Source organism: Cavia porcellus, unplaced genomic scaffold (assembly GCF_034190915.1).
Source record: "Cavia porcellus strain 051 isolate PalLab524CR breed Dunkin Hartley unplaced genomic scaffold, mCavPor4.1 scaffold_13, whole genome shotgun sequence".
Taxonomy (NCBI): Eukaryota; Metazoa; Chordata; class Mammalia; order Rodentia; family Caviidae; genus Cavia; species Cavia porcellus.
This window is the reverse complement of record NW_026947496.1, coordinates 29,523,571-29,595,659: the sequence shown is the minus strand read 5'-3', so window position 1 is coordinate 29,595,659 and position 72,089 is coordinate 29,523,571. Positions and strand designations below refer to the sequence as shown.

The 72,089-nt window shown below is 37.4% G+C and overlaps 1 protein-coding gene across 2 annotated transcripts; it reads right to left on the bottom strand.

The window, feature by feature from the left end:
* Positions 1 to 17,850: 17,850 nt before the first annotated feature.
* Positions 17,851 to 62,279, bottom strand: LOC100733032 (zinc finger protein ZFP2-like). 2 transcript variants are annotated; one of them, XM_063260005.1, is made up of 5 exons: positions 62,127 to 62,249; positions 56,946 to 57,092; positions 25,440 to 25,566; positions 25,189 to 25,249; positions 17,851 to 23,464 (listed from the first exon to the last, which is right to left on the bottom strand). In XM_063260005.1, exons 3-5 carry the CDS (start codon positions 25,558 to 25,560, stop codon positions 21,694 to 21,696), a joined length of 1,953 nt encoding a protein of 650 aa, XP_063116075.1. In that variant the 5' UTR covers positions 25,561 to 25,566; positions 56,946 to 57,092; positions 62,127 to 62,249; the 3' UTR covers positions 17,851 to 21,693. The 2 variants fall into 2 exon arrangements, with proteins under 2 accessions (XP_063116075.1, XP_003468770.4); XM_003468722.5 differs by lacking the exon at positions 56,946 to 57,092 and having other exon boundaries at positions 62,127 to 62,279.
* Between the last annotated feature and the right edge of the window lie 9,810 nt (positions 62,280 to 72,089).

Sequence of the window (72,089 nt, the reverse complement as noted above, 5' to 3'; positions counted from 1 at the left end):
CAGACCCGGGCTGCACACACCGGAGCAGGCATAGCTGCTCCAGCCGCCACTGGTCTTCCCACCTCTTCCATCCGCTCAGCCCTGTCCCCTCCCAACCCATCTGAGGGCACTTTTCCCATAACCTCACCATTGTGTAGCCTGAGGGTCTCCCCATGGTCCTTCTCCTACACCCTCTAGCCTGTAGAACTCCTAAAGTAAAGAAGTTTAATTAGGTAGGCGGACTCTTAGAATCAGGCTTTCATGCGAGGATACAGAGCCCTCCTCCCTCGGCCCACCTGATTGGGCAGTCCACACCCCGCCCCTCAACACTGATTTGCTCCTGCTGCTTGCCTCGCCCTCTAAACTGAGATTGACAGGACAAGCGAATCCGCACCAGTGGAAGCAAAGCTCAAATGGTAGATTGTAACTCAGAATTTTTCAGAACACTTTCTTATGCGCATCTGTAGTAAGGTTTTTTTGAGCAGTATTTTCTCTAAATTTTACAGAGATGCCTCTCCCTTTTTTATGTCTCTGTAATTTAGTCTGCTTTCATTATGTTGCCAACTCTTGATCAGCTGGCCCAGGTCTGGAATTACTGGCATGCACCGCTATCCCTAGCTCCTCCTGTCTTTTTCTATACTAGGGGAACTCTTCCTAGATTTTGTCCTGCATAATGGGGTCAAATGTATCCTAAGTCATTTTCAGAGTTAAAATACCATGAAGAAATCACTGTAAGAGATCATCATCATTTCAGGAAAAGGCCAGAACCCAGTGAACAGATGAAGGGCTTGATACTATGAGAGGTAAATGCTTCTAATTAAGGTAGTTTGCTTCATGGAAAACACTGTCTCACACTGGTATCTCAATTTACTCATTTTATGAAAGTACATAAGTATATGCCAGAAGGAGAATATAATAATTGAGTAAATGTATTTCATTGTGTTGAGGCAGAGTAACTTAAAGACTTCAGTATATCTGTTAGCTTCCTTTTCCTGCAGTTTTCTCTGCACAAGTTGAAACTCTCTGTCTTTCAACACATTACAAATCCTAGAAGAGACATTACCTGGAATCAGGTGATACTCTTAATTAATATCTTGCTAGGCATGAGAGGTGGGGAGAATATCAGTAGATTTGTTGTGTGTGCGGTTAAGTCATGGACATGTGACATTAGGATCATATCTTCTCCCCACTACTTCCTCCCTGGCACTTCTTTTATTCTGAACTTCCCAATTCTCATATTCTAGTTACCTTTCCTTTCTCGTGTTCTTCTACTCTGATATTAATGCTTTCAACGCAAATAATAACTGACTTCAATCTCCAGAACACCGAGCTAATATATCTTTTATTCTTAAATTCTGGATGTCAGGTATTTTGTGTCTATAGTAAGAAACGAATAAAAATTAATGTGTCCAATCAAAATAATCCACAAAATGTATCGACACTTTCTTTAGAATACTAGACAAGTGAATTTTCTCTATGACCATTCTTCATTAATTTTTTTGCATATAAACATATTTCAGACTGACACCAGCAACATTTTGCATACAAAACAATTTACCAGGAAAAATCTAATGGTAGCCAGTGAATTCCTCTGAAAGGACAAAAACTTCAACACCTTTTTCACATATGCCACCTACTTTCCACATCATCACACCCGTGGCTGTCAACATTCCTTCTAGATCCATTCTGAGTAGATGGAAAGAACACAAACAACACAAATAACACGAATAGATCTGCAGCCCAGGAAGCCCTGAGAAGAAGGTTCTGACCTCTCATCTTTAGACTCAAGAGCATCTCAGCTTCAAGTCTCTTTACTTAAGACTCTACTCCCCACTATAGCTTATTCGTGTGCTTTATTTTTTTACTTTTTTATTTTATGGGAAAAAGGAAAAACAAAATTTCCTACAAAAGCAATATGACAATAACAATGATCAATACATTGCATACTTTTGTCTTTCAAACAGTTATTCAGAGTACACGATAAAAGGATAAAAATTGCTCCACTCCAGATCACCACAAATCTTCCATTTCAATGAACTAAGAAATACTAATAATACAATTAACTTGCATTTTCCCCCTTTTTTCTGCTGTCCTGTCTGCTTTGCCCCATTTTCTAGTTGTCTTAGTACACTTACGCATGTGGCTTCTCTCCCTCTCAAAAGTGGCTAGTTTCAGTAATAAAGCAGACCAGGAACTATCCAGGAATTGCTTGTTCCCTGTGCTGAAGGCCATAGCTAAGTTCTGTGTGCCTCTCAAAAAGTGACGGCTTAGCTTAGTAGAACAAACCACCTCATGGATCGCCTGGACAGGAGGAAACCACCTTCCTTGTGTAGAGGAATTGCAAAACTCGGTTTATTTACAATGTTCTAGGATAGCAGATAAACTTTCCCAAAAGACACAGCAGAGCAAAATGAAGTGACATACCTGTCATGCTGAGACTCATGATGATCTCGACATTGAACCTGTCCTCCTTTAAACAATTGTAATACTTACTGTGATGTTCTGGATAACAAGTGCCACCCTCCCCTGGCTGATGTCTTTGCTCAAAAGGTGGCTACTTGGTAGCTTGCAACTCAGTCTACTTGGCTGACTTGAATCATTGTCCCCTGCATGCTTGGTCCCTGCCCAACCTGTGACTCCTGGAAGTTTATAGAGGTCTCTGCTTTTGTACCTTCAGCCTGATGACCTCCCTGGTCTTCCCTTTCTTCAGCCTGTTTGTGTTGGTCTCAGATAGGGCTGTGGGTCACCTGCTCTGTCCCCTGTTCCATACCACTGTGGTATGAAGTTTTTAGTTCTTCTGGGAAGATGCACAGAAGCTGGATAGCTGGGCCAAATGGGACCTCTAATCCTAGCTTTTTGAGGAACTTCTATACTGATTTCCACAGTGGTTACACCAGTTTATACTCCCACCAACAGTGCAGAGGAGTTCCTCTTCCCCCACAGCATATATCATTGGTTGATTTCTTGATCTTAGCCATTCTTTGTAGAGTGAGATGGAATCTCAGCATTGTTTTAATTTGCATTCCTCTAATGACCAATGATGCTGAACATTTTTTCACGTATTTATTAGCCATTTTTATTTCTTCACCTTGGAAGTATGTATTTTTCTCAGTTGCCCATTTTTGAATTGGGTCTTTGAATTTTGGGGCCTGATTTATTTAACTCTTTATATGTTCTAGACAGAAGTCCTTTGTCTTAGGGACAGTTGACTGAGATTTTTTCCCAATTTGTGAGTTTTCTTTTCACTCTGTTGGAGATTTCTTTTGACATGCAAAAGCTTTTTAATGATATGAGATCCCAGTTGTTCACTCTGGGAATTGTTTCCCATGCAGTTTGATTTTTGTTCATGAACTCTCTGCCTGCCCCTATATCTTGAAGATTTCTACCTACTTTGTCTTTCAGCATTGTACTCCTTTTCTCAATTTGTGCCAGTTTCTCACAGAAAAAAGTCTTTCTCACACATGAGTAATAATGGAATTTTATTAAAACCTAGCAATAATCATATACTTGTATGCATTTATATATATGTATATATGTACATTTATAAGTTTACCATAAATTTTTTTGTAAAAGCTACAATTTATTCATAGAGAAAATACTGTATATAATTAAAGTTCTATAGTCAAGCATAAGGTATAATCCTGTAATCCCAACCCTTGGTAGTCTGGAGCAGAAAGATTACCACTAGCGCTTTGTCAGTCTGGGTTACATGATGAATCTCACATCACCTGTGTTGCAGAATGACACCCAGTTTCAAATATCCAAAAGAAATATTTTCAGAGGACTATCTGAATATGTAGAGGATAATGCACAAACTTAGAGTGATGATGTTATAATCTACAAATTCTTCATATTAATACAATTACAATTAACTACATTAATACAATTACATTTGTAGTGCTAAACAATCAACTACAAATGTGACAAAAATCTACAATTCCTTCTGAAAAAAAAGAAGGCAGTATATTTTTAAATCATCAGATAAAAATGTAAATGGTCTCCCTTTCTATTTTATGTGATGCAGTATAGTTACAGTCATTTAATTCTGAACATGAAACAACATATAGAAAAAACAAAATTTATCAAAAATACCCAGAAACAGTTTTGAATTATTCTAAGCAGAAATTTGATATGGTTGTCAACACAAGTCAAGCAGAAGATGTGATGGATCATCTACTTACACTAGTAATTTTTGCCTTTTAAAATTTTTGTCTTTTGCCTATGTAAACCTGGTGTTGGCATTTTGGACATTAACAAGTGAACTCCATGCAGATATAAGAAAAAAACAATGAAACAGGAAATCTTAAACTGCAGAAGAATGTACAAAATTAACTTTCTGATCTAAAAGTGAAGAAAATGTCAAATATACATTATAAAGACATAAATGGTCAGATGACTTCAAAAAGATGCAAAAAGAGTAACGGGATTACTGTTCAGCAAAGAAAATCTATGGTGATATTAACTTGCAGATGAAAAATCATATCAACTATTTCATTCTCCAAAGTCGCAATCAAATTGCTGGCAGAGAAAATATTTTATTTTAAAAAGTGTCCTCAAGGGAAATATGACCACATAATATAAGGACATAATTTATAAGAAAGGCAAATACTTAAGGAAATACAAAAAGCAAGAAAAATGAAAATGTACATTAATTCTTATCCATGAAATTCAACATTTAGAAAAGGTCTAAGGTTGGTGGTTATGAAAATTAGGACTTACTGGTTAGATTTTAAATGGACATGTTTTCTATGCACTAGCAAATATGCTCCTGAGTGTCTTTGGCATTTTCTTAAATCTGTTTCTAGGCAAGAAGAAACAGAAGGCCTGCTGAGCATTTATATCCTTGACAAAACTGAAAAGCCTGCTTTTCCATTGCCATAGCAGATTCAAATAGGTGTCATGATCTATCCACATATTTTCTGAAGTATAGAATCACTAGTGGCTGAAAAGCTCAGACTTGGCTGGTGCAGTGGACTCATAAGTTCCTTAATGATACTGCACCTTACAGGACAAAATGACCCCAAGAGTCACCATCTTTATTTAAAAAAAAAAAAAAAAAAACCCAAGCTGAGTAACTCTACTCAACAACTCCAAGTCTGTACTTATATACTCTTTCTTCTTGTGTTCCCTCATTTGCCTTTCCGTTGCCATGCCAGTGAGAACTTACAAAAGGCTCAAATTCATCGTGTGCTATGATGACATTCACGGGGAGTGGAAGGGAGGGGTCGGGTACAGAAGCCAGGCTAAAGTGGGGCTTAAACTGAAGCTCTAAGCATTATCTCAGCTCTGCTCTTCCTTTTCCATTGATGATTCCCATGGGCTTCTCCAGGGTACCAATATAAAGAGTTGTACACTTTGTGGGAAATTTAGGGGCTTGGTGGAGGGTGCATTTCAAGGTGTCAGATCTAACTTCATATAGAACATTCAACAGAAGCTCACGATCATCTCTTTAGCAGAAAATAGAAAGTTACTGCAAAGAAAAGTAAGAGCCAACTCCCAGAAGAGACATTGCTGGATACATACGTCCCTAAAGCACAAGAAAGAGACAACAGGAAAAGGCAGGGGAGAAAGCTAAATATTTTTACTGAGGCATCAGGCAGTTAGAAAGTCTCCCAGAAACAGCATCAATTAAACTAGGGATGGAAGTGTTTTCTTTTCAGCATTGTAAATGGTTGGTATTTCATATCAAACTGCTAAACCCTGGATATGTTCACCGACAGTTTCTATCCTGTCCTCTTGCCCTGCTGAACTAACTCACTAAGTTGACCAGAGTGATGCACCTATGCATAATACAAAAGAAACAGCAAAATCTAAACAAAGCAAACTGAAAAGAGAAAACAAACTCAAATTTGTGCTCTTTTATACGAAAACTACTCATGTACCCCAATTCAGTTTATTATGAAACCCTGATTAGTACTGCTCTCAACACAGGGAATTATCTGATCAGTTTCACATTCTACAGAGAAACATACTACAGAGTCAACTGAATGCTCTTTGAGTTACTGGGGAAAATATCTTGATCACCCAGAAGTCAGAGCAAACTAAAAGCTAATGAAAATGTTTTCTATATACCTAATCCAACAAACATTATGATTAAGCCTTGACTACTTTAAAACAGTTCAACACAGGGATATTGACCTGTATTTGAGAAAATTTATGTAGTACATACTCAGTTTCATAATATACATTAAATATCTGTGGACTTCATTGAACATGGTTCACTGGAAATCACTGGCTGTTTCATAAGGTTGGTGGTTGCTGACTGGCAGTGATTCATTAGCTGCTGTCAAGCCTCTTGAGGAAATACTGTATCACACAGAAGCAGTATGCAAACACCATGAAATGCAAAAATGTTTAATTGAATGCCTATTTTTTCTTAACAGGTCAGTACTGGATATTGAATGCAGGGCCTTCTGAAAGTTACATTACTTTAGAGTGTGTATCAAGCCCCATTATTTTTACTTTATGTTCTACAGGGACTTGCTTTGCTGTCCAGGCTGTCATTTATATTGCAATTCTCAGGCCTCTGGGGACCAAGTGACTGATGTGCAAGTTGGGCACCACGTTGCCTCCCTGAAATTTCATTTAACCAAACACTGTAATGGTGGTTAACAGTGGTGATTAAAGACAAACAAATCAAAATAGAATAAAGCAACAGTATTGAAAAAATACCTCCATCCTATCAAGGCATGGTGGTACATGTCCATCATCTCAGCACTCTGGGAGACAATGACATCAAAAGTCACTGTAGGCCACACATGTTGGTGCATGTTTGTAACTAACAGCACTTGCATGTCCTAGGCAAAGGGATCACTCAGATTTTGAGTCCAGCCTGTGTTACATAGTAAGTTCAAGGCAGCCTGTGGTACATAGCAAGATCCTATCTCAACAGTCAAAAAACGAAAACAAGCAAAAAGATTCATGGCAGCCTGGGTAACATAATAAGATCTGGTCTCAACATTTAAAAAGAAATTATTCAAAACTGGGGAATCTAATTCAGAAGAAAAGTCCAGAATTCAATATTCTATACAATACAAAAATCAAGGAATGAGATCAGGGAAGCAGTGCACCAAAGCTCCCCCAGCTCATCTCTTCTCCTAACAGGTTCTGTTCACTACTTTCATTCTTCTTGTACAGTTGATGAAGCAGTTGTGGGCTGAGGTTCCTGAGACTGCTGTGTGGTCTGGAAACATGACATTTGGAAAACAGTGTGTTGAGTACCCAAAATGTACCTGCTTCAGCCAGGGCAGCAGTGTCTCACTATACACAGCACTACAGACCTGGGGAGCCCACACTGTAGTGGGCAGAGCACCTCCAGCTCACCGTTGCTGTTCCTACCTCTTCCATCTACCAATCCATCTCAGGGCTCCCATACCATAGCCTCACCATTGTGTGGCTTGCGGTTCTCCCCATGGATCTTGTAGAAACCCAGAAGGAACAAAGTCTAACCAGCTCAGTGGACTCTTAGTTATGAGCTCAGTCTCTGGACTTTGGCGCTAGGAAACAGAGACTTCCTCCCTCGTCCCACCTGATTGAATAGTCCACAATGCCCACTCCTCAACACTGATTTGCTCTTGCTCCTTAGAATGCCCTCTAAACTGAGACTGACAAGAAATGTGAATACCTACATGTGTAAATGGAGCTCAAATGGTAGCTTGCAACTCAGAGCCAACAAGACCAGTTTCTCTCTCATGATATGAATCTGCCCTAGCCTTCCTGTAAGCAGTATTTATTCCTGGCTTTGGAGAGTTGCCTCTGCCTTTTTTACAACAAGGTCTGGATGTTTAATTTAGTTTGTTTTATATCTCAGTACATAGTCCAAGCTGGCCTTGAACTCTCTGCGATCCTTCTGCATCATACAGTTCAAGCCTGGGATTAATGGCATGCACCACCTAATCCAGCTCCTCTGGTCTTCTTAGTAGCCTCAGCAGACTTTCCTGTGGGTAACCCCTCAAAATGGGGTCACAAGTGTGCTGAAACTGTTCCAGAGATAAAATACCATGGAGAAATCCCTATGAGAGAACATCATAAGTTCAGGGAAAGGCCAAAAAACAAGGAAGGGGGGGCATGGGCTTAATCTTGCAAGAGATAAATTTTGCAATAAAATAGTTTGCTTTAGGAAAAAACTTTCTCATACTATATGTCTGAATTCACCCATTTTTATGAAAGTACATAAATATATTCCAGAAAGGAAATACAATAATTGAATAAATGCATTTTATTGTGTCAAGGCAGGCAAAGTTAAAGACTTGAGACTTTCTGTAAGCTTTTTTTTCCTGTAGTTCTCTCTGCACAAGTTGAATTCTCATATTTTCATTTCACATGTTCATGGCTTTCAACACATTACTATTACTTGATGTAAAAAGTTACCTGGAATCATGTGATCCTTTTGATTAATATCTTGTTTTGCACAAGAGATGCACTTTGGTGTATGTTATGTGGAGTCATGAAAATGTGACATTTGGGACCGTTCTTTCCCCTCCTACATCTTCTCTGGCATTTTTTTTTCTCTGTACTTTCCAGTTCTCATATTCTCTTTACCTTTCTTTGCTCATTTTTTTCCGCTCAAAAATGTCTCCTTTACACTGAAATGATAACTGATTTTAAGCTCTGAAACATTGATCTAACATATATCTTTTATTCTTAAATTCTGCATGTCAGGTATTTTGTGCCTACACTAAGGAACTAATAAAATTAATAAGCATCTTAACAATATGCCAAATGTGTGTAGCCTCTCTAAAGATTTTTCTTTAGAAAACTATACAAGTGTATTTTCTCTATGACTACTCTTCATTGATCTTCTGTATATGAACATATTTCAGTCTGACAGTATTGTAATCCCAAATATTGTGTACAGTCACCCAAATATTGTAATCCCTTTTCCAGTCTTCCTCATAATCCAAAAAGTTATATTTATAATCTCATTGAGATGTTATTGGAATCCCAGCAAGTTAATTCCAATCTACTACCTCCAATTCAACCTATGGTGAGAGTAAAGACACCAAGACATATTCAAAGTTAAGGGCAGCCAAGAGGTCCTAAGTCCAATCCTCATGATGATGTGTTGACAAAGGTCATCCTAGACCTCTCCCAGAATTTATTATTCTGTGAAGAAGGGGGTGGCTCAAAGATGAGTGACAGTGAGGATGGCAGGAACTGTATGAGTAACTTGAGCTGGCTAGGGAGAAAAGCATCTTTGCAAGATGCAGAGATAAAGATATGCAGAAGGATCAATTTGCATAATTCAATTAAGGTAGCAACTGAATTGTTTTAGGAAGCTGCTGCTTTGGTTTCTGATATGTAAACTTTTGTGCCCTGGGGAATCACAGTCTCTTTACCTTGAGGCTCGTACCCAGTTGACATTCCTGGAGCTGACTGTCTCTCCCATTCCATGCCCATATCTTCTGTGGAGAACACTGCCAGGAAACAGGAGACTGTCTGATAGCTTTAAAGATTACATACCGGTACCTCAGCTGGCCTTATTTGCAATGCTTATAGCCAATTGAAGAGAGAAGGAAATACCATGGTCAGCTCTGTACATATTAGTATAAGGAAATCAGTCTCCATATAATCACAGTTGCAGCAGTTGTTCTGCATTCAAGGGGAGTCACTCAAGTTGTCTCCCATATAACTGCAGCAACACTTTGCATACAAAACAAGTTTCTAGAGAAAGCCGAGTCCTACTGAAAGGACAAATATCTCAACACAGTATTCACATGTACCACCTACTTTCCTCTGCTCCACACTGGTGGCTGTCAACACTCCTAGATTCATTCTGAGCAGATGGAAACAACACATCAAATAGGTCTGCAGCCCAGGAGGCCCTGAGAGGATGGTCATGGTCTTTGCACATAAGGCTCCAGATACATCATGGCTTCAAGTCACTGGACTTCTAACTCTGCTCCTCACTACAGGCTGTCCCTGCACTGTATACCAACAGTAAATGGATTGGGTGATATCAAGAAACTCAGATCAAGTACCCTAATTTAAAACAGGAGAGTACTTGCTTTCCTTCTTTGATTACTACTGAATACGAAACAGGAAATTCTAAGATATTACACCTGAATTTAAATATGCAAGTATTACTATTTATTGAAAAGACAGGATGCCATGAAAGCTACTTCCTTATAATGAAATGTCTGGAAAACAACTAATCAAATGTAAATTTTCTGCTTTTTCCTGTATATTGAAGTTCCCTCATCATTTCAGTTGAATATTGTGACAAGACGCTCCCAGACTAGGGATTTACATATGCTATTTACCATTTTAGAAGATCAGCATCACTGTGTGTGATTCTTCCTCGCCACACTAAATCACCACAGCCACTAAACTCTTTGTTAGCCACCATTCCTCTTTGATGTGAGCCACCATCCCTCTTTGTTAGAAATGTTCTATTGCTTTGTTCCTTATCCTGTCATAGCCATGCATAGTCCACTTTCCTTGGGAGAGCCTGACATCATGTGAATATTTTACTGTAACCAGTTCAGAAATCTTTGATCTCATTCAGACTAAAAATCTGTTTGTTTCTGGCACACGCTGCTACTCTGACGCGGCCTCCCTGGCTCTCCTCATTCTGTCTTGTATTCCACCAGCCCTTCCTCTACATTCATGTAATTGTCTGATATCTTCCTGCCTCAGGCTCTTTGTACTCAGGCCTCTGGTGACCCACATCACTCAATCCTCAAATATTTAATGCCTCTTTCCTTTGTTTGTTCAATGTAAATTTTATAGCAAACTTTCCCTTGACCATTCTGTTCACAGTTCAAACATCTCAAGGAAATGTCATGTTTCAATCCCTTTTTCTCTTCTTGTTTAATTACTTCTGTAGTATTCATCATGGTCACAAATGACAGAATTTATCTAACCACTTCCCTTAATCATTGCACACTTTACCTCTATGTCTCTAGACTATAACTTCTGTGAGTACATGGATCTTCACATGTGCCCAGTGCTTAACCTTCACTTTCTAAATAGTATACTGAACACAGATATTGCTTCTTGAATGAACTGAAGAGTCTATGTAGATCCTCCATAAATTCTATAAGCAGGAAGACGAGCTTTCAGCAGATCACACAACTATGTGTGGAAACTCATGATTATTCTTAATGTTTAAAATGTGTTTCAGTTCCACAATTTTATTAAGCAAAAGAGGGTCAGATTTTCCCTCCAAGAAGAGGCTCCTGTGCACATATTTGAGAGTACACAGACTCTCCTTATAAGAGGGAGAAGGCCTTAGCTAAACTGTGTCCATGAATTCAGGACCAGGCCCTTTCAACCTCACCTCCATACTTTGCCACTTTGACAGTCTCCCTTCTATTTCTCAAGCCTCTAATTCACATGAGGAGTCCCTAGAGGGCAGAAAATAACCCTGGTATGAAAATCAGTAACCATATCCTGGAAGAGCAGTGTGGTACTGATGGAATAGGTCATGTTCTTTACTGTGGAGTCACTCCTAATCATGACCAAGGTGATGTGAAGCAGCCATCTCTGTTCACATTGCAGGTCACTTGGAAGGCAAGTGTGACTTCACCACAGAAGTCCCCTCCATGTCACATGGTACTATGAGTAACACTGTGAGATATGCAATTTTAGCAAAAGCTCCAGTTCCTGGAGCCTTTCATTTCAGAGAGGGGCCTGGAGCATAGGTATAGTACAGGAGAGCAAGGGCTCAGAATAAGCTGCAGTGTAATCTCAGCCACGCCCTCATGTCTTACAAAATCAGGAAACACAACTGTGAACTCTGGAAAAATACAAAGGATAGTTAAATATTGTTGATATTCAGTAACACAGTGTCAATATTACCATTCAAAAAGTGAATAATGGAGTGAGAAAAACAAATGGGAAGAAAATAAGAGGGCAACATTAATGCCTGTAGCTTCTTCTTGGACACTGGTGTAGCCCTGACGAATCTGCCTCTTGAGCCAGGTTTGTTCACTTCTTTCAGTTTCCTTCAGAGTGTCTATATTCAAATTTTTGAGTCTCTACTGCACTTTCATGGTCACTTTCGCACCTTTATACACAACTTTCTTGTGGGCACACTGCACAGCCTCACCCTCTCTGAAATCCTAATGGAACATTCCACATCCCCTAGTTCTTACATTGTGCATAATCACAAAACCAGAACACCATGGATGATGTCAACCTATTCCAACAGCTCCAACAGTATACTTGCCCTTTTGCATCATGGTTGATGAGACACAATACCCAGTACCCAAAACGAAAAGGGAAAGGTTTATTTTGAGTCACAGTTTGTAGAGGTTTTAATAAAGCACTTCTTTTTAATTTTTGGAGTCTGTCATATTTCTGCCCATATCATTTGGGGACTCCTCCATCTGGGGTTCCACCTTTTATGGGATTTACCCCCCACCCCTAGGCTCCTACTTTTCGGATGACATCGGGATCTTTTCTAATGCAGTTTCTTTCTACTGGCAGGTACTTATTTACATTCATTTCGTGCCGTGATCTTTCTCCTATGACCAGGACAAGTTTTCAGGCTTGCTTCTATTTGGGGTAGACGTTGCCAAAATTAGGGCGGGTTATCACTGTTTGAGGGAGGAATTGACCTCCGCTGGGTGCACCATACTTGGAGAGGCAGGTTTTCAGGCTTGCTCCCATTTGGGGAAGATGTCGCCAAAATCTTGTCTTAGCTCTCCTATACCTTCCTCTTCTTGTTTTGTCCCTGATTCATTCATTACTGAGAATTCCTGCAATTTAAGCCAGACCTAATATGTAAACCACCTCCTAGAGGTTTTTTATATCACCCGATTAACTCAAGTTAACTAAATTAGGTGATTTTTTTGTGGGGCTATCTGGGTTACTCAATTGAAAACAAAAATTGGTTATTTTAAAACCCCTGGGGCAGGTCTGCAATCAACAAACAGGACAGTGGCCACCTGGTAATTTTAACCAGCTCCTGATTGCAAAATCAAGGACCTGCTCCAGTCTCCATAGCCCTTTTTGGGTGATTCTTTGTCTCTGTGCAGGCTTCGGCCATTCTGCATTCACTCATCTGTACCCTTGTCTCCTGTGTCTACTATTATGGGCCAGAGAGCTTCCTCCCCTTTGTTACCCTTGCAACTCCTTCTTAATCATTTTAAGGATTTCAGGGAATCAAGCTGCCAGATATGGAGATGCTGTCTACCCTAAGAAGCTAAGAACATTCTGCGAACTCCAATGGCCTTCCTTTGGTGTCTCATGGCCCTCACAGGGAACTTTTAACTTACAAGTCTCTCAACAGTCCCATCAAGTCATTTTTGGGCCCCCTCATAAGCTGGCCACGCATCCTGATCAAGTAGTCTATATCGAAATTTGGATTGACTTGATCCAGGATCCACCCTCATGGATAAGAAAACTCCTACGGGAAGGACGGGGCGGGGAGCGCAACCTCCTCTCACGGCAATGATAAAAACTAAGGTGTCTCTGCCTCCTCCTGATGATTCCTCTCCTTACCGCCCTGATTGCCCAGGCTCATCAGAAACCTCCCTGCCAGTCCCTAGCCCGCCCAGTCCACCCCGTACTCGAAGCTACTGTCCCCCATCACCCTCTTCCACACCCAGCCCTGACTCCAGTGACCTACCCTCCATTCTACCCCTTCGAGAAGTCCCTCCATCAGACTCTTCTGGGATCTTTCTTCACCTATGTCCCCTTCTCTACCAGTACAATTGGAAATTACAGAATCTGCCTTTCTCTACGGACCCTCAGGCTCTACTATCTCTCCTTGAGGCCATTTGTTGCACTCGTCAGCCAATCTGGGATGACTGCCAGCAGCTTTTGCAGAATCTCTTCACATCCGAGGAACACGAGTGAATCCACACTTTGGCGTGCTGATCCGTCCTCGACACTAACGGGAGCCCACTTCATATCTAATGAGGCTCAGTGCTGTTTTCCTTCTCACCCATCCCAAGTGGAACCCCAACACAGATGTAGGTAAGGAGGCTTTGATCAGTATCACCAGGCTCTTCTTATGGCACTCCAAACTGCCACCCAAAAGTCTATCAAAAGTAATTGAATTAAGACAATTCGCCTCTGAGTCTTCGTCGGCTTTCCTTGAGCGCCTCCTAGAGGCCTATCATATATATACACCTATAGCCCCAGAGGCACCAGAAAATAGACAAGCTATTAATATAGCATTCATCTCTCAGTCAGCCTTGATGTTAGGCAAAAATTAGAGGATTTCAAAGGAATGATGACAGGTCAGTTGATAGAGATAGCCCAAAAGGTTTTTTACAACAGAGAAGACCTACAAGAGAAGAAATTAACCAAGATCTTGACTGTATTAGCAGAAGGACTCAAGGCAAAAAGGGAAAAGATCAACTAACAAAGACCCCACCAGACAAGAATCAATGTGCATACTGCAAAGAATTGGGCCATTGGAAAAAGGATTGCCTGAAATTAAAGGCCAAATTGGAGAGAGGGGAAACCACCCCTTGAGTCCTATTGGAAAAACGATTGACAATTTCAGGGTTCCTCTGCTCCCCCCGAGCCCCAGGTAACCTTAACTGTGGGGGTAGAGGGGGCAACCCATAAATTTCTTGGTCCATACTGGAGCCAGTTACTCAGTATTGCAGCACCGTCTTTGGGAGATATCCAAGAATACTCTAGCCATTCAAAGGCCATGGGTAACATCCAGCATTACCCATGTAAGATCACTCACTTGGGAAATCAGACTTTAAGTCAGATGTTGGGATCATGGCACCACCCAGTTGCTTATCTTGCAAAAAGGCTGGACTCAGTTTCTTCAGGCTGGCCAAACTGCTTTCAAGCCATTGTGGCCACTGCCTTAATGGTGAGTGGCCAATAAATTAACCTTTGGACAGAAACTCCAGATTGTGGTGCCTCATGCAACTGAAACTCTCCTCAGGGCCTCACCAATAGATGGCTCTCAAATGCGAGGATTGTACAATACCAGGCCCTCTTGCTTAACTCTGACCTTATTAAATTCAAGGAGACTACCGTCTAAAGCCCAGCAACTCTGCTGCCAGATGGTACCCACAGGTACCTATCTATGATTACTTGGGCTTGCTCTCTACCACTGCCAGCCTTCATCAAGACCAAGATCTTCCATTAGAGAATCCAGATGTTGAATATTTCACCAATGGTAGAAGCTTCCTCTTTGAAGGTAAATGGGTGGCAGGAGTGGCAATAACCACTCAAACACAAGTAATTTGGGCCCAACCCCTGGATCAAGGCACCTCTGCTCAAAGGACTGAACTCATTGCCCCCAAGGAGGCCCTAAAGTTGGCTATCTGGCTCCCCAAATCTATAGCAGTGGTGCATTGCAGGGGCCACCAAACAGGAAAAGATCCAATCTCGATAGGAAATGCACTCACTGACAAGAGTGCTTGAGGGGCAGCTCTAAAGCCATCTGTACGGCCTATTTCCTGCCAGTTCTGCCACTCTCGTGTTTGCCCCAATTGGTTTATTCCAAGACAGATCAAGAGCTAGCTAGACAACTGAGAGCAAAACAAGTGCCCCCTAAATAACTGGTTTCAATTGCCAGACAGACGAATTCTAATACCCACTGCCTTAGGAAGAGACTTGATTCTTCAAATCCACCAGGCCTCACACCTAGGGGGCTCAAAATTGGCTGAGTTGCTTCGGAACAGGTACTTCATTCCTAAGCTGACTAAGCTGGCAAAGGAAATCAGTTAATGATGCCCACAATGTCTACAAGTAAATACCAAAGTTACTACTATCTCAGAGAAAATTTGATATCGGGGAATCTTTCCAAGAGTTCTCACTGGGCAATTGATTTCACAGACATGGGAAAACCAGGATTACACAGACATAAATATTTGCTGGTTTTGGTGGACACCTTCACCGAATGGATTGAGGGATACCTGACAAACACTGAATTGACCTCAATTGTTGTCAAAACTTTTATATGAAATAATTCCTAGATTTGGCCTTCCCTTATCTATGGGGTCCAACAATGGCCTGGCTTTCATAGCTTCCATCACTAATAAAGTTGCTCAGTTATTACAGGTTGACTGGAAATTTTGCCATGCCTACCATCCCCAAGGTTCAGGTCAAGTTGAAAGGATGAACTGAACTCTGAAAGAAACGCTTAGCAAATTGATTTTAAAGTCTGGGAAAAACTGGATGAATCTCCTTCCTTTTTCCCTCCTGCACATGTGTTGTACTCCCTAAATAAATGGAGTAACCCCTTTGAGGCAGCCTAGGGGACACTGTCACCCCTCGTCCCCCACCTTGATAGTATTCATTTGGTAGAGACTGCTAACCACAGTTTGATTAAGTCCCTACAGGCTCTTCAACCTGTGCCGACTTCCATCCATCAACTCTTCCAAGACCACCAAGCCAAACCACATGCACCAGAGACACCTCAACCTGTCACTGACCTATATAGTACCTTAGACATAATGTTCCAATACCTCAACTGTAGCAATCCCAATCTCACCCAGGATTGCTGGCTATGTTTAGACCCAAAACCACCCTTTTATATAGGGGTAGCTCCACAAGCATCCATTGGTTCAATTGTCTCTTTGCAGATCCAGAACTCCTCCAACTTGGACTCTAACTCCCCTTGTTGGTGGGGACAAAAACCTGCCCTAACTCTAGGAAATATTCAAGGAAACGGAACTTGCATCCAATCTGATGCCTGTGACCTCAATTTTAGACCATACCACAATCTCTGCCTTAACCCTATTGTGGAAACAAATGTTTCATATTCATCAGGCCAACATTTAGAGGCTCCCAAAGGATTATGGTTTGCTTGTACTCCAGGGTTGACTCCTTGTGTCATGTTAGATGTCTTTACTAGACAAACTGAGCTATGCATTTTGGTCCATGTGTTCCCCTAGGTTTATTGGTATTCAGGTACAAGTGGACGAGAACACCTAATCTTGAATCAGACCTTTTTTGGTCACCTTGAGCAGCAACTGTTTTAATCCCAATCCTTATGGGATTGGGTCTATCTGGAGCTACAGATTTATGGACTGTAAATTTAATAGCTGGTGACAAAAATTATCGTGAGTTGAACACTCTCAGCAGCTTTGGAACATTCAATATCAAAATTAGAGGAGTCACTAGATTCTTTGGCTAAAACGGTCCTCCAAAATCATAGAGGCCTAGATTTGTTGTTTGTGAAAGAAGGTGGTCTATAATAGCATTAGGAGAGGCCTGCTGCTTGTATACCAATCACTCTAGAGTCATATGAGACAGTATGAACAAGCTTAGGAAAAGACTCCATGAATGAGAGTAACAGCGACATGATCAGAATTGGTTTCAAAACCTGTTCTCACTGTCCCCCTGGCTGACCACCCTACTCTCAGCTCTAATAGGACCAACTGTTCTCTTACTTGCTTTAATCGTCGGGCCATGTATTATAAAGTGCCTTCTAAATCACATCCAGGACTGATTTCAAGCTGTTAAAATGTTTATACTTAGACAAGGATATGATCAGTTATCTACAAATGACTGTGCAACAGAGTCAAAGATTTGACTCAATAACCAAAAGCAGTGAATATTATAAACTCAAAAATCCAAAATGTGCTGTACTAACTTTTCTTCCCATTAAACTTGTGTAATTGCCAGTTAAGTTGCAACCTTGTAACATATCCACCATGTAAAACACCCCCCCCCTCCCTGGTTCCTGTAGAACTAAGCCAAATTACCTTTTATGGAGACAAACTGATCCCAAGACCCTGACCCCTCCTCTTGTGGCTTACTACTTTACAACTCCCTGCAGCTCCACGTTGGGCACACACTTCCCTGGCTGGTTTTCTGGGACAGTGCTGCCACTGAGCTCAGCTAATAAAGCGCTTATTAATTTTTGGAGTCTGTCATTTTTCTGCCCATATCAAAGACTTCTGCTGAAAAATCATTAGGAAGCAGAAAGATGAACAGAGTATCTCTAAATAAAGATATTTGAGTTTTTATTAATTTATTAATACACATTGAGAGTACATTTGCAGTCATCTTACAGAGAATGTATATGTACATAACACATCGTGATTCTTTTTATTAGCTTTCCTTCACATTCTTCACACTCCGTCTATAGGGAGGTGCTCTTTCCCCATTTGCATTATGACTACAATTACTAGTATTATTGTTCATGTTTGTGATATATAAACATGCAAATAGTAAATAATGGAATACATGGCTATAGGGATGATTTTGAAACATTTGACTGGACACACTGAAAACATAAATTTAAGTGAAATAAATTAATTTTAAGTGATTTCCTAATGTGAAACTTTTCTGAATGTATGTATAGTTTTCAGTCATGAAAGCCTAAACTTAAGTTCTGCTAAAATTGTTTCTATCACCTGTGCAGCCAGCAAGGTACTGAGAGGTGGACAGGAGACAAGCAAACCTAGAAACATATTTAAAGAAAACCTGGGACTGGGTGGGATATGACCTCTCCGATAAAGCCAGCTTGGTCTGCCTCTGTATTTGTATGTGATAAAAAGGGGAGAAGGCAACAATAGAGTGAAAGTGCAAGTTCTGTGATTTGCTGAGAAGACTGAAAGTGAAACATTCTCAGGGCTACTAGTGCCATATTCAGAAGGGAGGAACACCAAGGTCAGACACCTGCTGCATGGGCTCTGCTCTAGCCCCAACTTGTTTACAAGGCTTGCCTTTGGTGCTCCATGTTCTTGGGGCTGGCCTTGCTCTAACTCAGAATGTGTCATGAATCTCCAGCTCAACTGTTCCTCACAAACTGTTTCCCAATTTATATCCTCAAAGAACTCATTTTACCTTTCTAATGACTTGAGTATAAATTTCATCAAACTATTAAATCCTTTCAGAAATACAGACACATTAAATTAACTGTGTAACAGCTGAAGAAAGCAAAGATTCTGGGGACACATCATGGAACTACAATTATGTTATATTTGTCTTAACTTGATAATTTTGTATTTATGCAAAAATATTAAAATTATAAATTATAACTGTACAGTTTGATATGCTGCTATGTTTGCACTGTGAAATAATTACATTTATGAAGAAAACACAAAGAATAACCCTCTCAGAAAATTCTAATGATCTATGGCTCACTATATCCATCATGGTCCTATGTGATCTGCAGCATCATTTTGTACTGTACATGAGAAACATTGTGCTTTTTCTTTGAACTTATACTCTGCTTCTGTGAGATTGTTGATTTTACATGCTTTTATGAATTGTATCTGGATGTCTCACCAAACCTTCTTATGATCACAGCTGCTATGGGGTATTCACAGCAGCTGAATGTAGTGTGTGTTTGGTCTAGTGTCTAATACTGATTTGGGGTCTCTGTTTCACCTGCCTTAGGGTGGGTAGCCCACACACAATATAAGGGAAAAGAGGTTTTCTGCTCCCTCTTTTGCTCTTGTTGCTTTTGCTGACTTTTGCCACCACGAATGCTTGCCCCTTTGCCACACCACAATGCCTCAGAGCCAGCTGATTGTGGACTGAAACCTCCACAAATTGTGAGCTAAGTAAACGTTTTCATTAACTTTGGGCATCAACGATTTTGTCTCAGCAATTAGAGAGAAGTGACAGAATTTGGTACTAGAGAAGTAGGTTTGTTGCTGTGATTACCTGGCTATTCAAAAGCCTTTGGGAATGACTTGTGGGAAAAATTTTGGGATGTTGCCTGAAACAGTACAGCTAGAATATCAGGCAGTTCTGCACTGGAGACTCTGGGAAGTGCTCCGAAGACCAGAGCTGATACAAATATTTGTTGGTAAAGACTGGGCTTGGGAGGTTTCTACTCTGAAGGACTATGTAAGTTGCTGGACTCGAGACAGTGTATATTGTGGCTCGGCAAAGTTTGTCTTCATTTTGCTCATTTCTGAAGACTTTGCCTGAGACTAACATTGATGGTAGCAAACTAATGAATCTGGCAAAAGAAATTTCAAGGCAGTCGAATGCTGAGGTGGTGGCATGGCTATTGTTGGGGGCTTTTAGTTCTTGACTCGCAAAAACAAAGATCCCAGCAGAATGTTTTAAACTTCGTGAGTTTGGCCACAAGGGAACCTACAGTAAAGCAGCAGACTGCAAAGACAGAGAGAAAAGATCTTGATTGCTAAGAAGGAATAGAATACTAATGATGGTCTGAGGATATCACAGGAAGCAGCAAGTCTCAATATCTTCAAACATAGAAATCATATGCGTTAATCTGCAAGTTGGCTGAAAAGAGATTAATATGTAGAAAACAATATGAAATAAACATTACAATCATAAACCATTTCAATGTCAAATTTTTAAAAAATTGATGGTGCACAAAGCAGGTAAATGGAAGGTAGTATGAGAAAAATTTACAAAATACTCAGTTTTGGGGTCATGTTACCCCACATTACTAAAAAAAAAATCAAAGAAAATAAAAAGAACCACCAAACTTCTAAGCTTCCTAGTATGTAAACAACACAAACACACCTGCAGATACGTCACCATACAAAATAAATTATGACCTGATTTGAATAGTCAATCACACACACACTATTTCTTATAACATATATTCAATACATTTATACTCAAAAGGCAACTTATAAATATCTACCCCGAGATCTACTTCAATGATGAGTTTGCTGTATTTATAATTTATCTCCTAGTGCTATATTTCATAGAAAATGGATATCCCATTTGTGCATGATTTACTTATACAAATTTGCATTATATGAGAAATATTCAAAGGATTTTCAAACTGAGGTATACCTGAGTACATTCATAGGAATTTAATCCAATATGCAATATTCTATTTATGACAAAGATTTTTGGAATATGAAAGAAAGCAAGACAAAAGAGCTATCTCTCAAAACCTACTTATTTCTCCAGTATGAAATGCAGTGTATACATGAAAGGTCATGTTAAAATGGGGACAACTCAAATCCTCCACTTACTCTCCCTTTGTGTAAATGCATATTTTCTGAGGTTCCAAAAATCACAAAACGCTTTGTAAAACTATCCACATAAGGTTTCTTTCTAGTGTAAGCTTTTGTGTAATGCGAAACGGAAAAATTAGTTTGCTACAGTAATTACATGCGTGTGGCTTTGCTCATATGAGAATTCTTTCGTATTTGAATACATTGAGAAACAAAATCTTTCCCACATTGTTCACGATGTTAAGATTCTCATTACTTACCCCTTCAGTTTATGTAATGATATCTCTATGTAATCAAAGATTACTTCAACTCTTTACAATGATTTCTTTACAATGGCTTTAAATGTTTAAGTGACTATACACAGGCACACACACTTTCCCTAACATTTTTTAAGTCTGTGGTGATTACCAGATTACTGAAGGCTTCGGTCCACTGTTTTTTCTTTTCCACAAACTTTATAATACATGTGCAGTTTATGCATTTTCGAACAATTTAAATACATAAGCTTTGTACCCTTAGAGAACTTTCACATCTTTGGAAGTCACTGGATCAGCTGAGATCATTCACACATTGCTTACATACAGTTTCCCCTCAGATTTGTGTCTTTCACATTTTTAGCATTTCTATTGAAAACTTCCCTATATTGTTACATAGTCATGGTTTCTACTACTGTGAGTACTTATATGTCTTTTACACCGACTGTGTCTGGTGAAGGTTTTCCCATGTTACATACATAAGCATTCTCCCTAAATGGCTTCTTTGTTGTGTGTTACAGTAAATTTGTCTGATGAAGATTTTGAAACACTATTTACATGCATAACGGTTTCTCTTCAGTGTGAGTTCATGTCTTTTAGAGTGATTGTGTGTGCTATAAATGGTTACATACTTAGGATTTCTCCTCATAGTGGGTCCTTTCATGTGTTTTACAATGACTGTGTCTCGTGAAGGCCTTCCCACATTGATTACATATATATGGTTTCTCTCCAGTGTGAGTTCTTTGATGTATTTTACATTTGCTTTGGGAAATAAATGCTTTCCCACAATGGTTACACACATACGGTTTCTCCCCAGAGTGAGTTCTTTCATGTGTTTTCCAGTGACTGTGTGTGCTGTAGGCTTTCCCGCACTGGTTACATACATAAGGTTTCTCTCCAGTGTGAATTCTTTGATGAATTTTATATACACTTTGTGAATTAAATGCTTTCCCACACTGGTTACATACAAAGGGTTTCTCCCCAGAATGAGTGCTTTCATGTCTTTTACACTGACTGTTTGTGGTGTAGGCTTTCCCACACTGATTACACACATAGGGTTTCTCTCCAGTGTGAGTTTTTTGATGTAAACTATATCCACTTCGGGATTTAAATACTTTTCCACATTGGTTACATATATACCGTATTTCTCCAGTGTGAGTTCGTTGATGTAGTTTACATTTACTTTGGGAAATAAATGCTTTCCCACATTGGTTACACACATATGGTTTCTCCCCAGAGTGAGTTCTTTCGTGTGTTTTCCAGTGACTGTGTGTGCTGTAGGCTTTCTCGCATTGGTTACAAACATATGGTTTCTCTCCAGTGTGAATTCTTTGATGTACTTTACACACACTTTGTGAATTAAATGCTTTCCCACATTGGTTACATGCATAGGGTTTCTCCCCAGAGTGAGTTCTTTCATGTCTTTTACACTGACTTACTGTGATGTAGGCTTTCCCACACTGTTTGCATACGTAGGGTTTCTTTCCAGTGTGAGCTTTCTTATGTATTCTATATCCACTTGGGGATTTAAGTGTTTTGCCACATTGGTCACATACATACAGTATTTCTCCAGTGTGAGTTCTTTGATGTAGTTTACGTTCACTTTGGGATTTAAATGCTTTTCCACATTGGTCACATACATATGGTTTCTCTCCAGTGTGAATTCTTTCATGTATTTGATAATACTTGTGTGTGCTAAAGGCCTTCCCACATTGTTTACATACATAGGATTTCTCTCCAGAGTGAATTCTTTCATGTCTTTTGCAAGCTCTGTGTGTATTGAAGGATTTCATACATTGCATACATACATACTGCTTCTTTATACTGTGAATTTCTTTGCCTTTCCAAAATGAAATGTTATTATTGAATACTGCCTCACACTGTTTACTCATATAGTGATTTTCTACAGTATTAGGTTTTTCATGTAGCTGAATATCATGCTGAGAACTAAGATCTTTTTCATATGGTATACATACATAGTTATTCATTATACTAGGATTTCTTTCCCCTATTTGAGTATAGTTGGCTGTATTGAAAGCTTTCACATCTTGGTCAAAGACAAAGGACTTCTCTTCAGTGCTGCGTCCCTCAAGAGGATCAAAGTAGCATTTAAAACTTTGCTTCTTTTCTCTAGGAATTTTGTCAGAAAGCTTGGGAAAGCAGTGGATGTTTGTACAAGTCATTCCATCTTCAAATCCCTGACAGTCATGTGGTTTGAGTCCAGTATTAGCTGTGATGGGAACTTTTGGCAATAATTTACCAATTATGGGTTTTCTGCAAGCATCTGGTACACATGGTTTTGTACCAAATGGTTTCATGTTCATATTAATATCTGGGGTCCAAAATCTCACTTCTTCATGCAGATACCCTAATTTATATTGTAAGCATTTAACTTCTTCCATTCTGTAAAAGAAAAATAAGAGAATATAATCACCCACATTTAAACATATTTTTATTAATGATTTATCATGCTATCAGATTTGTTGCCTAATAATACTTTACAATGAATTTACTGTATACTCTGAATAGTAACTCAAAAAACACATACTGAAAGCATAATGTATATTTGTGAGATTATAATTCAGATGACTGCAATAAATAATGCTTTCATTTTGAGTCATTCATACACACACACACACACACACACACACACACACACACACACACATACACACCACATGTGGGCCACTTTTGATACTATTTCCTCCAGGACTCAACAGCTCCTGCCTTCCACTGAATTGTCAGCATGCTCTAAACTACCTATTGCTTTCTTTTCTGCCATCTGTCCTTCCTTTTTCCCCTTAATTCATATTTTTGGCTTTTCATACAAAAGTTAACATGTACAGGCATTTCTGTCTCACATATTTGGTATAAGATTAGGATTAAAGAATCCATCCACCTTTTGTTAAGTGGCATCATTTCATTGTTCTCTATGGCTGAGTATTTTTCTATTATAGACATACCACAGTTCTACTATGATATCAGTGTTGGAGACAAGATTCCAGAGTTGTAGCATTGAGGTATAACCTAGGCCTAATTTTCTTTTTTTATTTTAACATAGTTTCATCAAACTTTCTTACCTATTATAGCTTCACATACTGCTAAGATTCAGAACATGTTAAATCCATGTTGAGGCACTCAATTGCCTTAAAGTATTCATCTGTGGAAGAGCATGTAGGATATTTCCTGAGCTTAGCTTTTGTATATTGTGTTGCTACAAAGATAGGCATGTAGGTATTATTATAATAGGATTACTTTACCCTTGAGAGGAAGATACCCAGGGGAAGTACAGCTGGATAAAACAGAGTTTCTATGTTGTGGTAGACATCAACTCATTATATAGTCCCAAGTAGCACTGACTCTCTATGTAGCCCAGTCTGACTACTACCTCATGGCAATCCTCCTACATCAATGTCCTGAAAGCTGGAAAAGTAGGTATGTACCACTATTTCAGGCAAAATGAAATTTCTCTTTTCACCTTTTTCAAAAATCTCTATGCGCATTTGCATTAAATGTTATGATTTATGATTTGTCCATCAAGAATACGGATGGTGTATCCTAATAATTAGGAATATGAGTGCACTAAATAGTATGGAGGATTTTCTAAAAACTGCTATTTATCAAAGTCATGGCATTTATTTGTTTTTCTTCATGATTAACAATTAGGCAAATATTAAATGCATTTACTACTTTTAAATAGATAGCATTGTTTACACAATTTGTTTCACATGAAGATAATCTTTACCACATACTAACATGTATGTGTAATTACATATCCTGAACTTGAATTTTAGTCCAAATACAATGCATGTTTTATATTAAGTTACATTCAATATTTCTGTGAAATTTCATAAAACAGTTTTATATTCTTCAATGTGGAAAATAATTTGATTCTTATTCATCAGAGATGATCACTTGTAGCATAATGTCAGTATTCCCTAAGTTGGAGACACTGGAGTATTTCCACAATTCAATTTTCACAGTACAGATATCAAACATGTATGTACGCATCTACAGAGAAATTGTATAAGATTAAAAATTTTGAAGATGGCCTCTCATGTACAGTATGCTTGGTTTTATTATTTCTGACTCTTCCAGAACATTCACAATTTCAAAATGAAAATTACCTTATATTTCTCTTGTACTCTTTGTATTCATGTTCAAATTGCTGTTCATTCCAATTTTTTCCTAAAGTGTACAAACAGAATTATAATGAACTATATTGCTTAAAAATTAATACATGCCAGTTAGAATTATAACAATGCAATCATGAATGGAAATGCATTAAAATATCTGTATATCATAATTAAGGAAACTGCACTGATGTGCAACACCCTATTTTATCAGATACCATAGAGAAAATGATAACTTTCCTTACCTATAGCAACCATGTTCTGAAAGTTTTCCCACATCACATCTCTATAAAGCTTCTTTTGGGAGGGTTCCAGCAACGCCCACTCCTCCACGGTGAAGTTCACAGCCACATCCTCAAAATTCATCACCTCCTAAATCATCAGACAGATATATTGAGGAGGAAGACTGAGACTATGATATCATGAACCACACTGACTCATAAGTATCTCAAGTGAGGACATGACCACTCAGCCTACATGGGTTAGCAAATGTAGCTCCAGCCCAGGCCAGAACCATAGCAGAGCAGACAGGAATCAGAAGGGACACAGATGCTTGCCCAGCCATTTGGGAGCAGTTGACACTGAAATCTGACTAGACCTGTGGAGGAGAGACAAGTTGGGTCAGAGAACAAAGATCGCCCAGGGCGATCACAAAAACAAGTGACTCTAGGCCCCACAGCTTCAAACCCTTAGGTTGCCATACATGCAGACTCACTAAGCAAGGAGGTAGCAAGTAACATTAAGGTGCTGAATGTATATAATAAACATGTGGCTTTGGGGGAGTTAGTTCCCTTCTCCTATCAGGATGGGTTCCACCTGACCTCAGCTTTTATCTTTTATTTTTCCATCCTCCAGTCCCCTACCCCCAACATCAAGCCCAACATCAAGGGCTTCATAGGATGTGGCATATAGTACCTAAACAGAGACTGAGGGGAAACAGTTTTCCCCTGACGCTAAGGAGCCTCTGCCAGCAGGAAAGTTGGCCCACATTCCAAGCAGCAAGCAAGTTCTTCAGCTGGATGCAAAAGCCACAAACAAACAAAATCAGGCACCCAAGTATAAGACATGGGTTTGTCTCACACATAAAAGACAAAATTACCATTTGTAATATGAGCCTTAGGGAATCATTTAACTGCTCCAACTAATCTTTATTCCCTCTGACAATGTTTATACTTGCAGTGTGATGCATCACACTTAAACTGCTACCATTGATACTAAACACAAAGATCTCTTTCATTGATTTTGCCCTCTCCAATTTGCTATTTTGCTCATCAAGTCTCCTGTTTTATTGGTCATTTATGTTCTCATTCCCAATTGTCAAGGCCCCTCACTAAAAGAAAATGCTACACACAGGTTGCTAGCTACTGTCACTATTAATCCCTCAGAAGCCATTCAATGGGTTAAAAGTTGTTTAAAATCTCATAAAGATAGCAGAAGAAAGACAATTCAATCAAGTGAAAGAGAAGTGGCTAGAAGAGTCCTTTGGAGAGATCTTCACACTGGACAATGAAAGCTTTCAGGTCAGGGCTATTTGGAGGTTGAGGGTACATTTGTGTTTTTACAAACAATGCTGAACTTCCTACTCTGGTATCAGAGCATGTTGTCTGGCACTCCTATGGAACCAAACCCAGAGAAAGAGTGGATTCCAACTCTCAAGAAGTTGGTGCTTGGTCCTACAACAGTGATCACTCAAGTTACACCACAACTGAGAGAAAAAGATGGGCTAGACATGACCTAAGATCAATTAAACGAGTTGATCCAGAATACCCAGTACATGGAAATGAAAAATAGAAATCAAAAGTCTGAGTAGGTGACTAAATGTACAGAGATAACTAAACTGAAAGTTACATGAAAGAAGGGGACACAAAAGTCACCAGTATTCTTGAGATAAACACAAAAATATTCATTAATTATAGGTAAGATTTTCTTTCTTCCAAATTCTTCTTGCAAAAGATCTTTGATTACTGACCTACAACAAAATCTGACTAGCCTTTTTATAGGTATAACTTCTAAAATTGTAAAAAGTTATTACGATTCCATGAGGTCAACATATTTTCCTTCTTTCTTTGGCAATTTTCGACCAGTTGATCAAAATTTAGTTTGGATTATAGATTTTAAAAGCATGCTTCCAATTGGGATGCCAGCTGGTCACAACGTTCCTAAAATTGGTTGTGTAAATGTAACATATATTGTTGTTTGTTACGATTTGAGAGCCTTTCCCTGTTCACAAATAATGTGTTAAGTGTTGTGATTGGGTTTTCATAAGTGATCAAAACATTATTAAGTTTTTAAAACAAAAATCCCTTAGGTGTGTGGAGGGAATTATTGGACACGACTTCAACTGATGAATAAGAAAGCAGCTGCCTGAAAACATTAACCAGTTGTTCACTGATGGAGGCCCCAGTGATTTCCACAGCCTCATGGAAGACACCCCAATAAAATTATTAAAATATATTATTGACTTCACAATGATTATCATCAAAAGACTAAATTTTCTAGACCATAAGATTTTTGATTTAAAGATGCTCTGATAAAAAGGTTTTCATATGGATATGACAAATGATTGTGATTAACTTCATGGCGTATTAAATACACTCATACCTCCAGATGTATAGGTATTCAAAAATATAAAACAAGGATTGTTTATAGAGATAGACTTTTGTATCATCCCACTAAAAGTAAACAAGTTAGGTAAAAGCTTCTTCTGTATTAGATAAGGATAAGTAACTAGAAGGGGGTATTTTAGGTCAAAATGGAAATTCAGGTATGTTACAAAATGTCATCAGGAGTGTCTTGCTATAACATGTATGGTATGGATTTCTAATTTTCTGTGTAAAATATGAAACTGTTAACATCCTATAGGGATTCAAATGTTAAAATATCCATGGTTAGTAGAAAATAACAGTTGCGTTTTATGTTCTAACGTATATAATATATAGGTAAGATAGTAATGTTAAGCTTACTGCCTCTACTACACTGTACTGTTACCAATCTTTTCTTCTGGATGTTCAACACCTGAGGTTTAGAGATCAAAAGTTAAGAGATATTAGTGGGCTAAGAAGAGAGTCAGTATTTTGGTCTTAGCCCTCTGAGGTCAATGACAACCAGGACATTACAGAACCTCTGCTGTGACATCCTATACTTGGTGACTCCCTGGTCTTCTGATCAAGAAGATTGTAAGACTACAGAGGAAAGGGATCATCCAGTTGTTTGATGTGTCTATGAAGAGTCACCATGAGAGAAAAATCTCCCTTTTTACAGAAGGCAAACTGGTCAAACAATTGCAATGATTCACCCTGACAGCTGACACTGACAGAGAAGTTAATAGGTGCTGTGCATGGTTCAAAGTAATTCCCAAGGAGACTTAATAGACCTTAGCATACAGCAAAAGACTGCTTGTAATTAATACAGGTCACATCTTATCTTGTTCTTTAACCTCCTGCAGAAAAGTGCATCTATGAGAGGTATAAAATAATGCTATTATAAATGGTGGCCATAAAAGAAACCCAAATCACTAACACCTGACAACTGTTGGCTACCCTAGTAACTGATAACTGTTATACATTAATGGGCTGTACAGGGTTTAATTGCTAAATGCAGGGATTTAAAATCTTTAGACTGGAAATCTTAAGACTAAATTAGTAAATTCACTCCAAATAGAAAAGGTTCAAAACTGAAAAAGATCTACAAAGTTCTCCAAACAGCTCCTCCAACTTCAACCGATCATCCACTCCTTGCAACCATAAAACAGAAAAGTGGGAGACATTCAGAGCAATGAAGCTATAATTTGACCACATCTGTGTGGGTGAGACAAGCCACGTCATGATCAAAGATCACATGGGGCAAGCCACAAAAACAAATGACTCTAGATCCAAAAACATCAAGCCCTTATGTTGCCATACATGTAGATTACTAGACAATGTGACAAATTTGGTGTCACATGACATTAAGTAAGTACGAAGAGGAAAGTCATTGCATGCAGGTTTCTGGTATATGTTAGATTGTGTTACACAACTGTAGAAGTTTCTTCTATGATTAAATGTATCTGGTTAATAGTTACTATAATATGTCACTAACCATGCTTTGTTTGAGACTATTGTAACTGCTAACTATACTATGCTAGCCAATATGCTATACCTATTACAATCAGTTTCATTCCCTTGTAAGATAAACTGATTGTATGGGGTAATAATCATTACCATAGTCTAGTACCAAGGGATTGGGTGCTGAGCCAAATGCACAGTAATTTCTCATTCTTAATACAATAGAAAGATAGGTTTTCAGCATCCAAGAATACCTACATAGAGAAGCTAGCCCTGAGCAACAGATATTTCCTATGAAAATCTCGATGCTAGAGATAAAGCTATTTACCATAAGAAATGTACAACTGTAAACACACAAAGGAAAATAAAATAAAGTAAAAATTAGAAAATGAAACAATGCAGAAACAAAGTCCTACCCAATATGACCAGCCAAACCAGGACAAATTCAGAGCACAATGCGATAGAGAAAATCTGAAGCCAACCACTGAAAATTTCTGGAAAGAAAATGGCATAGTTGAGAACACAATGGATGAAAGTAAAGGGAAAAACCCTCTAAGCTACACAAGGAAACAATGATCAAAATGAAAGACATTAAACCAGATGTAGATTTTTTTAAAATCAAAAAAAAAAAAAAAGGAAAATGACAGAAATTATACATGCCCAACAATGAAAGGAATGGAATCTATGAGACACATTCAAACACAAATCTAGGAGATGAAAACCTGCACTGAGAGAATATGCAACAGAGTAAATAAATGAAGGCAAGGACAGACTATCAGATCTAGAAGACAGGACTGGGCTAGCAATTATGAAAAGGAAATATTTTAAAATAACAAGAGACCATAAAAAATCAATCAAACATCCCCACAGTGAGGCAAGTAGAAACACAAGATTGATTGGAGAGAGTCAGGCAGCATAAAAGTCATAAAAAATTCTTCACGGAAATAATGACAGAAAATGTCAAGCATGGATAAAGAATCTGACATGTGAATAAATGAAATATATATAATTCCCTATAGCCATGATGAAAATAAATGTACACAAAAGCATACAATAACCAAGATTCCAGAATTACACAAGAACAGAATAGTAAAAGTGGTTAGAGAAACAAACAAAAAACACCTATAAGGAAAGCTTATTAGAAGCCCAGCAGAGCGCGTAACAAAATCTCCCATATCAAGGAAAACTGGGAGTGAGATATTGTAAGCCCTAAAGCAAAACATCCTTTCAGTGAGACTGATGTACCCAACAAAACTATCTCTCAAGATTAATGGAGAAATAAGATACAGGCATGACAAGGAAATGTACAATGAAATTGCAAATCAACAGAGAAAGAAAGTCATTTCATACTGGTTAAGGGAAAACTACAAGAAAACATGGTAAAAAATCAAAATACATATGTGCTAAATATGTGTGTCCAAATGCATAAAAAATTTAAGAGATATGAAAAATCAAATAAGCACTAACCCATCTGTAATGAGGGACCTTAATAACCCACTCTTACAAGTAGATCAACCAACTACAAAAAGTCATCAAAAAAAAAAACCCAGAATTAAATCAAACCCATGAGGACTTAGTCAATGTCTACACAGTGTTTCACTCTTGACATCAGAATACATATTCTTTTCAGCTGCACATGGGATGGTCTCCAAAATAGACCATATATTACTTGAAAAAAATGCATAAGTAAAAACAGAGGAATTGAAACATGTTATCAGACCACAGTGCAATGAAGTTGGAAGTCATCAGTAAAAGAAACTGCAAAAACTACACAAATACATGGAAATTAAGCAACACTCTCCAGAAATCAATGAATCATGGAGGAAATTGAAGATATTAAACAGTGTCTTAAACAGTAATGCTGATAGAACATATGAGAACTTACAGGACACAAAGAAAGAAGTCTATTTAAGTGAAATTTATAGTAATGAATTACTAAAGAAATAATCTAATGCTGAAATGCAAACTTGTACAAAAACAATAAATCAAACCCAAACTTCATAGGACAGAGGAAACTATAAAATGAAAGCAGAAATTAATGAAATGTGCACTAAAAAAATGACAAAGAATCAATGAGTTAGAGTTGGTTCTTTTAAAGATGAAATAAAATTGACAATCCTTTAGCCAAACTTATCAAAAAGGGGAAAGAAAAAATTCAAATACAAGCAATTAGAAATAAAAAAGGGGAAATCATAGTGGACCCTACAGAAATCCAGATCAGCAATAACTAATTTGAAAAGCTGTAGTGCTACAGGTGGAAAACACAAACAGTCAGATTCCTATACATACATGAATTGCCAAAACCAATTTAAAAAAATTCTAAGTAACCTGATATTAATCAATGAAATTCAAATTGTAATTAAATTTTGCTGACAAAGAAAGCATAGTTCCTGATGGATTCACTGTTGATTACTACAAGAAATTTCAAGAAAAACTAAAGTCACCAATGCTGAGACACTTTCTAAAATTGAAAGGGCAGTTGTCTTGAAAGCAGGTATTATGTTGATACCAAAACCAAAAGAAAAAGAAAACTACAGGCCAGTCTCCCTAATGAACCTAGCAGCAAAAATCCTCAATAAATACTTGACAGCATAATGCAGCAAATCATCAAGATTTTACACCATAAATGAATTAAGGATCATCCTAAGGATGTAGGGATGGTTCAACATATATGAATCAACAAATGAAACACATGATATTAACAAAGCCAAAGACAAAACTCACATGATAATCTTAACAGATGCAGAAAAATATTTGACAAATTCAACACTCATTCAGGATAAAATCCTACAGAAAATTGGAGTAGGTGGTCTTTATCTCAATTTGATAAAGGCCATGTGTGACAAACCAACAGGTAACATCATAATATATAGTCACAAATTGAAAGCTTACACTCTAAATCCAGAACAAGACAAGGATGTCCACTATCACCACTCCTGATGACATTAACTGGAATAATTATACAAGAAACAGAAATAAAATGAATGAGGATAGGAAAGGAAGAAGTTAAAATATCAGTATTTGTGTATGACAATGACACTCTACACAGAACCAACCAAAAACTTCACCAAAAGATTTGTAGATTTAATAACCAAATTGAGTAGTGTAGCTGGATAAAAAGTCAACAGAGAAAACTCAATAGCTTTCCTGTACACAACATAATCACTGTGAGAGAAATTAGGGAAACCACATCCTTCACGATGGCATCCCCCAAAATAAAATACTTGGGAATCAATCTAATAAAGGTGGTAAAAGACCTTATATGCAAAATTATAATATTCTGAAAAAGAAGACTGAAGAGGATATGAGAAACTAGAAAGATACCAGTTGCTCATGGATAGGAAGATTTTCACATAGTGAAAATGGCCATGGTCCCCAAAGTGTTATACAGAGTTAATGCAATCCTGATCAAATACTATTAGCATACCTCAAAGAACTAAAGAAAACATTCCAAAATTCCATTTGGGAATAGAAGAGACCAACAATACCGAAAGCAATTCTGGTAAATTCAAGGTAAAGCAGGGGGCATCAATTCCTTACTTGAAATTTTACTACAAAGCTACTGTGACAAAAGAAGCATAGTACTGGCAAAAAAACCAAAAAAAACAAAAAAAACAAAAAAAAACACCAGACATGAGGATCATTAGAACAAATTAGAAGATTCAGACACAACTCCAAACAGTCAGTGACCTGACCCTTGACAAAGGGGCTGAACATGTTCACTGGACGAAAGATAGCCTCTCTAAAAAACAGTGCTGGAAAAGTTGGCATTCCATATGCCAAAGACAAAAACTGGATGTGTGTCTACTACCATACTGTAAAGTAAAATCAAAATGGATCAAAGCCCTAAATATTAAAACAGAAACATCAACTCTACTGGAAGAGAAATGGGGTAGAAATCTTGAAGACATAGGTGTTAAGCACAGACTTTATGCAGAAAACCCAGCTTGCATGAGAAATACTGAGAACAATTAACAACTCGGTTGTCATCTTATGAAAAAGTTTTAAACAACAAGAGAAAGCACTAAGAAAACAGGCAACTTAGCCAGCTGTGGCAAAAATATTTAGCCAGTTGTCCCTCGGACAAAAAATTTATATCTAGAACATAGAAACAATAGAAAAAACTGATCTTATGACACATGATGAAATGAACAAAAACACTTTTGAAGGAAAAAAAGGCACTACATGACCCAAAGCTGATTCCGAGTGTCAAGGATGTGAAATCCAGCAATACTATTATTCTTTGTTCAGAGTGATTTTAGTCTGCTTTGGTGTGTTTCATCTCAACATTAATGAAGATATGGATAAATGTGTGCATGTTTAAGAGTATATGATTAGTAACCATATTACTATGATTTTTTTATTTTAAAGAGATTAAGACAAAACAGGACATAACAGAGCAGATCAGAATAGAACTATGTAAGCAAAACAGTATTTCACCAGAAGACAACCCATAATTAACAGTAACTACCACAATGTCTCTTTCTTTGAAATAGTTGAGTGTAACGTCATATACAATGGTATCAAACATAACAAAACATTACAAGAACATTCAAGAGAATGAGAGTATTACATGGTTTTCAAAACCAAATAACAGAAAACAAACAATGGCTACTATATTATCTCATTTTCCATAGGAAATTTGTTTATACTTTCACATAGTAATACAGCCCACATAATACACACATAATACAGTCCAATAAGGTGCAACATGTTACAGCCAATGGAAACAGAAGAGCAAGAGCATGGTAGGACTTCAGAGTAAGACGATATTATATCAGTACTGGCTATTATAATGACTTGTTTCCCTCAAATTCGCTGTTCATACCATCACAGCAAATAAAATAAAAAAACCAGGACAAACACAGTACAACTGCGATCATTATAAGGCTTCAAAACAATGTAATGGGGAATCACGATTACCCTAAACTCTTATGTACTCTTACCATTTCTTACACTAGGGAGACTATACAGTATTTATACATGTGAGTTTGATTTATTTTGCTTATGAGTATGGTCTTAAGTTGTGCCCATCTATTAGTAAATATCTCAATGTGATCATTCTTTATAGCTGAATAGTACTTCACTGTTATAAAAATACAACTTTTTTATCCATTCCTCAGTTGATAGACACTTAGGTTGTTTCCAAGATCTGGCTATTAAAAATTGTGCTGCTATAAACATGGGAGCACATATATCACTGTGGTATGATGTGATATTTTCAGTTCTTCTGGGAATATGGCCAGAAGTGAAATAGCTGGGTCAAATGGGACCTCCAGTCCCAGATTTTTGAGGAATCTCCAGACTGACCTCTATAGTGGTTACACCAGTCTGCACTCCCACCAACAGTGCAAGAGAGTTCCTTTCCCCCACATCCTCTCCAGCATTTGTTGCTGGTAGTTTTCTTGATCCTGGCCATTTTTTCTGGAGTGAGATGGAATCTCATGTGTTGTTTCAATTTGCATTTCTCTAATGACTAACGATGATGAACATTTTTTCATGTATTTATTTGCCATTTGTATTTTTTCATCTGAGAAGATTGGGTCCTTGAGTTTTGGGGATCTGATTTTTTAAAATTCTTTGTATGTTTTAGACAGAAATCCTTTGTCTGAGGACAGTTCACTAAGATTTTTTTTCCTGGTTTGTGGGTTTTCTTTTCATTATGCTGGAGATTTCTTTTGACATGCAGAAACTTTTTAATAAGATGTGATCCCAGTTATTGATTCTGGGAAGTGGTTCCCATGCGGTTTGATTCCTATTCATGAATTCTCTACCTACTCCTAAGTCTTCAAGATGTTTACCTACTTTGACTTTCAACAGATTTAGTTTCTGTTTTAATATTCAGATCGTTGATCCATTTAGATTTTAGTTTAGTATATGGTGATAGGCATGGGTCTAGTTTTAATTTTCAGCATATGGAGAGCCAGTTTTTTCAGCACCATTTATTAAAGAGACTGTCATTTTTCCAGTGAACATGTTTGGCTCCTTTATCAAAGATAAGGTAGCTGAGTGTGTTTGTAGTTGTGGTTGTATCTTCTAGTCTATTTCACTGATCTTCAGATCTATTTTTATTCCAGTACCATGTTGATTTTACTACAGTTGCTTTGTAGTATAACTTCAAGTCAGGGATAGTGATGCCTCCTGCCTTGCCTTTGCTGCTTAGAATTGCCTTTGTGGGGTTGGGGGTTTAGCTCAGCGGCATAAGCACCTGCCTTGCAAGCAGGTGGTCGTGAGTTCGATCCCCAGTACCGATAAAAAATGGAAAAGACAAAAAAAAAAAAAAAAAAAAAAAAACAGAACTAGAATTGCCTTTGCTATTCCAGGTCTCTTCTGGTTCCAGATGAATTTTAGGAGTGATTTCTCTTGGTCTATGAGGTATGTTGATGGTATTTTTATTGGAATTGCATTGAATCTGTATAGCAATTTTGGAAGAATGGCTATTTTCACAATATTTATTCTCCCTATCCATGAACAAGGGATGTCTTTCCATTTTCTGAGATTTTCTTCGATTTCTTTTTCAGGGTATTATAGTTTTCCCTATATAGATCTTTTACTTCTTTCGTGAGATTAATTCCTAGGTGTTTCATTTTTTTGGATGCTAGTGTGAAGGGTATGGCTTCTCTTATTTCTCTCTCCATAATTTTGTTGTTAATGTATAGAAATGCTATTAATTTTTGAGCACTGATTTTGTATCCAGCTACATTGCTGAATTTATTTATTATATCTAGGAGTCTTTCAATGGAGTTTTGGGGGTCTTCTATGTACAGTATCATGTCATCTGCAAATAATGATAATTTTACTTACTCTTTTCCTATCTTTACCCCTTTTATTTCTCTCCCTTGTCTAATTGCTCTGGCTAGTATTTCCAGTACTGTATTGAATAGGAGGGGTGATAAGGGACATCCTTGTCTTGTGCCTGATTTTAAGGTAAAGGCCTTCAGTTTTTGGCCGTTTAATATAATGCTGGCTGTTGGTTTGTCATAGATGGCCTTTATCATACTGAGGTAAAGACCATCTATTCCAATTTTCTGTAAGGTTCTTAGCATGAATGAGTATTGGACCTTATCAAAAGCTTTTTCTGCATCTATAGAAATGATCATGTGATTCTTACTTTTGGCTTAATTGATATGATGGATTACATTTATTGACACGTATATTGAACCATCCCTGCATGCCTGGAATGAATCCCATTTGGTTGTGGTGTATAATCTTCTTAATGATTTGCTGCATCCTATTCGTGAACATTTTATGGAGGATTTTTGCATCTGTGTTCATTAGGGAGATTGGTCTGTAGTTCTCTTTTTTAGTTTAATCTTTGTCAGGTTTTGGTACTAGAGTTATATTTGCTCATATTACTAAGATTTTATTAGATAGTTCAACAGAACTATTTCCAGTTGTTCTGTTTGAATTCCCATCTGTATGTTCCACTTTTGTATCTTGAACAATTATTTGTAAGAGGACAACATGTAAACATCAGCTAGTGATTTATTGCTGTTTATTTTGTTCTTTGAAAGTATGTACTATTTCTACATGTTTTCTGTTTTGTCTTTCTTTAAATAAAATTAAAAAAAAAAGAAATAGAAAAAAATTGACTAGCCCCCCCACATACACAAATTCAATGATCCAATCCAAAAATCGGCATCTGTGTGAATATGCTCTTCTCAGATAAAGAAGCACAAATGTCAAATAAATATATGACAAAATGTTCAGCATCATTGGTCCTTCCAGAGATACAAATGAAGACAAAACTGAGATTTGCATCTAGAAAGAATGGCTATCATCATGAAATCAATCAGTAACAATTGCTGGAGGGATAATGGTGAAAAAGGACCTCTTCTCCAGTATTGGTGGGAGTGTAGATTTGTCCACTCACTGTGGAAATCAGTATGCAGTTTCCTCAAAAAGTAGTATAGGTCTCATTCTACCTAGCTATTCATCTTGTGGGTATTTTTCCAGAAAATTAAAAACATCATGCCACAATGGTAGAAGTGAAGTGCACCCACGGTTATAGCAGTACAATCCATAACAGCTAAAACTTGAAAACAACCCAAATGCCCATCAACAGAGAGATGGATAAAAAAGTTGTGGTCTTCGATCCCCGGTACTGATAAAAATGAAAAAGATAAAAAAAAAAAAAAAAAAGTTGTGGTCCTTTTATGTAATGGAATACTACTCAGTCTTAAAGAAAGATAAACTTTATCCATTTATAGGTAAATGGATGCAAACTGAGACCAACTCAGAAGTAAAATAACTTGGAGTGACAAGCGTAAACACCATATTGTCTCCCTAGTGCGAGAAAGTGAAAGAGAAAAGAAGGCTCAAAATGTGCAAAAGTATTGTGAAAATGGGAAGGGATTGCTGAAAAGGAAAGTGGAACAAGGGCGAGAAACAGGAAAAGGAAAGTTTGTGTTAATATCATTTGGAAAACTTCTTATGCACATATCTTGCCGTCTTGGTACTTTTAAGGTAATTATACACAGCTAAGTTGTGCTACTGTCCTGGTTACTTTTTCTCCTTGTTGAGACAAAATATCTGACTCCAAATTAGGGAAAGGAAGGTTTATTTAGCTTACAGTTTTTTGGAGGTTTCAGTCCGTATTTAGCTGACTCCAAGGCAGGGTGGTGTGGCTGAGGAGAGGCCATTCATGGTGGTAGCAAGTGACAAGAGTAAAAGGGCAAAAAAGAGAAGAAAACACGCCTTCTTCTCTCCCTTATGCTGGCTCCACCCCTGGGTGGGTGCAGCACTCACACTGCAACCTCAGCGCTAGACAACGAACCAGTCACAAACACTAGACTGAGCCATTTCTGCAGCTGTCTGAGGCTTGATGGGGGGGTATCCATGGACAAACCACAACATTCCACCCCTGGTCTCCCAAAGACTCATGTACATCCTTTATACAAAAGACATTTAGTCCATCTACAAACATTGCCAAAGTCCTAACAGTTTTAGCATTGCTGACAAGTTCCAAGTCCCAAGTCTTCTCTGAGGTTTAAGGCAAACTCTTAGCTGCAAGCCCCTGTACAAATAAAAACAAAGTTAAACACAACATAAAATGGTACAAGATAAGCATTACCATTCCAAAGGGTACAAATGGGGACACAAAGGATTGGGAATAAAGGAAGTCTAAAATCTAGCAGGGCAAACATTAAGTCCTGGAGTTTCACACATAGCATCTGAAGCAATCTGGTTATGAGTTTCAAAAGGCTTGAATGACTTCACCCTCATGGCACTTCCAGGGGTTTTAGCTCCCGTGGCTTCTCTGTTAGGCCTGCTCTGCTCAATTCTTACAGTTTTAGATGATCCATGCTCCTGGTTTTTTCAAGCTTCTGGGTTCTCCACTGTATAGGCTCCACACTCACAGCTTCACACCCTGCCCTCTCAGGGATTGCACTGCCTGGCCTCTCAGGCCCTCTAAAATTGGAGTCGAAGCTGCCTTAACATCAGAACTCATACATTCTCCATGCACCTAAAACCAGCACTGCGTGGATGCTAAAAAGATCTGCTGTCAGCTGGAGCAGTAGCCAGGCTTTCTTCTCTCTTTGCTGTAGAGGTCAAGTGCATGGATGGCAGAGCACTCTGAACTTGGTTGTGAGGAACAGCTTCTCTACGTTACCTCCATTCTGAAACCTGGTGTGGCCACCGCCATTTTCAAGCTTCCTGTGGCCTCCACCGACACTGTGGAGCATGGCACTCCAAGGCTTTCACCACTGAGCAAACTCTTTCACTTTTGCAGTTTTGAGGCTACAAAGGGTGGAGACTCACTGCTTCCCAAAATGCCCTCAGGCCATCTTTTTTATTTCTCTGTTCCTTCTCAGCAACCAAGGTCTCAGCTGTATCTTAGTAGTCCACAACTTCCTGGTCAAACTCAAAATGTTTTCAATCACCCTGCTGGGCTCTTTGCTCTTGATCCACAACATAAACCTAGCTAAAAACACCCTACAATAGCCATGCCACCACCTCAACATTTGACTGCTTTGCAATTTCTTCTGCCAGATTAACCAGTCTACTACCCTTAATCAAAGTCTCTGGACATGAGCAAAATGCAGACAAACTTTGCACACATGGTCTGGAGTTCCCTACCAATATGGTTCTCCTTGGCAGAACCCTACCTCCACCCTGGAGCCTTGTCTAAAGACTAAAGTAAACTGGCAGGCTTTCTATCAATCTTCTGGTCTCCTGAAACCTGACCAGAATCTCCCCTACACAATAGCCTAAGCTGTTCCAGGTCTGTGCATTCAGGCAACATCTCCAAACCTTTCCAAACTCTTTCCACAAGCCATTCCCAGAGGCTCTTGAACCACATGGTCAGGTACTGTCACAGCAATGACCCCATTTCACAGGTACCAAATTCTGTCTTGGTTACTTTTATCTCGTTGCTGAAAAAAAATACCTGACTCCCAAAATGAGGGAAGGGAAAGTTTATTTAGCTTATAGTTTTTTGAAGGTTTCAATCCATATTCAGCTGACTCCAAGCAGGGTGGTGTGACTGAGGGGCAGTCATTCATGGAGCCACAAGAAGGATAAAAGGGCAAAAAAGAGAAGAAAACATGCCTTCTTCCCTTCTTTATATTGTATGCCAGCTCTGCCTCTGGACAGATGCAGCACTCACGCAGCCAATCCCAGCACTAGGCAACGAACCAATCACAAACACTAGACCATCACTCCCACAGCTGCATGAGGCTTGGGGGTGGGGGATGCATCTGCACACAAACCACAACAGCTACTATTACTGTGATTTTAAAAAATTTTTATCATCAACTTTTCCCCTTTATTTTTCAGTGCAGATGCAGTGTTTTCCTGAATATATACATATTTTATTTTAAAGGGAGTAAAACATAATAATAAAACATAACTAAACAAAACAGTGAGAACAATATTGGATCTCAAAAACGAGACTGAAGGAAACCCCCCATAGTTCCAATACTGCACGCGGTTATCCTCCAAATATATGCTCAGACCACTGGTTTTAGGCCTTCAAAGTTAAACAAACAATACAAGTAATTAAGTTGTTTTTTTTAATTCAGTAGGAACCATCTCAGCTTGTGTTATTCTGAATCAGTCAGCTGCCAATAGGGGTGGGGTGGGGGGAGGAATGGAGTGTGGCTCTTCTTGTCAGCTGGTTCACGGGAGGGTGTTGGCTTCTTGGTTCTCCTTATCCGTGCATACCTGTCTGTCTCATAGCAAAGGGCTGGCCTCCTCCCAGCCCACAACTGCCACTAACACATGGGAGAAGGTTAGCTTCTTGATTCTTCTCTAGGCCTGCACTTACCATAAACTTTTAAAAAACATCTCAAATGAGGCTTTGGCTTCCAAATACATGCTTCATGTTTTAGTTATCACACAATTATTCTCCATCCATATGCATAACTCACACAGGAATTTTGATGCTGTATGGGTAGCCATTGTTAATGCACTATTAGAAACAGATCATTGGTTCTCTTCTTCATTATCCCTAGTTTTATTTGTATGCTTTGTCTAAAGCATAATTTACAGACTGAGCCTTCAAGATCATACTCCAAACTTTCTTAAAAAAATGTAATAGCTGAGATTCAGAGGATTCAGAGGCAAATCACAGAAAATATCACTGCCCATCAGGCAGAGTGCAGGTTGGAAACACAAAGAGAAGACCAATGTTCAAGCTGATTAATGAATACGTATTTTTACCAATGGTGCAAAATCCTCTGTTAACCTTGAGAGAAGTGGCTTTCATGTTCATAATAGTGATGATATGACCATGGAGACATGGAAAGGAATATTATTCACAAAACTGAGGACTCAGAAAAATTAGGGAAAACCTTAAAGCTTACACATAGTTTTCTGAGGGAGAAAAGACCTTCGTCTTAGAAGTTACTGACATCAACTGGGAATATACCTTGAAAGTTCTCTCACACAGCAGAGAGACACTTGACTATCGAAGTTTCTATTGGATCCTATCTTGCAATTACCTATGCTTTTGAATATATGGTATTCAAGTGGGGTAAAAATAGAATAAGGATTGTAAGTTAAAAAATATAACTAGAAATCACATAAGGACAACACACTTTTCACTTCACAGTTCAAAGAAAGAGCACAAAAGAAAAAAAAAATTTTTTAAATAACAAATGTGCAAACTAACCCTAAAATCCAAAACCCTTCAGAGACAGTAAATTGCCATTGAGTCCAGGACAGCCTGGGCTAAGTAAGTAAGTTCCAGTTCAGCCAGCACTACATATCAAGACCCTGTCTGAGAAATATAACAATAACCAAAAAAAAAATCTGAAAAACATAAAGTCAAACTGGAGAACATGAGAAAGAATGACACCAACATAAATTACTCTGCAAATCTCAACAGCAGAAGAAGTCAGAAATATGTTTAGCCTCCTGATGAAGAGAAACTTAAAAAGCAAAACCTCCTAGGGCCAGTTTTCAAATATCCTAAAATTTGGAGAATTTCATGTCCATACCAGTGATAGATCCTGACAGTGATAACCACAGGAAAATGATTTCAGTCTTCTGAGAGAGGGTCAGGGAATGAATACAAAACCACTTTGAAATTCTGGTGATTAAAGCAGTGTTTCTCTAAAGCCCAAACAACTCAGACACTATTGAAGTGAAGTATCAAATTTGAAACACTCAAATGAACCTCCCTCTAAACTAAAAAAGACAGGGGACATGATTTTGACATCTATCTCCATACAGTAACCAAATGTTCACTATAATCAGCAAATTGCAATGACAACACCAAAAGTTCAAGAATACAGAAAAAGGGCGAAATATGGGTAAAAACTGGAAAAAATGGATGAAAGAAAGTGTATTTGAAAACCATCAGTGAATTGTTGATACGAAGACAACTGAACAACTGTTTAAATTATATACACAGGCATTGAAACATCCAAAGACAAAAAATAAGTGACAGCATAAAAATGCTGTTTGCATAAAATGGTATCAGGCATTATTAAAAACACAACAGAGCAGTTACATAAGGGCAGAAATATCTGAAAAACACATATTAGCAGAGACTATATATTTACTAAAAAAAAAAAAAAAACCACAAAACATTCCAATAACATCAACAGTCTCCTGAGAGCAATTATGGAAACCACACCTTTTACAATAGCATCAAGAAAAATAAAATAATTGGGAATACTTCTAACAAAAGAAGTAGAAAACCTATACACTGAAACTACAGTACTCTAAAAGAGGATATAAGGAAATGTATAGATGTTCTCTGATTTTGAATAGACAAATTTTGTAGTGAAAATGGGCATAATTCCAAAACTGTTATGCAGATTTAATGCATAATATAATAATGGCATACCACACAGAATTAGAGAAAACAATTCTAAAATTCATATGCCAAAACCAGAAGAAACTTTAAATAGCAAAACTGATTCTTGATAACAATGGGAAAGCAGAAGATCTAACAATGTGCTATATGAAGTTATACCACAAAGCTATGGTGATAAAAACAACATGATAGTCACAAAAAAAAAAAAAAAAAAACCTAAAAATCAAAATTAAAAAAACAAAAAACAAAACAGACTTGAGGTTTAATGGAACAAATGGGAAAATGCAGGAACAACTCTCCAGAAAGGATGTATAGCTATCTTATCTTTCACAAAGTCACCAAATAACAACACTGGAAGAAAGACATTTTAGTAAACACTAGTGGAAAAACTGACTTTCCACATGCCAAAACCTAAAGCAAGACTCATCTCTCACCATTCAACAAACTGAAATTGAAATGTACCACAGATCTAAACATTAAAGCAGAAATACTTAAACTACTCAAAGACTCAACAGATAAAACTTTAAAAGACTTAAGTATAGATAAAGATCTTATTAACAAAAACTAGGCTGCCCAAGAAATATCACAAAGAAGAAGTAATTGGGAGCACATCAAACTAAAAGGCTTTTGCACAACAAAAGAAACCACTAACAAAGAGCTAACCCACAGAATGGGGAGAAAATTGTATCGGCTATTCCTCAAAGGACTAATACTTTGTATATATAAAGACATTTTAAAAAATTAGAACCTCCCAAATTTACTTATTTATATATTTTTTGTTTTTTAAAGTTTGGTACTGGTCATCAAACTCACGACCTGATTACCAGGTAAGTGCTTGCGGCACTGAGCTAAATTCCCAGCCCTAGAGCCTCACAAATTTAATAACCTATATCAAACAGGTATATCAAACATATGAAATGAATAGACATTTCTCAGATGAAGAAGTACAATGAACACATAAATATATTTAAAAATGTTCAATACGACTGGTCAGTTAAGAAACACAGATTAAAACTACCACGGGATTTCACTTCACTCCAGAATCAATAGCTATTATCAAGCAATCAACCAATAACAAATGCTGGTGAGTATACCGGGAAACAGCAACGCTTCACCATTGCTACTGGCAGCGTAAACTGGTATCACCCCTATGGAAATCAGTATGGAGACTTTTCAAAAACCCAAAATATATATTCCATTTGACTCTTGTGTGTATCTTACTGAAATAGCTCAAAGCTTGATACCACAGTGATATATGCCCACCCATGTTTACACCTGCACAACGTGTAAGAGTTAAGTCTTAGAAACAGTTCAGATGTCCAGTAACAGCTAAAGGAGCACGGACTGAATGTACTGCTGCAGAATATTTTTTTGAAAAATTTTTCTTCTGATTGATTATTGAGTAAACAAAGAAATTTTATAACAGATGATCTGAGGGTTTTTTTTTTTTCCTCAGTTAAGGGTACTAATCTTGGAGTTGGGGATTTAGCTCAGCGGCATAAGCACTTGCCTTGCAAGCAGGCAGTTGTGAGTTCGATCCCTGGTACCGATTTAAAAAAAAAAAAAAGGTACTAATCTTAAAATATTTTTCATACTATATTCCTTGAGAAACAAATGAAATTCTGCCCAGCTATATAGCTAAATTTTATAACAATGTAAAAGGTCTTGAAACTTGGGGCAAAAGCTTTGAAACTGACTAACACATGTAAAAAGCAAAGAAAAATCAGCTTTCAAAAACTCAAACCCCTTTTTATCAAGGCAAGCAGTCTGCTTCAAGATGTACATTTTGGGGCTGGGGGTTTAGCTCAGCAGCATAAGCGCCTGCCTTGCAAGCAGGCAGCCGTGAGTTCGATCCCTGGTACTAATAAAAACGAAAAAGACCAAAAAAAAGATGTACATTTTTCACCTTCTCTAAGCAAGAATCCTACCCTCAGGAAGGCAAATGTGAGATTAAGTATTTGCTATGAGTGTAAGAAAAGCATGCCAACAGTATAACTTCTGTATGGTATTTGTACATATTTACTTTAGTTTGTATATCATTCACATGGTGTCAGATCTATTAATAAATAAGAGCACTAACTAAAAAAACCATTCATTCAGACATCTTTTGGTTTACATGACTCAAAAAATATGCTTAACAATACAACAAAGGTGTTCTCAGCTCTTAATCACACAAACTAATGGTGCAGGACAATCAGAATAATATTTTAGGCATTTGAACTGAAGAAAAATTTCAGTTTCATAGTTGATAAACAGGATTAAATAACACAAAGGAGAGTCTTCGAATTTGCTAGGATCTTAAAGACTCTTGAGAATCAGAGTTACATGAATATTGAACACACATAATACAGCACTGGCTGGGCATTCATTTTATTTCAATGTTCACAAGTAATATCAGTATTATAGATAGTAAAGTTAGTTAAAATACTGCTTGGAGTAGTGGTGCATGCTTACAATCCCAGCACTCTGGAGGCTGGGACAAGAGGATCTCAGCGAGTTTGAGGTCAGCCTAGATGGGAGTGAGTTCAAGGCCTGCAAGTATCACACAGTAAAAAAACACACTGCAGTTGTGGAAAGAGGTGCATTTGTTTCCTTTTAGGTCTCAGGATAAAGGAAACATCTGCAGCCACATATTTCCACGAGGAATGTACAGGAAGGTCAGATATTCTAAATAAAAATCAATCACCCTCTATGGGAGACCAGAGCCTCCCTAGTCCATCCCTTCGTAGAAAATTCCTAGTTCATTCCATGCATACCTGTTATGTGACCTGTTTCCCAATTGGATCAATATTACCTAAGTGACTACATTTGTATTCCTATCACTTGAACGTAGTTTTTTCCCACCCCATATCCAGTCTTGACTCCATATTCTCCTCATGATTTTGCCCTATATAGCTTCTTCCAAGAAGTGGGGCCTTTGGCAACTCACTGCTCTTTTGTTTCTCTTAGACAAAAACTTATCTTCCCCTCAATAAATTTTCCCTTCTCTTTCACTCCATGTATCCGTGAATTCTTTCTTTGATTTTTGGGGAACATAAACTCCGTGGACTAGACAGCTAACAAGGTGCAAGGTGAACGATTTCCCCTGTACTATTTGGAGGGTCTTATATCATCCCTATAACACCAGCACTTGGGAGTGTGTGGCAGGAGGACTGCCGTGAGATTGAAGCCAGCTTGGAATACTTAGACAGATACTGAATTTTAAAAATTTACATTTTTCACTTTCTCAGAAAATATTATTTTGCTATAATCAGTTAAGTTTAAAGTCTGCTTCTAGTATTAGTAGGAGAATTCCTAAGAGGCAGTACTTTGCAAACCTTCAATGAAGAACTATGTTATATTTTTAAAAAATGGCTTTTAAATCCTTGATGAAACAAATGCAAGTCATCCATGACATGAATAGCAGGGGAATTCCCAGGCACATCTGCCTACTTCCCATCCCTATAATGGTCACTGTGTCATGACTCCATCAGTTTCAAGATTGCTTTGTTCCACAATTTTTGCAGGACTACTTGCTTAAACAAGGGTGAATTACCAAGACTGGCAGCTTCAACTTGGTTATTCTACACAACAGGCATTGAGTTGGATAACAGACAACTCCCATAGCTTATAATGGAGAAGTAGAAGCAATTAAAAGTTTCTGTTTATTACACATCATCTAATATAAGTCCATTTGAGAGCTTTTGGGAAAGTAGACAGTTTTGTTTCACACATTAACTTGTGTCTAAGTAAGCATAGGCATACTGTACTTTCTTCTAATATCCTGAAACACGTGGGCACAATATCCTGAAACACGTGGGCACAAACATGAGGAATAACTTCCACAACTGTAAAATCATGAAGATGGGAGGAATCAATATGGGGCAGCTAGTTCTTCCTGTAGTTCTTGGAAATTTCTAGATCTTTTCAGAACTGCAATTTTTAATGCCTATGACTAATAAATTTCCTTGATGGTCTTCTAAGTAAACTCACTTGTGGGCATCTTTTTAACCAGGATAGTTTGCTTTTGGTGACAGTGGAATAAGTCTACCATTTATACTTTCGAAGTAAAAGAACTGAGAGATGGTAAGTACAAAATAGTGAAACTCTGATGGTGATTCTTCAGAAATGGCTTCCTGTCTAAAACCAGGCATTACGGAGCCAAACAGTCAGTGGCCTTCCTGCCGCTAGCCTGCAATTTCCTTCCCTAGACTCCTCACTGTGCACAGTAAGGGAAGAACTATTTTCTCAATTGCCATCTGACTTTTTTGGTAAACCCACCTTTCGCTGTGCATTACTGCTAGTGGAATGTGATTTGCTTACCAATTATCCAGTTCTAACATCTTCTCCTGGCATTTCTGGGTGGAGGTCATTCTTTAAGATTAAGCCTTCCACTGTGTATGGAGAGGTGTACAAATTTTCATCCATAGCTAAATAATAACAGACAATAGATCTATTTCTTATAGTAACAAAATTTTAGTTAAATGAAATTCACTGGAGTCTATGTAAATTTTCAAATTCAAAAGCCCCCCAAAATTTGTCACAGTTTTTATGCAGCTTTCAGATATAGCACATGTTCATCCATTTTTCATGTATTTAATATAATTTTTTATTGTTTTCTGTATTCTCTGGAAAACATTTTTTGTATGTCAATAATTTCTTTTTGCTAAATGTTTTACATTTTATGGGCACTATAGTACTTCATGTTAAATATTTAGTTATGTAATTTACATATGATATATATAATAAAATGCTCCCGACATTTGTTAAGTATAAATTCATTGCTTAAAGTTCATAAATGGTAATTTGTGTCTACTAAATATATTGCTTAGAAGGTTAATCTGTACATGTGAATGGAGGTGTGTATCACTGATATAAGGTCGATCCTGGGAAGATAGCAGATTGATAGGTAGCAGAATAAAGAGCCTCTCTGAGAAAAACAACTGAGATGCTAGAATTTAACATCATGGAGAAGACCAGATGAAAGGAGAGGGCTTCTCATGACCCAGGAAGAAACTGAGGAAAAAGAAAAAAAAATAGGAAGAAAGGAGGAAAACCATGGACGAAAGGCTGGAACTAGATGCACTCTCACTGGAGCTGGTCCCACGCTGTGCTGGGTGCGCCTCGGAGCCAGACAACTCACGGTTGCAGTAGCACTGAAATCGGGGGTTGGTGAGCCCAAGGCCCTTGGTGGAAGGATGCGGTGCAACGGAGAATGGAACCAACATGGAGGGCTGCACTAACCTGTTGTGAGTGCTAGGAATTTGGTAACCGGCTGAATGACAGAACAGGCCTGGACCTGGAACAGCAGTGGCATCAGTCCGATGCTCCTGGCCCAAAGAGGTCTGGTGGGACCTGCTTTGACTGGGTCATGCCCCTGGTTGGAACCCAATAGCCAGGGACAAAACTGTCTCGAACCTGTGATGTCTGCATGGCACAGACTAATGTGCTGAAGGCATTCGCTGGTTGACTGGCTCAGAGGAGAGGGGCCAGCCCACATGGTCCCTGTGTGCACCTCACAGATCAACAGTAAACTGGAGAGGGCAGCAAGCCCCTAGCCAGCACACTTCAGAAAAATAGTAAGCAATATGAAGAGGGTCTGAAACCTCCATCATATACCTGTCTGAAAGAAACCAGAAACATGATAAGAGACAGAAACAAGAAAAAACCTCCAGTCGCTGGCCCAGGGAAAATAAGTCCAGGAGAAGTAAAAGCAAAAAAGATTGAGGGCAGCAAACATGCAATATTGGACATAAAGAAATACTTTCATGACCTCACAGACAAACTTAAAACTAAAAGTCTAACTCAAATGAACCAAGACATAAAAGATGAATATAAGAAATGCTAAGCACCTCTCAAGAAGACACAGGTAAAAGAATGGAAGAACTCAGAAAAAGGAGAGAAACCTTTTATGAAGAATATAAACAAAATCTAGAATACATGAAACAGATCCAAAGAGATTACCAGGAAATTAAAAACTCCAGTGAAAGCTGCCAAAATTCCTTGACAGAAACTCAAGTTAGACTTTCAAAACTTGAAGATACATTTGCAATGTGTGATCGTGAAAGGAAAGATCTCTTAAAAATAACGAGGAACCAGGAAGTAACAATACAAAGGATAGAAGAAGACAAGAGGATCTATAACTTAAGAATAAAAAAACTTGAGCAAAGAAGCAGTAAACACAAATGAAATACAAAGGTTATTCACCGAAATAATTAAGGAAAATTTCCAAAGCATAGGAAAAGGAAATGATATTCAGATATGAGGCATACAGAGCTCCAACCAAAACGAATCTACACTCAGACATATAATAATCAAGATCCCAGATATTCATCACAAGAACAGAATATTAAAAGCAGTCAGAGAAAAGAAACAGATCACCTTTAAAGGAAAACCCATCAAAATCATGATAGACTTCTTGACCCAAACTATCAAATCAAGAAGAGCTTGGAGCAAAATATTCCAAGCCCTGAAAGAAAATAACCTCCAACCCAGATTGATGTACCCTACAAAACTGTCTCTCAAAATTAATGGAGAAACAAAATGTTTCCATGACAAAGAGGAACTGGGGGAGTTCGTGACCACCAATCCAACCCTAAAAAAAAAAAAAAAAAAAAAATAGTGAAGGACATTCTAGAGAGAGAGAAAAAAAAATACCAGGATTCCAGCAACAGTGGCAGAGAGACCTCAATGAATGGGGCAGACAGTGGAATAAAGGAGAAAAGTAGACAACCAACAGCAGAAAAACAGCATAGCATAGATAAGGCAGAGAAGACTGGCTATAATCTCTAACACAGATGGCCTTGATACACTAACAAAAAGAAACACAGGCAAAGTAGATCAGGAGATACGGTCCATTGAGATGCTCTGAATAGGAAATATAATCTACCTGAAAGAGGGTTAATGAACCGAAAGTCATAGATGAAAAAACAATGCTCTATGTGACAGGGAACCAGAGAGAAATAGGGATAGCTCATCCAGCAGCTGCAGATAGGTTGTAAAGTCATGACACTTTTGTGCAGTGGAGAATTACTCAGCTATAATGAAGGAAAACTTTGAGACTTTAGTAGGTAAAGGAATACAGCTCAAGATCAAGCTACAGAGTAAAAAGGTTCAGAACCACTTAGTTGGATAATGGGTTGCCCCCTAATCTAAAAACTAAAGGAGTTAGTGGGACACAAAATGTACAAAGCACCCTGAGAAAGGGAAAGGGGAGGAATTTTCTTAAAAAGGACGGCAGAGGACATTGTTAATAGTGTATCAAGATTTAAAAGCCACATTAGTCTTATCGCTCTGTTTAGTTTGATTTTATTCTATTCCTGTCTGTCTATTCATACTAGATTTGAGGGCACAGACAGCTATCCCAAACATAGTAGGATATACTGCAGTAACTATGCTTAGTTTCCTAATAACTTAACCTGAAGCCACGTATTACTTACACTGTCTTACTATGACTGATCTTACTTGAATCTGGTTTGTTTGATCACTGTTTTTCTTGACTGATTTTATTCAAATTTGGTATGTGTGATAGTATCAAGTCTAAGAGCAGAGGCAACTATTCTGAAGATGACAAGATGCAATAGGATACCCATTCCGGTTTGATTATTAACTGCCTTTGAAATCCTATAATGTCTCCAATGTTTTGTTTTTATTAATATTGCTAAGTAGTGCTATGTTCAATTATATTATGCCTGATGATACAGACAATTCTATTGAAAATAACAAGAGATCTTATAGTAACTACTATAGATCACCTTACATTGTGGTTTTATATGTCTTTTTCATGTTTTTCTAGGAATTTGTTTTGTTATCTTATTTTGATTTGCTTTTCCCTCTAATACAAAAAGGATACAGAAAGGATAGGTATACATGTTGTTATTGACGCATGTGTAGAACTTCTAAAAAGTTTATGAGAATAGATTATATAATGAACAGATTCTCTGAAGAAAAAGAGACACTAAGATACTCAGTGCTGGTCTCTTGAGTCTCTTCCACTGTCTAGGCATTATTTACTGTTATGTTAGATTATCTGGGGATGAAACACAATGATGCTTACATAGTTCGGTTCTGACCTGTGTTGTTCTAATACAATGTCCTCTTTTACCTCAATTCCATCCTTTTTAAAAAATTAATCTATTTTTTCTTACATTTTTTTTCAATTAAGGGAAAACTAAATTAAAAAATAGCAGGACATATTATAGTAACTTTTTTGTTTTCCTATTAACCTGATTTGAACCTCAGTATTGCTCTCCCCATCTTGTTCTGTCTGATTATTCTATATTCTGTTTTGTTTGATAGTATCAAGTTTGAGGGTATAGGCAACCACTTTGAAGGTAATAAGATATACTATGACACCCATTATGGTTTGACTATCATCTTTTTTTGAAGTCCTGTAAGGTCTCCAGTGTAGGTTTTATTGGTCTTGTTCTGTACTGTTTTGATCAATTCTATTATACCTGACGATATAGGCAACTTTTTAAAAAAAAATAGCAAGAAGCACAATGGTAACCATTTTAGATCACCTGATATTCTATTTTTACATCATGTACTATGCCCATCCTTTTGTTCTAACTGACTCTTTTGTTTAGCCATGTTAGGTTTTATTCTCTCCAAAAAACAGTAAGAATTGTGGGAGTAAAAAACCCCAAAAAGTGTAATTGTTATTAAAACGAGAGGAAAGGAAGATGGTTTAAGGGATATGAGGGGTTTGAGTGTATAGGATAGAAATCCACATTACTGAACTTTTGTTGGATCATTGATTGGCACTGTGTGCAATCTCATTGTATGAATGTTCACTTTACATGCTTTAATTTTATAATTTGGACAACTATCTCAAAGATGACAATATGTAACCTATTAACTAGTGATATCTTACTGTATTTTTTTCCTTGAAATTCTGTATTATTTGTAACCTTTTACTGCTTTGTTTTTTTATTTTATTTCCTTTCTTTTATTTCTCTTTAAATAATAAAAAAAAGAAAAAAAAAGATACTCAGTGCTAATTCTGTAGCATGATATAAAATCTAGCAAATACTATTGTTCTCCATCCAGAGTGATATTAAGTCTGGTTTTTTTTGTTTAATTTCAACATATGTAAAGGTATGGACAGCTATTTTGAAGAAAATGAGACACACTAAGGCAGCCATTGTTGACTTCCCTATTGTTGGGTCTTGAAGACCTAAAATGCCTTCATCATCCTGTTCCGATCAATTCAGAACTGTTTTGTTCGGTATGAATTCACTATGTGTGAAGATATGGACAACTATTTGGAAGAAAACAAGAGATAATATGATAATGAAAATCTCCAGTGGTCTTGCTTTGAAATCTGTGTTTCTTAAATTGTTTTCTTATGATCTGTTTTGTTCCATTTGCTTAATTTTAACCTCTTTAAAATAAAAAAACAATGATATAAGATCAAAAGGTATCTAATCTTTAATAAGTTTGAGCAGCTTCTAGTGAAGCAGTACATATCAAAAATAGATCCTTTTGTCAAATTATACGTCAAGTTGAAAACATGCTATAATGAATCAGGTTCAAAGTGAATGAGGATTATACGTGGTCAACCTTGTAAGACATCCTGCAGACTCGTGCAATCAATGTGGAGATTCCTCAAAAAGCTAGGATGAGAGCTCCCATTCAACCAAACAATTCTCCTTCTGGTTATCTTCCCAGAAATACTGAGCACATCAAACCACAGGGTACATATGGTCCCATGTTTATAGCAGCACAATTTGTAATAGGTAAATCTTGGAAGTAACACAAATGTCCATCCACTGAGGAATGAATAAAAAGATTTTATACAATGGAGTACTCTACAGTCATAAAGGAGGATAAACTAGAAACTTATACTGGTAAATGGATGCAAGTTGAGACCATATTCATAAGTGAAATAAACCGCACTCACATGTGTAAACACCATATTGTCTCCCTGGTGTGAGAAACTGCAAGAGTAATTAGGGTTTAAAGTGTACAACAGATACTGTGAAATGAGAAGAAATTGTTGAAAAGGAAAAAGGAACTAAGATGGGGGGAAAGAGGAAAGGATGGAAGAGAAAAGGGGAAAAATACAAGGTATTTAGACTGTTAGTGTCTCTTAGTTCACTGAAAGTTTCAGTCAATATCAACCGGAAAAATTTTAACACCCATATGTTAAGTGCTGAATAACTATTTTAAAGGTAACCACATGCAATATATTAACTTCTTTTATTACATTATTCTTTATGAAAACTTGTCTTACCTTTTTTCTATAAAGTAAAAAATAAAATTCATATAAAGAGAAAAAATAAAATTAAGTTTAAAAATCTTTCTAACTAAAAGGAAGAAAAAACAGCAAATGAGTTTTAAATTTATTGAGATTATATCTGGTTATCTTTTCAAGATATCCTACAATTCATAATTTATTAAGCACATCTCATTTGATTAAAAATTGTTTTTAAAAAAGTGATCTAAGTGATCTAATCGGTTAATAGCAGTGGCTTATCAGGTCATTAATAGGTTTGTTTACGCAGTTTAATATAACTAGTTTTAAGAGGTGCTAAAAGGCTTGTTTTTTCCTCTGATGTAGAAACTTCTCGTTTCACTCTCTACACTTTGATTGAATTAACAACTGAAAGAGATATTTAAAAATCATTTTTCCCAGAAAATTCTGTATAAAGATAAAAAATAAAAGATTTTTCAGCTTTCCCATCTCAAGTCTGTGACATGTCCTTTTGTAGATTTATAATGTTCATAGTCTATGTGTGACACAGTTTGGGACACACTTTATTATAACATGAAAGTCATGTTTTTCTTATTATTTCATCATACATTTTGACAGTACAGATCAAGTAAAACATTTTTAATTAGACTGTGTATTCTAAATACATTTTTAAAAATTAATACACATAGAATGGCAATATCTTTCTTTTAAAAATAACAATGCTTTGAGTATGGATCTGTTCTTAAAAAATATAGAAAAAAAGTACAGAAAGAAGTTTTAAATTTCCCAAATACTTTGTAGTATGTTCTAGTTTTGTTAGAATTATATTTTTGAGGTCCCATTCAACCCAGCTATTCCACTTCAGGGTGTCTTCCCAAAACAATTAAAAACATCATACCACAATGATAGTAAAAGTGGCTTTTAAATCTTTGAGGAAACTAAAAGCAAATCATCCATGTAATAAGCAGCAGTGAAATTCATAGCCAGGTCTGCCTATTTCCCATCCCTAGGATGCCTGCTGTCATGACTGCATCAAGATTGATGTCCTCAGGGGCTGGAGATTTAGCTCAGCGGCATAAGTACCTGCCTTGTAAGCAGGCAGTCATGAGTTTGATCCCCAGTACCGATAAAAACGAAAAAGACAAAAAAAAAAAAAAAAAAAAAAAAAAGATTGATGTCCTCTAAAATTATCACAGGGTCACTTTCTTAAAGAAGAGTGAATTACTAAGACTGGCATCTTCTACTTGAGTATTCCACTCAACAGGCACTGATTTGGACATCAGCCATCCCCATTGGCTTATAATTCAGAAGTGAAAATACTTGTTTCTGTTTATTAGATGTTAACTAACGTAAGTCCATTTGAAAGCTTTCTATCTACATTTATGGAAAGGAATAGACAGTTTTGTTTCATGCACTAACTTGTGTCTGGGTAAAGGCATAGCCATGCTGTACTTTTCCCTAATATCCTGAAATATTTGGTCATATGTTTATATAAGTAATAACTTTCACAACCCTAAAATGAAGCCAAGAGGAATCTGGTTGGTGATTTCTCCCTGCAGTTTTTGGAAATTTTGACATCTTTTGAGATACTCAATTTTTAATACCCATGACCAATAAAAGTTCTTTTATAGTCTTGTAAGTCAATTCACTTATGAGCATTTTTATTATCCAGGATAATTTGCTTTTAGAGCCAGTGAGAAAGGCCCACCATTCACACATCCAAAGTAAAAGACTGAGAGATGTGAAGCACAACACAAGTGAAACTTTGATCACGCTTCTGCAAAATGGCTTTCTGACCAAAGTCAAGCAGTACTCATCAAAACTTCGAGTAACTCTTCTGGCCCCAGCTTCCAAGCTCCCTCCCTCCTCTCTACATTGACTGAAATCAGAGAGGTGCTATCTTCTCAACTGCCATCTTAGTGTTTGGATAAACCCACACTTCTCTGTGTATCCCTTTGTTTGTGAAATGTCATTTGCTTTTCAATTATCTAGTTTTAAAACTTTGTTCTGGGGGACAACCTGCTCGGGATGCCCTTCTGTTTTTCTTCAGACAAAAACTTTCTCTCTCTCTCTCACTAAATATATTCTACTTTTCACCTCCGTTGTTCCTAAAATACATTCTTCAGTTTTAGAGAACACGAACTGCGGACATAAGAGGTCGGGAGTCTCGTTCTCCTATATCATTGGGAGGTCTTCCACCGAGATCACTGGACGGAGTCCTACTATAGTTTATTGTTTATACTTAAAAATATTTACAACAATTCTTTTCTATAAATTGTTTTGAAAAATAAAAAAATAACTTTGTTCTAGGATTGCAGGGCTTAATTCTAAAACTGCTATGCATATTTCATGGGATCCCAATCATTATAACAATAGCATACCACACAGAAGTAGAGAGAACAATTCTAAAATCTGTATGCCAAAACCAAAGAAACTTAGAACAGCAGAATCCACTTTGGATAACAGTGGAAAGGTACAAGGTGTTAACAGTCTGTTGTTTGGAGTGAAGAGACAACCCACAACGTGGGAGAAAATGTTTGCCAGCTGTACCTTAGACACAAGATTACTGTCGAGAACATATAAAGAGTTCAAAAAAATCATTCCTCCAAGATTTAAAGAGCTAATCCAAAAATGGGTATCTGATAAGAATACATACTTCTCAGATGATGAAATACAAACAGCAAATAAATATGTGAAAAAAATGTTCAACATCGTTGGTCATTCAAGAGATGCGAATTAAACCAACTCTGAGATTCCACTTTACCTCAGAAAGAACGGCTATTATTAAGAGATCAAGCAGTAACAAATGCTGAAGGAGCTGTAGGTAAAAAGGAACACTTCTCCATTGTTAGTAGGAATGCAGACTGGTACAACCACTGTGGAAATCAGTGTGGAGATTCTTAAAAAAAAAAAAAAAAAATAAGACCAGAAGTCTAATCCGACCCAGCTGTTCCCCTTGTAGACAGCTTCCCAAAAGAATTAAAAACATCATATCACAGCAATATATGTGTGCCCATGTTTAAGACACCACAATTTGTAACAGTTAGACCTTAGCCCATCGACTGAGAAACGGATTAAAAAAAAAAAGTGGTATTTTTATACAACAAAGTACTACTCAGCCATAAAGAAGGACAAACTGAAGACTTCCATAGGTAAATGTATGGAACTTGAGAATGTATTTATAAGTGAAATAAATAAGACACACATATGTAAACATTTACATTGTCTCACTAGTGTAAAAAGCTGAAAGAAACATGTACATGTGCATATATATATATTATACTTAAGATAGTTATACTACTGATTTATCTGAGTACACTGAAGAGAAAGATTTGTGCTGGTATTGTTTTGACAACTGAATGCAGATGTCTTGTGCTCTGGGTGAATGATTTGTGGATGACAATGCACAATGTATTTAACATATATATATGTCTCTGAAATAAAATGGATTTGAAAAATAAAATCTGCAATTTGTTCATAGATAAAAAATACTACATACAATAAAAGTTCCAAGGAAAAGGATTATAAAGGCTGCAAAGCAGGCCTAGGACGGAGCCTCTCTGGCTTTTTGTTACAGGCAGCTGAGTTAGAAATACTACAGGCAGTCAGACAGGGCTAGGGCCTCAAAGGAGCCAGAGCAGAAGTTCAGACACCTTGCAGCCTTCAAAGAGACAAACACCTCCTGCTGTGGGCCAGATCTCAAGACAAAAGGCAAAGTAAATACACCCACATCCAAAGGATCCACAGTCCAAATAGTTCTCTATCACCCTGAGGAAGTCCCAGCATCCCAGCCCTCTACTGGGAGAGGCCCTGCTGTTAAGCCCACTTACTAAGTGACTGGCGGGCCCCATTTGCTCCTAATTTACTCAATTTTACCTGAGCAATTAATTTTACTGGTTGACCACAATTCTGTCCTGCCTTAAGCCCACCTGGTAGATTCCCATTTTTCCCTACCTTTGACTCATCTAACCTCATTATTTTATTCTATAAAAGTCCCTAGAAAAGACAGTATCTCTGGAAACCCACTCGGGACCCCTTCTGTCTCTGACAGAAGCTTTCTTTCTCTCAATAAATATATTCCACTCTTTACCTCCGCTGTACCTAAAATTCATTCTTTCATTTTAGAGAACATGAACTCATACTCAGCACATAGTAGGTCAGCAGTTTCATTCCCCTGTATCAGCTTCACCCAAAGGTAGAGAAGCTAAGCAAAAGTTACACAGCAAGGCCATGTTAGCTGACATGTAACAAGGGATGCGCAAACCTGTGAACACAATAAGAAGCTAGTTGCTTTTCAGCTTTTGCTTGAAGAGTTTCTCCGTAGACACTCATTTAGAATCTGTGTCTAGAGAAGGTGAGATTATCCTAAGGCAGTATGTTATCAGTCAATCAGCTCCAAATCAGAAGTCTCCTGAAAAAAAAATCTCCAACTGAGCCCACAAACCCACATAAGCCAAACTTATTCAGCGTTCAATAATCATGATGCAGTAGAGGACAAACAAGAACTGGATGAGGAATGGAAACAAGGAATTTTTTAAAAAGTAAAAATTACACATTAAAGAAAAACCTCATCCTCAGAACACTAGCCCAGTTTACTTTTCTCCTTCTCCCCAAACAGCAAATGTGGGCAAATCCCTGTCAGACTCAAAATGGGTCTGCCCATTTCTTCTTACTTGCAAATGGTTCTGTTTCACACATGAAAGGACCACCCTTTTGGAATTATACATAGGAAGAGACAATTATTTCGCTAGCCAATGGCCATCCTCTCCCACTCACTAAGACTAATCAAATTCCATTGATTTGCACCTTCCAAAACATAAAGGACATCAGCCCCCAACTGTATTGTCTGATCCTTTTCAGCATCTTTACTCCACTACTGAATGTGTCCTGTATTTATTTCTAATAAATCTTTCCCAAGCATATTTTCCTGACATATCCTGAAAGTTCTTTTTCTACAACAGGAATCAGTGAACCTGCATATTTTTTGTAAAGCGTTTTCAGCCTGGGGAATTCACATACCCAGTCTGTGGCAAAGCCATCAGGAAAATACTGCCTACCACAAGAAATCACCACCCTATTAAAGTTTTCTTTAAAATAGGTGGCTGGATTCAGTGATCCAGGATAAAACTCCAATCACCTCAGAAAAAGAAAGACCACAAACTTCATACACCTGTAAACCAATAGAAACCATCAAGTTTCTTTACAGGAGAGAAAACACCAACCACTCTGGTGAATTGCATGGATAAAATGGTTTGCCCCTCCAGAACCGACTGTGTGAACAGTCCCACTACTGTCTTGTCTATCACAGTTACTAAAATAATAGTTGTACCCGAGTCATACAAAGGCCAAGCCAAATAATGAGAGTACATTCTAGTTTATTAAAGAAAAAAATTAAAGTACCATAGCTGAACATGCAGCTCAGGTTTCTAACGCCAGCCATTAGGAGTCTGAAGCAGGAAGTTCACCATTAATACAGTGTGAATCTGTACTGCATAATAAGTGTCACTTGTGTTCCTCTGTGATACATGGTCTCAAAAAACAAAAACAAAAACTTTGTAGAAGGTATAACATGTAGAGGATAATGAGCAGAAATAAATTATTATGTTATATGCTCTACATTCTTCATGTTATATCCTTCATACAACTACATTTATAGCACCAAAATATCAACTACAAGTATGACAAAAGTTTTCTAGAATCTCTTTTGAAAAATCTCTTCTAAAAAATCAATGACAGCACTATAATTTTCAAATCTCAGTTAAAACAGTAAAGAGATTTCCCTTGAATTTCTTTGGACACAGGATAGCTAGTCATTTAATTCTGAGCATGAAACACCATATACAGACACAAAATTTATCAAAAATATCAAGCCATAACTTTTGAATTATTCTAAGCTGAGATTTGATATGGCTGGCAACACAAGTCAAGAGAAAGGTGATGGATCATCTACTTAAGGCAGTAAATTGTACATTTTAGAAGCTAAGTAAATCCGACTTTTTAGCATCACAAACATTAACAGGTGCTCTCCACACAGATATAAGAACAAACTACAAGTTAAGAAACTAAACTGCAGGAGAAGGTATCAGTTTGTGATCTGGCAGTGAAGAAAGTATCACATATAAATGTATAAAGTCATAAATATTCTATTGACTTTAAAAAGATGCAAAAGATGTCCTGTGAGGCTGTGCATTTTTCCCTTACATATTGGCCAACTGTTTTCCTCCTACAGTGAACAGTCTGTTCTTATTCAATACCTACTTGCTACTGAAATACAGTATTCTATTTCCTTGACGCGTAAGAAATTCAGTAAATATTAAATATATTAACCTTCTGTCAACTCTAGCTGTTGTAAATACTTTATTTTAGTTTAAAGGTATAAACTTTTCTATTTTTAACATGTAAAAATGCTTAAATGTAATCAAATATCATTATGAATTATTCCAATCCATAAAAAGATGCAAAACAGTAAAGGGACTTCTATGAAGCAAAGAAAATCCATGATGATATTAACTTGTAGATTAAAAAGCACAGAAAGTATTTTTAGTGGCAAAAGTCAAAATCCAGTAACTGGAAAAGATTTTATTTAAAAAAAAAAAGTATACTCATGGGAAATACACATAACATATAGGTCATTAGAATTAGGAATTATTGCTCACTGGTGGTGGTAGTGTGGATAGTCTGTGTTAGATTTTTACATGGACACACACTCTGCACTAGCAAATATGCTCCTGAGTATCTATGACATTTTTGCAAATCTGTTTCTAGGGCAGAAAAAGATAAGACCTGCTATATATTCATATCTTTAACAAAGCTGAAAAAACCTACTTTCCCATACCTTGGAAAAAGAAAATAAAGTGTCATGATCCATCCACATTTCTCTGAAGTATGGAATCACCAGTGGCTAAAAACCTTTGACCTAGCTGGTAAATTGAACACATAAATTCCTGAGTGATATTGGACACTTAAAAGATTAAAAAAGACCCCAAGAGCTACCATCTTTATCTTTGCACTACAAACCTAAGCCAAGGAACCCTACCCAAATAACTCCTACTCTGTACATGCACACTGTTTCTTCTTGTGAACCGCTATTTGCCTTTCTAATTGCCACTACAGTGAGAACCTACAAGTCTTCACTGCTTGGTGGTTCATATACACACGGTGTGAGAAGGCAGGTATACAAGCAAAGAGAGGCCAAGAACTGAAGCTCTGAGCATTACCTCATCTATGCCCTTCTTCAAAAGCCATTCCCATGGGCTTCTGCATGATATCAACATGAAACAGTTATCCATTGTATGAGAAATTCAAGAGAATTTGGGTGGGGAGCATTTCAGGGAGGGCAGCATTTAACCACACATAGAACCACAGAACATGTAACAAAGGCTCATTATCACTTCTTTCCCAGAAAGTAAAGTTACTGCAAAGCAAAACAGAGCCCCAACTCACCCAGGAAACTGCCTGACAGGTAAGTCCTGCATTTTCAAGGAAGGGAAAATAGGAAAAGGCGAGGAGAAAATCAAATATTATCACCATGGGCCTGGGATTTAGCTCAGTGGCATAAGCTGCTGCCTGGCAAGCTCTTAGCCAGAAGAGTTTGATCCCTTACATCAGACAAATAAACAAACAATGAACAAAAACCTTGCACCTGTGGTTAAGCAGGGAGCATGGTTCCCACTGTCAGCATCAATTCACTCTAGATATAGAAATCCTTTCTCATTAGCATTGTACATGGTTGATTTCTTATAACAAACTGTTCATTGACAATTTGTATTCTCCCTCCTTTTAAAGCTGAGGCAAGCCACACAGTATGACTAGTGTGATGCCCCTCTGTTATACAAAAGAAACAGCAAAATGTAAACAAATCAAACCAAACTGAGAAAATAAACTCAAATTTGTGCTCTTTTTTACAAACACTACTCATGTGTTACAGTTTAGTTTCTCCTGAAACCCTGATTCATACTGCGGTCAACACAGGAAGCCATCTCATCAGTTTCCCATTCTACAGACCATTTCACAGAATTCAATGGATGCTGCCTTATAAAGAGTTGACTAAATGCTGCTTGGGTTACCAAAGGAAAATACCCTGATCAATCCAAAGTCAGCTGAAAATAAGATATCAAAAGTGCTCTGAGCACGTCTAGTCTTACCAAACATTAAAATTAAGCCTTGGCTCCTTTAAAACAGCTCAACACACTTACAATGTATTTGAGAAAAACCTATGTAACACTTTCCAAGTTTCATGTTAAAATGATAAATATCTGTGGGCTTTATTGAACATGGTGCACTGGAAACCACTGTCTGTTTTCTCACAGTTTGTTGTTGCTGATAAGCTGCTTTCCACAACCTTGAGCAAGCATTTTAAGGACATCACTAGTGTACAAACAGCATGAAAGGCAACAATTGCGTTGCAATGTTGAATATTTATCGTTTTTTTAATATTCCAGCACTGGAGATTAAATTTAGGGCCTTATGCATGTTACACAAGTTCCTTTAGATCGAGACACAGCCCCAGTAGTTTTACATTATGTTATATTGGGTCTTGCTCCACTTTGCAGACTGCCCTTGGAAGAGTCATCCCCATGCCTCAGTGTCAAAATGGATGAGATACAAGTTGGGCACCACAATGTGTCCTTGAAATTTCATTTAACCAAAACATGTAATGCTGATTAACAGCGCCGTTTAAAAACAAATGAAAATGAAACCCAGTGGTGATAGACCACCCTCATTTTAGCCAGGCAAGGTGGGACATATCTGTCATCTCTGCACTCCAGAGGACCTGAAACAAGATCAAAAGTTCTCTGCAAGACAGGTAAAGTGGCGCAAGCCTGGAATCTCCAGTACTTGCGAGTGGCTAGACAGAAGATCACCTGAATTTGAGGCCAGACTGGACTACATACTAATTTCGAGCCAAGCCTGACCTTTATAACTAGACCGTTTCTCAAAAATAAAAAAATAAAAATAAAAAAGCAAAAAAGATTCAATGCTGCCTGGTAACTTACGACACGTGATCACAAATTATTAAATAGTGTGGGCAATCTGTTTAGAGCAACAGTCCTAAATTGAACGTTCTGTACCATGCAAACATCAGGGAATGAGATCAGGGAGCCGGCGCACCACAGCTTCCCCAGCTCATTCCTTCTCTTAACAAGGTCTCCACACATCTCCCATTCTCCATCTACAGTTGCTGACACAGCCGTACGCTGGGGCTGCCTGAGACAACACTCTAGGCTGGCAACATGGACACGGGAAAACAGGATGCTAATTACTCAAAATGCACCTACAGCCAGGGCAGGAGGGACCCACAGTACACAGCGCAGCAGACCAGGGACTCACACGGGAGCGGTCAGAGCGCTTCTAGCCGCCATTGCTCTTCCCACCTCTAGCATTCGCAGCAGAACCCCTTCCCCCTCCCCCCAACCACCCCAGCGCACCCATCCCATAACCTCACCGTTGTGTGGCTTGAGGGTCTCCCCATGGTCCTTCTCCTGCAGCCTGTAGCCTGCAGAAATCCTAAAGAAAACAACTCCAGTCAACTAGTCAGGATTCCCAGCAACGCGCTCAAGATCTGGACTTCCGCCCCGAGAAACAGAGCCCTCCTCCCTTTGCCCACTTGATTGGACAGTCCACGCAGCCCGCCCCTCGACACGGATTTGCTTCTGCTGCTTGACATTTCCTTTAATCTGAGACTGACAAGACATTTGAATCCCCTACCAGTGTAAATTGAGCTCCAATGGTAGGTTTTAACCCAGAGTTTTCCAGAACACTTTCTTATGCCAATCTGCACTAGCGTTTTTTGAGCAGTGCTTTCCCCAGGTTTTGCAGAGCCACCTCTCCCTTTTTATTTTTTTTTTTTTAATGACAGGGTGTCTGTATAATTTAGTCTGCTTTCTTTGTGTTGTCAGCTCTCTCTGATCCTCCTGCATCAGCTGCCCTAGGTCTGGAATTACTAGCATGCACCACTATCCCTGGCTCCTCCTGTTTTACTAGGCTAAGGGGATCCTTCCAGGATGTTGCCCCACAAAATGCGTTTACAGGTGTCCTAAGCCAGTTTCAGAGTTAAAATACCACGGAGAAATCACTGTGAGAGATATAATGAGTTCAGGCAAAGGCCAGACACAGGGAATAGAGAGAGGGCTTGATATCGTGAGAGGTAAAAGCTTGCAAATTAGGTAGTTTGCTTCATAGAAAACACTCTCACACTGGTATCTCAATTTACTCATTTCAATGAAAGTACATAAATATATGCCAGAAGGGGAATATAATCAATAAATGGGGGGCTGGGGATTTAGCTCAGCGGCATAAGCACCTGCCTTGCAAGCAGGGAGTCGTGAGTTCGATCCCCGGTACCGATAAAAAGGAAGAAGACAAATAATAATAATAATAATAATCCAATAAATGTATTTCATTGTGTTGAGGCAGAGCAACTTAAAGACTTCAGTATATCTGTTAGCTTCCTTTTCCTGCAGTTTTCTCTGCACAAGTTGAAACTCTCTGTCTTTCAACACATTACAAATTCCAGAAGAGACATTACCTGAAATCAGGTGATACTTTTAATTAATATCTTGCTAGGCATGAGAGGTGGGGAGAATATCAGTAGATTTGTTGTGTGTGCGGTTAAGTCATGGACATGTGACATTCCGACCATATCTTCTCCCTACCACTTTCTCCCTGGCACTTCTTTTATTCTGAGCTTCCCCGGTTCTCATATTCTAGTTGCCTTTCCTTTGTCATGTTCATGCTTTCAACTCAGATAATAACTGACTTCAGTCTCCAAAATACTGAGCTAATAATATATTTTATTCTTAAATTCTGGATGTCAGGTATTTAGTACCTAAACTAAGAAACTAATAAAATCCATAGGCATCTGGTCAAAATAATCTGCAAAATGTATCAAAACTTTCTTTAGAAGACTATACAAGTGAGTTTTCTCTGTGACTATCCTTCATTGATTTTTTTGCCTTTGAACATATTTCAGACTGACACCAGCAACACTTTGCATACAAAACAATTTTCCAGGGAAAACCTCATGGTAGCCAGTGAATTCCTCTGAAAGGACAAAAACTTCAATACCTTTTTCACGTATGCCACCCACTTTCCATATCATGACACCTGTGGCTGTCAACATTCCTTCTAGATCCATTCTGAGTAGATGGAAACAACACACCAAATAGGTCTGCAGCCCAGTGAGAGGCAAGCATAACACTGGTTTACCTAACTTAGCAACTGCTGGCTCATATTCTCATTGCTTCTTCAGACTTTTCCGTACTACTGGCCCTGCCTGCCCATCATGTGTGCCCCCATTGGATCTCGCTGGATCACTGGGTTTCTGCTTTGGCTAGGTGGTTATGTGCACCTGTCTGGGGTCTTTTGGGGTCACTGCAGTGCTTACATGGGCTGAGCCAGCTTGTGTGCTGTCCCCGCTGAATCCCTACTGATGTCTTGCTGGTTGTCTCTGTACCTCTCACTTTTGGTTGGGTAATTATCTGATTTTGGAATGGTTGCTTTCAGGAATGACTTTGGAAATAGTACGTCCTCTTCTATTTATTTAAAGAGTTGGAAGAATACTGGTATTAGATCATCTCTAAATTTCCCACACAATTCAGTAGTGAATCTTCCAGAAATTCAGTTTTTTTAAGTTGATAGCTTTGTTTTGAAGGACTTCTATCTAGAACATATACAGAATTTTTAAAAAATCAGACCCCTGAAATTCAAACACCCATATCAAAAATGAGCATGAATACACACACTTCACATATGAAGAAATATAAATAGCAAAGAAATATGTAAAAAAAATGTTCGTCATTAGTCATTCAAGAAATGAAAATTAAAACAACACTCTCCAGAAAGAATGGCTAGAATCAACAAATCAATCAATAAAAAATGCTGGAGGGCAGTGGGAATAAAGGAACAATCCTCCACTATTGGTGTAAGTGTAGACCAGTGCAACCACTGAGGAAATCAGTGCAGAGATTCCTCGAAAAACTAAGATTGGGGGGCCCATTCAAATCAGGTACTTACCTTCTGGATATTTTCCAAGAAGGATTTAAAACATCGAGTGAAGCAATATTTGTACAACCTATGTTTATAGAACCACAATTTGTAATAGCTAAATCTTGGAAACAAGCCAAATGACCAACAATTGAGGAATGACTAAAAAAGATGTGGTATTTTTATACAATGGAATACTACTCAACTATAAAGATAACTTAGTAGTTTTTAAAATTTCCTCTTTAATTTCATCTACTGATCATTATTAAGGATTTTTATATATTCTAAGTTCAGTTTTGATATTAAATGCATCTAGTAATCTAAACCTAACTGTATTCATATAGATGAATTTAAAAGTAATTTTACAAAAACTGTCTGAAGACCAATAAACAACCATGGTAATACTATTAAAGATATGTGGGGTTGTGAACATGGGTATGTAAAATAAATCTCAAACACTGATACATATGCTATGAGAAACACTGCAAAGTAGTATAATGGGTGCCGATGAATATTCATAGAATTAGTAAAATTAACAGGAAAAATGATGAGAAAGGAGAAAAGTAAACTGTAGAATGAAGTAAATTAATCACTGAAAAATTGAATGGGAGAAATCAATAAAGAAAAACAAGTGTAATAAAGAAAACTGGGGATGGAGTTCAGTACACGGCATTTCCATGGCAAGTTTAAGGTCCTGGCTTGCATCATCAGCCCCAAAAACAAACAAAATAAAATCAAAAAATGAAAAGGGATACAAAAAAGTGAGTGTTTTTCATGGCAAATGAGTTTATCATTTATAGTGTATCAAGAGACTATAGTCTCATTTTTTATGCTGGTACTATAATATATATTGTAGGCATTTTCTACTGCATCAGTTCTGTAAAAGAAAAGTAAGACAATACAACCAATTTCATTTAAAAACCTTTTTAGTAATGATTTACTATGAGGAGATCTGGTGTAGTGGTTGATTGTGTCAACTTGAGACATTTAGAAGCTTAACTAAGTGGGTTTAGCAACTCTACCCACTACAGTGTAGAAGACCCACTCTTGGGTGGCTCACCACTTGGAGGTTTAAAAGGGAAGGAGGAAAGATGAATGCATTCCATTCTTTGGAGAAGCTCCAGTCTTCAGCCTTTGATTTGGATGTCGTCTCCTGGCTCTTTAGCTTTTCGGCATAGACTCTTTAGCCTTACATTGTGGATCTCTTGGACTTGTGTCACAGACCCATCAGCCTGCTGATGTGGACTCATCGAACTCTGTGGCTGACTAGGGTAAGCCAATATTGTCATTTGTTATACCTCATGTTATATCAGTTTTGTTTTCTCTAGTAAAACCCTGACTAATACATGTCTTATGCCTTCTAAGAACATTTCATCATGAATTTACCATATTCTCTGGATGATGACTTGAAAACAGCATTTACTTGGATTTTCAGTAACTCGCACACACATATGGCATGTGTACATTATTTTTGATACCCTTTCTACCATGACTCAACTGTCTCTGCCTTCTGATGAACTTCTTAATATTATCTAAACCATTTACACTTGTCTTATCTACCATCTCTTAATTCATAGTTTAGATTTTCCATACACAATACCACATGATGGTGACATTTCTATCTCACATACTTTACATAAGATTATCGGCACAGAATCTATTCACTTTTTGTTAAGTGACATCATTTCATACTTGTCTATGGCTAAGTATTATTCCACGGTATATACACACCACATTTCTTTCAGTGATGGAGACTAAACCTACTTTTAGCATTCAGCTACATCTTAGGCTTATTTATTCTTTATTTTACCACACTGTTATCAAGCCTGTTTTCCCAGGCTGACCATCAGTGTATGTTTTTCCTATCACAGGTCCACATAGTGTTAAGACTGAGCACATGCAACATCAAGTTGAAGCTGCTCAGTTTCCTTAAGATACTCTTCTTTGTTTTTTTTTTATTTAAAGAAAAGGAAACGAAAAAAAAAATACATGGAGATAAAAAAAAAAGGGTAGAAATAATACAAAATTACAGACAAACAAAAGGTAAGAAATTGCCGGTTGATAAGTTACAAATTGTCATCTTCGAAATAGCTGTTCAGGTTATAGAATTAAAGTATTTAGAATGACATTCAAAAAAGTGACCCTACAAACCATTCTGCTCTATGATCGAACTAAAGCTCCGTAATATGATTATCAGTCCCACATATTTGTTTTACATCTCAAAGAGGGTAAGGTTAACCGAAGATACTCTTCTTTGAATGAGCATGTAGGATGTTTCCTGAGCATAAGTATTTTACATTATGCTCCTACAAAAATGGGCATGAGTGTATTAACATAATATGACTACTTTAGCATTGGGAAGAAGATACACAGGACAAATATAGCTGGATGAAACAGGTTCTATTCTGTTTTTTAAACTTTACGTCATCTCATTATACTGTCTGAGCTAGCTCTGACTCATAAGTAGCCCAGGCTGACCTATAAATTATGGCAGTACTTCTTCTCCACAGCCTGAGTACTAGGAAAGCAGGCATACACCACAATTCCAGGCAAAATGGAATTTCTCATTTTACTCTTTTCAAATATCTCTGTACATATTTCATTGACTTTGTGCTTTATGAATTTTGCACCAGGAAAATGGGACAATGTATCCTAATATTTTGGAACATGCATGGACTGAATGGTGTGGATAATTTCTTGAAAATAGCTATTATCAAAATCATGGTATCCATCTCTACTTGGAATACTTCCATGTGATTAGCAATAAGGCAGTTATTGAATGTGTTTACCACTTTGAATACAGATACCCTTTTTTACATGATTTGTTTGACATTAAAGTGGTCTTTTGAAAATACTCATTTTTATATTATATAATTACATACCTTGAACTTGGATATTAGTCAAAACACAAAATTTGTTTTATGTAAATCTATTCACAATATTAGAATGCAATTTCATATAATTTTGTAGTCTTGGTTATGGAAAGTAATTTCATTCTTATACATTAGATAATGCTACTTTTAGCATGATACCAGAACTCCCTACATTTCAGAATTAAAATATTTCAAGTATTCAATTTTCAGAGTGCAGAGAGGAAACATGTGTGCATCTATGAAGAAATTTCATGATTAAAGAAACTTGAACATGCCTTCTCAAGTGCAGTATGCTTGGTTTTACTGTCACTGCTCATATGTTAACTCTTCAGGAACATTCATATTTTGAGAGTAAACATTACCTTATATTTCTCCTATAGATATAGTACTCATTTTCAATTTGATGGCCATCCACATTTTTTCCTAAAGTGTAGATGTGGAAATATAAAAATGAACAAGTATATTACATAAAAATTAATAGATTCAAATTCGAGTCATGGTACAATGTAATCAGGCCTGGAAGGTGCATTAAATTCTTTCCATATTGCAATTAAGGAAACTGCACTGATGTGCAGCATCCTCTGAGCTCAGATATCATAGAGAAAATGAAACCTTCCTTATCTATAGCAGCCGTGTTCCTAAAGTTTTCCCACATCACATTTCTGTAGAGCTTCTTTTAAGAGTGATCCAGCAAAGCCCACTCCTCCATGGTGAAGTTCACAGCCACATCCTCAAAGTTCACAGCCTTCTAAAAGATCAGACAGATACACTGAAGAGAAAGATGGAGACTCACAACAACCTGAAACCCTTTAACTCATGAAAATCAGAAGTGAGAATATACCAGGTCAGCACAAGTTGGGGTGCACATGCCATCCAAGACCAGGTGGAAACTCCAGCAACCCAGCAAGGTCCCAAAGGGAGCTTAGGCTAACGTAGGAGAGACTCCTCAAAACCCAGCAAGGCCCAAGTGGGTGCATACACAATTGGCCCTTAAAACCAGCAGCATAAAAATCATGCCTCCATGAAAATATGACCCAGCACATGGTAAGTTAGGTAAATCAGCTTTTGCAGACATGTGAAACAGAAGCAGGTGGGTGGGAATGCCATTGACAAGAGACCAGTGCCAAACTGACACCCACAGATCAAGATCAGTCCCATAACCAGCACAAATCCAAAGGCAAATTTAGCTGGGGTACACAGCACACTGCTGGGATCAGATTGCGACCTACCACAGAACTAAAACACCAGAGGAATTTCACAACTTTTATTTTTCTCTGTTTAATTGGCATTCCTTTTTGTCTCCAGCTGGTAACTGTCTTCCTTTTCTTGTTTTATGGTTTTTAGATATTTATGGTTCTTGTTTTACATCTCTTTTTAGTTTCTCTTCCTTCCATGACTTAGCGTTCTTAAATTTGTTTTGTTTACTGCTTGTCATCTTTCTCTCTTTCCTCAGCTGACTCACTTGATTTTATGATGCTTTCATGTGAATAAATATTGTGTCTTCTCTCTTGGGCTCAGTCCAATACAATATTCTTTTGCTTTCTCTTGCATTTTTTTCCATCCTGTTTTCTCCAGTTTCCCAAAATCTTGGCAATCATAATTTGATCTCCAGGCTTGCTCCCATTATATTTGACTTCATTCATCTGTCTATCTTGTCACCATTCCTCTTAATCAGTCCTGGAATGAGAGTGAAATAATTCCTCTAAAGGAAAAATCATTGCATATGAATTCCTGATATGTGTTGGATTGTGTTATATAACTGTAGAATTTACACATATGGTTAAACATGTCAGTGGACAGGTTGTTCTTAAGACTATTGTTATTGATAACTTCACTATGTTAGCCAGGAAGTCATAGCCAGGAATCAGTTTTTCTCATCTGTATGACAACACTGTGATTGTATGGAATCACAGCCATCATTGTAGTTCAACACCAAAGGAGTGGGTTCTGAGCAAAATAGATAGCAACTTCTCATTGTTAACACATTGGGAAAGAAAGTTATCGACATAGATACAAAGACTGAGAACCATCTACATCTGGAAGACATCCCTGAAGAACAGACATATTCTAGGGATGTCCCAATACTAGGGACAATCTTATCTACCTTAAGAAATTTACAATCATCAACACAAAAAAACAAAATAAAATAGAAGATGAAAAGATGCAGAAGCAAAATACAACCCTAGACCCTAAGCCCACCCAGGAAATGTCCTAACCATAATGAGAAAGAGAAAATTGGAAGCCAACCTGAGGAAACTCTTAAATGATAGCAACATAAGTGAGAAAACACATGGAAGAGGTTATAGAAACATAATATTTATTGTGAAAAGAGAAATGATGATAAAAATGAAAGATATTAAATGAGACAAAAACAATAGATGAGTTCAGGAAAATGATGAAAGGTAAGAATATAGAACATAAGAAACTGAATCCATGGCAAAAACCTATATAGGAATCTAGGAACTTAAAAATTCCACTGAAGTTATACACAACAAATTAAATGAAGGTGTTTATGTAATATCAGATCTAGGAGACAGGATTATGTCTGGCAACCATGAAAAGAAAGATACCTTAATAAGAGCAAGAGAGTATAAATACTATTACAATAGCTACAAGAAAAAGTAAAAAAAGAACAACATAAGATGGATTGGAATCAGTGAGAATGCTGGAGACAGCACAAAAGCCATAAAAATTGCTTCATAGAAATAATGACAGAAACTCTCAAAATACAGATAAAAAATTTGACATAGAAAATAAATGAACCATATACAACTATATATAGACAAAATCAAAATAAATCTACATCAAGGCATATAATAAGTTTCTAGAAATTCAAGATAAGAACACAATATTAAAAATGACTGGTGAAAAGAAACAAATCACCTATAAAGGAAAGTCTATTGGAGTCACAGCAGATTTCTGAAAACAAACCTTCCAATCAAGGAGAGCTTGGAGTGAGGAATTTCAGTTCTAAAGAAAAATAACCTTCAACCCAAATTGATCTACCCCTCAAAAATGTCTTTCAAAATCAAAGAAGAAGTAAAGTACTTCTTCAACAAAGAAATGTCCAAGGAAATTGGACACAACAGCAAAAGAATGTCACTGCCTACTTCTCAAAGGCAAACTCCAAAAAGTTATAAAACCCAGAAGCATATATGCATCCAATACCAGTGTACCCAATGACATAAAACAAATATTAGCAGACATGAAAAAATCAAATAAGCACTAGCACAATTTGGAGGGACATTAAACAACCCCTCTCACATATAGGTAGGTTAAATAGACAAAAAATCAACAAGCAAGTGTAAAAATTAAACCAAGCCTGTGAACAAATGAACTTAGTAGTTTTCCAGAGAGTGTTACCCCCTACAACATAAGAATACACATTCTTTTCAGCTCCAAATGGGACATTCTCCAAAATATTCCATGTTAGCCTATAAAAAAACACTTAAGTACATGCAGAACAATTGAAATCATCATGTGCATATTATCTGGGCAAAGTGCAATGAAATTGGAAATCAATGGCAAAAGAAATGGTGAAAAGTACATAAACATATGGAAAGGAAACAACACCCTCCTGAACAACCAACAAGTCATAGTGGAAACTAAAGAAGAAATAAAACAATATCTACAATTTAATTATAATGGTAACTCAAAATCTAGAAGTTATGGTACACAATATGTCTTAGTTACTTTTTACTAGTAACTAAGACAAAATACCTGATACCCAAAGTTGGGAAAGGAAAGGTTTATTTCTTATAGTTTTTGGAGGTTTCAGTCCATGCTCAGTTGGCCCCAAAGCAGGGTGGCATGGTGGGGCCACAGTTCACAGAGGCTGCAAAGAGCAAGGCAGAAACTGGCAAGAAAGCCAGACATACTTTTTTCCTGCCATTACATTGTATGCTGGCTCCACCCCTATGTGGGTGTAACACTGACACCATCAATCCAAGCTCTAGACAATGAACCAATCACAAACACATAATGCAAATGCATGAGGCCTGGAGGCCACTGACATACACCACAACACAATGAAAGAAGTGTTATGAGGGAAAGTTGTAGCAATGAATTCTCACAGCAGAAAAAGAGAACCATTTCATATAAACAACCTAATATTGAACCTCAAACTTCTAGAAAATAACAAATCAACCCAAAGTTTATGCAGAAAGGAAACTAAAAAAATAATATGAGAATTTAAATGAGAATTGACTCTTTCAAAGATTAAATAAAATTGATAAACCGTTTCACCAATCTTATGAAAACAGGGGAAAAAGACTCAAATTCAAGGAATTAGATATTAAAAGAGGAAAACCACAATAGATTCTGCAGAAATCCAGGTCATCAATAATTTGAAGACCTGTAGTGTATTAAGATGGAAAACACAGAAGAAATGGCCAAAGTGAATAAAAAAAGATGTAAAATTTCTAAACTAAACACAGTTTCAGTCACTTAAATTTAGAGTATAATTAAAAACTTACCAGTGAAGACATTTACAGATCCGAAGGATTCACTACTGACTTCTACAAGAACTGTAGAGAACAAGTGCAACTACT

Coding starts and splice junctions, on each gene's coding strand:
- LOC100733032 (XM_003468722.5), bottom strand. CDS start 62,153: ATGGGGAGACCCTCAAGCCACACAACG. Junction 25,250..25,439: donor TCAGAACATGGTTGCTATAG/GTAAGGAAAGTT, acceptor TGTACACTTTAG/GAAAAAATTGGAATGAACAG. Junction 23,465..25,188: donor GAGTACAAGAGAAATATAAG/GTAATTTTCATT, acceptor TTTCTTTTACAG/AATGGAAGAAGTTAAATGCT.